Source organism: Moschus berezovskii, chromosome 20, assembly GCF_049115385.1.
Source record: "Moschus berezovskii isolate FMDL1 chromosome 20, NW_MosBer_1.0, whole genome shotgun sequence".
Lineage (NCBI taxonomy): Eukaryota > Metazoa > Chordata > Mammalia > Artiodactyla > Moschidae > Moschus > Moschus berezovskii.
The window spans coordinates 53,637,572-53,708,149 of NC_142479.1; the positions used below are offsets into that span (position 1 = coordinate 53,637,572).

General features: G+C 44.4%; 4 protein-coding genes across 4 annotated transcripts; all 4 read right to left on the reverse strand.

The window, feature by feature from the left end:
* Positions 1–8,289: 8,289 nt before the first annotated feature.
* LOC129537689 (keratin, type I microfibrillar 48 kDa, component 8C-1-like) lies at positions 8,290–14,769 on the reverse strand. The gene is made up of 7 exons (XM_055397364.2): positions 14,394–14,769; positions 12,587–12,669; positions 11,106–11,262; positions 10,060–10,221; positions 9,840–9,965; positions 9,449–9,669; positions 8,290–8,659 (listed from the first exon to the last, which is right to left on the reverse strand). Exons 1-7 carry the CDS (start codon positions 14,739–14,741, stop codon positions 8,539–8,541), a joined length of 1,218 nt encoding a protein of 405 aa, XP_055253339.1. The 5' UTR covers positions 14,742–14,769; the 3' UTR covers positions 8,290–8,538.
* Positions 14,770–26,516: 11,747 nt separating this feature from the next.
* On the reverse strand, positions 26,517–30,558 carry LOC129537705 (keratin, type I microfibrillar 48 kDa, component 8C-1-like). The gene is made up of 7 exons (XM_055397390.2): positions 30,211–30,558; positions 30,025–30,107; positions 29,352–29,508; positions 27,656–27,817; positions 27,436–27,561; positions 27,042–27,262; positions 26,517–26,595 (listed from the first exon to the last, which is right to left on the reverse strand). The coding sequence occupies exons 1-7, from the start codon at positions 30,556–30,558 to the stop codon at positions 26,517–26,519; spliced, it is 1,176 nt and encodes a 391-aa protein (XP_055253365.1).
* Positions 30,559–47,347: 16,789 nt separating this feature from the next.
* Positions 47,348–51,081, reverse strand: LOC129544390 (keratin, type I microfibrillar 48 kDa, component 8C-1). Its single transcript, XM_055407828.2, has 7 exons — positions 50,696–51,081; positions 50,409–50,491; positions 49,911–50,067; positions 48,972–49,133; positions 48,753–48,878; positions 48,361–48,581; positions 47,348–47,716 (listed from the first exon to the last, which is right to left on the reverse strand). Exons 1-7 carry the CDS (start codon positions 51,041–51,043, stop codon positions 47,563–47,565), a joined length of 1,251 nt encoding a protein of 416 aa, XP_055263803.1. The 5' UTR covers positions 51,044–51,081; the 3' UTR covers positions 47,348–47,562.
* An 8,350-nt stretch (positions 51,082–59,431) lies between these two features.
* On the reverse strand, positions 59,432–66,780 carry LOC129538461 (keratin, type I cuticular Ha7-like). Its single transcript, XM_088829436.1, has 7 exons — positions 66,352–66,780; positions 63,860–63,942; positions 62,706–62,862; positions 62,231–62,392; positions 62,021–62,146; positions 61,118–61,338; positions 59,432–59,552 (listed from the first exon to the last, which is right to left on the reverse strand). Exons 1-7 carry the CDS (start codon positions 66,778–66,780, stop codon positions 59,432–59,434), a joined length of 1,299 nt encoding a protein of 432 aa, XP_088685562.1.
* Between the last annotated feature and the right edge of the window lie 3,798 nt (positions 66,781–70,578).

Consider the following 70,578-nt stretch of genomic DNA (forward strand, 5'->3'; position numbering starts at 1 on the left):
AAATGGGGAAGGGCTACTAATGGGTGATGAAATGTTATAAAATATAAAAATTATTGAATTAGATACTTTATATAGGTGAACTTTATAGTATAATAATTATATATACAGTGGACCCTTGAAAAACAGTGCTTTGAACTTCATGAATCCACTTATATGCGAATTTTCAGTTCAGTTCAGTCGCTCAGTCATGTCCGACTCTTTGCGACCCCATGAATCACAGCACGCCAGGCCTCCCTGTCCATCACCAACTCCTGGAGTTCACTCAAACTCATGTCTATCGAGTCGGTGATGCCATCCAGCCATCTCATTCTCGGTCGTCCCCTTCTCCTCCTGCCCCCAATCCCTCCCAGCATCAGAGTCTTTTCCAGTGAGTCAACACTTCGCATGAGGTGGCCAAAGTATTGGAGTTTCAGCTTCAGCATCAATCCTTCCAATGAACACCCAGGACTGATCTCCTTTGGAATGGACTGGTTGGATCTCCTTGCAGTCCAAGGGACTCTCAAGAGTCTTCTCCAGCACCCCAGTTCAAAAGCATCAATTCTTTGGCGATCAGCTTTCTTCACAGTCCAACTCTCACATCCATACATGACCACGGGAAAAACCATAGCCTTGACTAGACGGACCTTGGTTAGCAAAGTAATGTCTCTGCTTTTTAATATGCTATCTAGGTTGGTCATAACTTTCCGTCTTTTAATTTCATGGCTGCAATCAGCATCTGCAGTGATTTTGGAGCCCAAAAATAAAGTCTGACACTGTTTCCACTGTTTCCCCATCTATTTCCCATGAAATGATGAGACCAGATGCCATGATCTTTGTTTTCTGAATGTTGAGCTTCAAGCCAACCTTTTCACTCTCCTCTTTCACTTTCATCAAGAGGCTTTTGAGTTCCTCTTCACTTTCTGCTATAAGGGTGGTGTCATCTGCATATCTGAGGTTATAGATATTTTTCCCAGCAATATTTAACAGTAAATGCTAGAGAGGGCTTCCCTGTTGGCTCAGTGGTAAAGAATCCACCTACAGTACAGGAGACACAGGTTTGATCCTTGGGTTGAGAAGATCCCCTGGAGGAGGAAATGGCAACCCACTCCAGTATTCTTGCCTGGGAAATCCCATGGACAGAGGAGCCTGGAAGGCTCCATGGGGTCACAAAGGGTCTGACACAACTGAAGAGACTGAGCACATAATGACAAAAGTGACAAGATAAGGGTTAAAGTCACAGAGCCAATCAAATGTGAATTCAAAATTAACCCTTCCTGGTTACACTTTCATGAGGTTTCACCCTTGTATCTGATCAGCTGCCTAAGGCTCCACCTCCTGATGCTGTCACATTGGAGATTAGGATCTCAACAAACAAGTTTGGGGCACAAAAACATTTGGTTCATAGCACTAGTTTTATTGTTCTTCATAGCACTTACCACTTGAAATAGTTATGCTTATTTGATTTTTTTAAATTAATGTTTTAATTGGAGGCTAATTACTTTACAATATTGCAGTGGTTTTTGCCATACACTGACATGAATCAGCCATGGGTGTACATGTGTTCCCCATCCTGAACCCCTCTCCCACCTCCCTCCCCATCCCATCCCTCAGGGTCATCGCAGTGCATCAACCCTGAGCACCCTGTCTCATGCATCGAACCTGGACTGGCGATCTGTTTCACATATGATAATATACATGTTTCAATGCTATTCTTTCAAATCATCCCACCCTCTCAAATCATCCCACCCTCTCAAATCATCCCACCCTCGCCTTCTCCCACAGAGTCCAAAAAACCGTTCTTTACATCTGTGTCTCTTTTGCTGTCTCTCATGTAAGGTCATCGTTACCATCTTTCTAAATTCCATATATATGTGTTAGTATACCATATTGGTGTCTTTCTTTCTGACTGACTTCACTCTGTATAATAGACTCCAGTTTTCATCCACCTCATTAGAACAGACTCAAATGAATTCTTTTTAATGGCTGAGTAATATTCCATTGTGTATATGTACCAGAACTTTCTTATCCATTCGTCTGCTGATGGACATCTCTGCTTCCATGTCCTGGCTATTGTAAACAATGCTGTGATGAACATTGGGGCACACGTGTATCTTTCAATTCTGGTTTCCTTGGTGTGTATGCCCAGCAGTGGGATTGCTGGGTTGTATGGCAGTTCTATTTCCAGTTTTTTAAGGAATCTCCACACTGGTCTCCATAGTGGGTATATTAGTTTGCATTCCCACCAACAGTGTAAGAGGGTTCCCTTTTCTCCACACCCTCTCCAGTATTTATTGTTTGTAGGCTTTTTGATAGCAGCCATTCTGACCATCATGAAATGGTACCTCACTGTGGTTTTGATTTTCATTTCTCTGATAATGATTGATGTTGAGCATCTTTTTATGTGTTTTTTAGCTATCAATGTGTCTTCTTTGGAGAAATGTCTGTTTAGTTATTTGGCCCATTTTTAAATTTTTGTTTTGTTTATTTTTCTGGAATTGAGCTGCAGGAGCTGCCTGTATATTTTTGAGGTAAATTCTTTGTCAGTTGCTTCGTTTGCTATTTTTTTCTCCCATTCTGAAGGCTGTCTTTTCACCTTGCTTAGTTTCCTTCATTGTGCAAAGCTTTTAAGTTTAATTGGGCCCCTTTTATTTATTTTTGCTTTTATTTCCATTACTCTAGGAGGTGGGTTACAGAGGCTCCTTCTGTGATTTATGTCAGAGTGTTTTGCCTATGTTTTCCTCTAGGAGTTTTGTAGTTTCTGGTCTTACATTTATATCTTTAATCCACTTTGAGTTTATTTTTGTGTATGGTGATAGAGAGTGTTCTAGTTTCATTCTTTTACAGGTGGTTGACCACTATTCCCAGCACCACTTGTTAAAGAGATTGTCTTTTCTCCATTGTATATTCTTGCCTCCTTTGTCAAAGATAAGGTGTCCATAGGTGCGTGGACTTATCTCTGGGCTTTCTATTTTGTTCCATTGATCTATATTTCTGTCTTTGTGCCAGTACCATACTGTCTTGATGATTGTAGCTTTGTAGTATAGTCTGAAGTCAGGCAGGTTGATTCCTCCAGTTCCATTCTTCTTTCTCAAGATTGCTTTGGCTATTCAAGGTTTTTTGTATTTCCACACAAATGGTGAAATTATTTGTTCTAATTCTCTGAAAAATACTGTTGGTAGCTTGATAGGGATTGCATTGAATCTATAGATTGCTTTGGGTAGTACACTGATTTTCACTATAATGATTCTTCCAATCTATGAACATGGTATATTTCTCCATCTATTTGTGTCATATTTGATTTCTTTCACCAAAGTTTTATAGTTTTCTATATATAGGTCTTTTGTTTCTTTGGGTAGATTTATTCCTAAGTATTTTATTCTTTTCATTGAAATGGTGAATGGAATTGTTTCCTTACTTTCTGTTCTCTTGTTGTTAGTGTATAGGAATGCAGAGGATTTCTGTGTGCTAATTTTATATCCTGCAACTTTACTATAGTCATTGATTAGCTCTAGTAATTTTCTGGTGGAGTCTTTAGGGTTTTCTTATGTAGAGGATCATGTCATCTGAAACAGTGAGATGACTGTTTGAAAAGATACTTCTTCTTTTCCAATCTGGATTCCTTTTATTTATTTTTCTTCTCTGATTGCTGTGACTAAAGCTTCCAAAACTATGTTGAATAGTGGTGGTGAGAATGGACACCCTTGTCTTGCTCCTGACTTTGGGGGAAGTATTTTCAATTTTTCACCATTGAGGATAATATTTGCTGTGGGTTTATCATATATGGCTTTTATTATGTTGAGGTATGTTCCTTCTATGCCTGCTTTCTGGAGGGTTTTTATCATAAATGGATGTTGAATTTTGTCAAAGGCTTTCTCTGCATCTATTGAGATAATCATATGGTTTTTATATTTCAATTTGTTAATGTGGTGCATCACATTGATTGATTTGTGGATATTAAAGAATCCTTACATCCCTGGGATAAAGCCCACTTGGTCATGATGTATGATCTTTTTAATATGTTGTTGGATTCTGTTTGCTAGAATTTTGTTAAGGATTTTTGCATCTATGTTCATCAGGGATATTGGCCTGTATTTTTCTTTTTTGTGTGGCATCTTTGTTTAGTTCTGGTATTAGGGTGATGGTGGCCTCATAGGATGCGTTTGGAAGTTTACCTTCCTCTGCAATTTTCTGGAAGAGTTTGAGCAGGATAGGTGTTAGCTCATCTCTAAATTTTTGGTAGAATTCAGCTGTGAAGCTGTCTGGTGCTGGGCTTTTGTTTGCTGGAAGATTTCTCGTTACAGTTTCTATTTCCATGCTTGAGATGTGTCTGTTAAGATTTTCTATTTCTTCCTGGTTCAGTTTTGGAAAGTTATACTTTTCAAAGAATTTGTCCATTTCTTCCAAGTTGTCCATTTTTTTGCATATAGTTACTGATAGTAGTCTTTTATGATCCTTTGTATTTCTGTGTTGTCTGTTGTGATTTCTCCATTTTCATTTCTAATTTTGTTGATTTGATTCTTCTCCCTTTTTTCCTTGATGAGGCTTATTTGATTCTTTACTGCCTATCTCCCCTCAGTTGAAAGGAACTCTCCCCACCTTGAGAGCTGGTCTTAGTTTCATTCACTTTCTGTCCTCACACCTCAGACAGTTCAAGGCACTGTTGTAAGTACATTTTAAGTGCTATTACTTCAAGTGGAATTGAATTGAACTTACAGAGAAAAAAACTCAAATGACTAATAAAAAATATTTTAAATGCTTATTTTCTCTATGAATAAGAAAACAGGATTTTAAAATAACAGGATACCATCATACCTGTATGTATTGCCAATATTTGCTGAATCTGTTAACATTCTTCAAATTTGAATGTAATAGAATCACCCAGAGGGCTGTTAAGGTATCGCTGGATATAAAACTAAATGCTGTTACTTTTGTGCATATATTGTGAAAAGAATACTACGATCAGGCTAAATAACTTATCTATCAATCTCTACACAGTTCTGTTTTATATGTGACTGTGTCTGTTTTAAGAATGTTGAAGATCTATCCTCTTAGAGAACTTCAAGTATCAGTTCAGTTCAGTTGCTCAGTTGGATCCGACTCTGCTACCCCCATGGACTGGAGCATGCCAGCCTTCCCTGTCCTTCACTAACTCCAGGAGTTTGTTCAAACTCATCTTCATTGAGTCGGTGATGCCATCCAACCATCTCATCCTCTGTTGTCCCCTTCTCCTCCTGCCTTCAATCTTTTCCAGCATCAGGGTCTTTTCCAGTGAGTTACTCCTTGCATCAGGTGGCCAAAGTATTGGAGCATCAGCTTAAGCATCAGTCCTTCCAATGAGTATTCAGGACTGATTTCCTTTAGGATTGAGTGGTTTGATCTTCTTACCATCCAAGGGACTCTCAAGAGTCTTCTCCAACACCACAGTTCAAAAACATCAATTCTTCAGTTCTCAGCCTTCTTTATGGTCCAACTCTCACATCCATACATTACTGCTGGAAAAACCATAACTTTGACTAGACAGACTTTTGTCACAAAGCAATGTTTCTGCTTTTTAATACACTGTCTAGGTTTCTCACAGCTTTTCTTCCAAGGAGCAAATGTCTTTTAATTTCATGGCTGCAGTCACCATCTGCAGTGATTTTGGAGCCCCCAAAAACAAAGTCTGTCACTGTTTCCATTGTTTCCCCTTCTATTTGACATGCAGTGATGGGACCAGATGCCATGATCTTTGTTTTTTGAATGTTGAGTTTTAAGACATCTTTTTCACTCTCCTCTTTCACTTTCATCAAGAAGATCTTTAGTTCCTTCCTCTCTGTCTGTCATAAGGGTGGTGTCATCTGCATATCTGAAGCTATTGATATTTCTCCCGGCAATCTTGATTCCAGCTTGTGTTTCATCCATCCCAGCATTTCACATGATATACTCTGCATATAAGTTAAATAAGCAGGGTGACAACATCCAGCCTTAAAGTACTCCTTTCCCAGTTTGGAACCAGTCTGTTGTTTCATGTCCTGTTCTAAATGTTGCTTCTTTACCTGCATAAAGGTTTCTCAGGAGGCAGGTCAGGTGGTCTGGTATTCCCATCTCTTGAAAAATTTTCCAATTTGTTGTGATCCACATAATCAAAGGCTTTAGCATAGTCAATACAGCAGAAGTAGATTTTTTTCTGGAATTTTCTTGCTTTTTCTATGATCCAATGGATGTTGGCAATTTGATTTCTGGTTCCTCTGCCTTTTCTAAAGCCAGCTTGAATGTCTAGAATCTCTCAGATTACATACTATTGAAGCCTGGCTTGGAGTATTTTGAGCATTACTTTGCTAGCATGTGAGATGAGTGCAATTGTGTGGTAGTTTGAGCATTCTTTGGCATTGCCTTTCTTTGGGATTGGTATGAAAATTGACATTGTCCAGTTCTGTGGCCATTGCTGAGTTTTCCAAATTTGCTGTCATATTGAGTGCAGCACCTTAACAGCATCATCTTTTAGGATTTGAAATAGCTCAACTGGAATTCCATCACCTCCACTAGTTTTGTTCATAGTGATGCTTCCTAAGGCCCACTTGACTTGGCATTCCAGAATGTCTGACTCTAGGTGAGTAATTTAGGTCATTACCATCTTTTTTGTATAGTTCTTCTGTGTATTCTTGCCAGTCATGAACCTCCGTCCATAGTTCTTCAAGCACTCTGTCTATCAGATCTATCCCTTGAATCTATTTGTCACTGCCACTATATAATCGTAAGGGATTTGATTTAGGTCATACCTGAATGGTCTAGTGGTTTTCCCTACTTTCTTCAATTTAAGTCTGAATTTAGCAATAAGGCGTTCATGATTTGAACCACAATCAGCTCCTGGTCTTTTATTTTTTCTGACTGTATAGAACTTCTCTATCTTTGGCTGCAAAGAATGTAATCAATCTGACTTTGTTATTGACCATCTGGTGATGTCCACGTGTGGAATCTTCTCTTGCGTTGTTGGAAGAGGGTGTTTGCTATGACCAGTGCATTCTCTTGGTGAAACTTTGTTAGCCTTTGCCCTGCTTCATTTTGTACTCCTAAGCCAAACTTGCCTCTTACTCCAGGTATCTCTTGAATTCCTACTTTTGCATTCCAGCCCCCTAGGATGAAAAGGACACCTTTTTTTTTTTTTTTTGGTGTTAGTTCTAAAAGGTCTTATAGGTCATCATAGAACAGTTCAACTTCAGCTTCTTTGACATTAGTGGTTGGGGCATAGACTTGGATTACTGTGATATTGAATGGCTTGCCTTGGAAACAAACAGAAGTCAATTTCAGGTATACAATACAGTATTATTAACTATCATCATAACATTGTACATTAGATCACCAGAACTTATTCCTCCTACATAACTGAAATTTTGTACCCTTTAACCAATATCTTCCCATTTCTCCCATCCTTCAGCCCCTGGAAACCACCATTCTACTCTGCTTTTATGAGTGTGACTCAGATTTCACATATAAGCAGGATCATGCAGTATTTGTCTTTGTGTGTCTGGCTTATTTCACTTGACATAATGCCCTCCAAGTTCACCCATATTGTCTCAATGTCAGGATTTTCTTCTTGGTTTTCCTTCCATTATGTATATTTATCTTTATCCATTCATCTATCCAGTGGATAAAAAAGTTCAAGTGAGAAGAGAAACAGAGATCACCCTTTTTACTGTTATGAGTTCTTCAGTGTTTGCTGAAGGAGAGCTTCTGAAGATGTGTTTGGGATATGAATAGCAACCTCCCTCCCCAGGTAAAAATCATAAAATCAGTTTTACTCTCTCATACTCACACCTCACATGTAACTGACATTCAGAGAATAAGCTCTGTGTTCGATCCTAATATTTCTATTTACTATAACCATAAGAGAAAAAAATTAGTCACGCAATTTCTAGTGCTTGGTTGGCATGTAATAAATGTTAGTGCCTGTCCTTCTTGTAGGCCTTTGGGAAAGGAAAGGTGGAATGTTTGAGAAATGTTAGCCGTTGGACTTTACTGAGTAAAATCCCGTAACTAACATGTTTATCATATTCAGATGAGACCTTTTGCCTTAGTGGTCCCACTGGTTCCCTGCTGGCCTGAATCTCTGCTAGGACACATTGTGTTTAGTGATGTTAACAAATGGTAATGAAGGCCTTTAAGAAGAGGATTAAATGACAAGTCCTCCTTCACTTTCAAGTGGCTTTTGTGTGAAGCATGAACACATAGAGAGAACACTTTAAAAGGAATGAATACAAATAAGAATCATCACTGCTTTGCAAGAGGAAAGTTTATTAGGAGATTAACAAAGGAATTTGGGGAACTGCAAGACAGATCAAAGCAGCAGAGAGAACCACAAAACTCATGTGACACCTTCCCAGCCCAAACCTGTCAGACCATCAGGTCACAAGAAACTGGCCTTGAATTAAGAGGATCAGGTGGGCCAGGACATTCCCTTTCCAGACTATGAATTATGGTGGTGACTGGGGTACTATCCAACGGCTGATGGTTGTCAGAGAGCAGGGCTGGTCCATCAATGGTCCTCTGTCTTCACACAGACCTCCTGCTGGCCCTGGCTGTCTAGCACCCAAAGGTGTTGCAGGGCCCAAAGCGGGAGCGTGGGCCACACGGGGTGCAGGGATTGGTGACGCAGGACCCAACCGATGATGCGTTGGTCGTGGCACAGGGGTTGCAGGGCAGCCTGGAACACAGAACCATTAGCTCATCAGCATGAGATAGATAATAACAAAAATAAAGGAGGGAGTTCAACCCAAGGAAACAGGACAAAGAGAAGCCATTCTCTGACTTCTTAGGAAGCCAAGTCTTATTTGGATCACTCCTTCTGCAAAGCTTAGAGATGGAGCAGAAAAGAGCAAAGAAGCCTTGAGATGGAACCCAGCTCTATAAGCCTGGAGTTGTGGGGAAGGCCCTTCATCTCTCCTCACCTGTGAGACAGATTGATAATATCTACCGCACAGATCGTGTTCATGAAAATACTCGGTTAGGTGAAAAGTGCTGGACCGTAGAAGTTTTTGAGTCACCTACCCTTTTTGATACTCAAATGCTCATCCATAAGGTGGTTGCCCTGATCCCCACTCTCCCTGTCTCAGAGGAATCCCAGCCAGGACCCATGAAACAATAGGTTTAAAAGTGGGGATTAAATCCAAAAGCACTATTGAAGTACATGTGATGGTGGTTATAGGTTTGTTTTCCCTTTTGCTGAAGGTACAAAGCTTTATTTACCCATCAGCTTCCAAAAGCTCACCAGTGGGGGAAACAGTCAAGGCTCAGGAGTATCTTTTGGAGCAGTAAATACCTTTAGGACTGGTAGTGACAGCAGCAAACACCCTTCACTTCCCACTGCTGCAGTATTAAACTCCAGTCTTTGCATACATATTGGCATCTGAAACTTGACCTGGGAAGCCCCTGTTTTGTCCTTTGTTAGGACTGTGCACGTACCATGCAGGGGTACCACCTGCTTGGTACTCACTTGCAGTCCTCGCTGTCCAGCAGCCCTCGGTACGTGTTGATCTCACACTCCAGCCGGGCCCGCACGTCCAGCAGCACCTGGTACTCCTGGTTCTGCCGCTCCAGGTCACTCCTGATCTCCGCCAGCTGTGACTCCACGTTGCCGATCAGGCCCTGCACCTGGGCCAGCTGGCAGCTGTAGCGGGCCTCTGTCTCCGTCAGGGTGTTCTCCAGGGAGTCTCTCTGTCAGAGGGAAAGAGAGGAAGGTCACAGAGCTGCTCCTTCAGGGATTTCTCCATCGCTTCGAACAAGTCATGAGCTCTAAGAGTTCAGGAGATGGTGGTCTGGAGGGCATTCCAGTGCCCCTGACTCCCCAACCTCACCTCCGCACCAGCAGTCTCATCAATACCCACCAGGTTGTGCTGGGCCTGCAGCTCCACCTCCAGGGCATTGACTGTGCGTCTCAGCTCGATGATCTCCGCCTGGCAGGACTGCAGCTGCTCTGAGCTGGACACCACCTGCTTGTTCAGCTCCTCAGTCTGAAACACCAAAGGACAGAAGGCAGGATCAGACCCCACCTGAAGGGCCCCAAGGAGCTGAGGTTCTTGAGCCACCACGTGCTGATGTACTCACCTGCCTGATGTACCATTCCTCCACATCCCTGCGGTTGGTCTCCACCAAGGCCTCATACTGAGCCCTGGTCTCATTGAGCACGCGGTTGAGGTCCACAGTGGGGGCGGCGTCCACCTCCACATTGAGGCGGTCTCCCAGCTGGCTCCGCAGGGTGTTGACTTCCTGATGGAGGAAGGGGAAAGAATGAACTCGTAGTAAGAAATCTATATATAAATTCTCTTTGAGGGAGCCAAATGTGGTGGAAAGATTGCATTAGAATTTAGAACACATATTGATATAAAACTTGATGAAGTTAATTCCTGTGAGTCAGGCCTCCTGTCTGAGAGTCTCCACATCTGTATCATGAGGTTGCTTGATTGCTAGTGTTTCTTCCCACTCCAAGATTCTACCATTTCTTTTTTACTTTTCCTTTGCTCAGTGATAAACCTGGCATGATAACTGTTTTATAATCGTTACCACTTAAATGCTACTTAAATAGAGAGAAACTAGGCTTAACTGGTCCCATTTACTTCATGTCTTCTTATCATCACACTCTGTCCATGAGGGGTTTTTTTCCTCTTCATCAAAATATCTAATTTTTGAGACATGTATCTGATATCCTAGTATTACATTCAACCATGAGGTCTGAATCAACCATTATTTCAGTGCCTTAATTTCTCCTATTTCCCTATCTATCCATTCATCCTTCCATCCATTTATTCTAGCTTGGGTTCTACTATCTAGGTAAATAAAACAAAGAAGTTTGCTATCTCCTTTCAGTCTAAGTCATTAATGGGAAGACAACCTGTTCAGAAGACAACCAATCTTATCAAGCAGTAGAAAGTATTTTAAAGCTCTAGCCCCAAATGGAAATAGATTAGCTGACCACACTCTTTAAGGTAAAAGAAGTAAGCTTCCCCAACAACCCACCAAGGGTGTTTTGAGCATCCAGCAAAATGTTTTCAGCTCTAGGATGTCTAGCAAAGACCTAAAAGACCTACATTATCCTACTCAGGGCAGTTACAGGACTCTCAGTATAGGAATGTTGGGGGCTGGGACTCTCTTACCTGCTCATGGTTCTGCTTGAGGCAGATCAGCTCCTCCTTCAGGGACTCCACCTGGGCTTCCAGGTCGGACTTGCACAGGGTCAGCTCATCCAGGATCCTACGCAGGCCATTGATGTCTGACTCCACCAGCTGCCTCAAGCCCAGCTCTGTCTGGTACCTTGCACACACAACCAGCAGTCAAAGGAGGTCAAAGGGGAAGACTTTTTCCTAGGTTTTACTTGGCTTACCCGGTCTAATTCATTACATTGTGAAATATTTGGAATTTTTGCAGTCTTTTTAAAGGGGAAAAGACCACTGCACAGAGTGAAAAGACCTATTTCCTCCCTGAGACCCACAGAGAAGGTATTGGTGGGGCACCCCTATACAGTTTTTGTTGTTGTTTAGTCGCTAAGTCTTGTCTGACTCTTCTGCAACCCCATGGACTGTAGCCTGCCAGGCTCCTCTGCCCCTGGGATCTCCCAGGCCAGAATTCTGGAGTGGGAGGTGCCATTTCCTTCTCCAGGGGATCTCCCTGAGCCAGGGATTATCAAACCCACGTCTCCTGCATTGCAGGCAGATTCTTTACTGTTGACCCACCAGGGAAGCCACTGTATAGTTTAAATCAACCTTTAACTTCATTTGTTCTGATTCCCCATCACAGGCTGCTACCAACTAAGCCCTGTCATCCTTCATTCTCAAGTGAGTTGGTGACTTCACTAGCCCTCTGTGGACCTCCTCACCACCCTTTCCAACCACCCTGAGAAGCAACTTGGTATCATGAGAGCAGCACTGGATTAGAAGGCAGTGAGATTCAGCCCTGCCGTGAGGACAGTGGTAAGCTCTTTAATCTCTCTGAGCCTCGATTTCCTCATTTGTAAAATGGGAACCAAACTGACATGTCAGGGACACACAGTTTTGAGGACATTAGCCCTCTATGGCCCCCTAGGCAAAGCAATAAGGCTATTTTTTCCTACTTCATCTTGCTCCAGCCACGCCCCCCCAAAAAAAAAAAAAAAAAAAAAAAAACGTGTCATCAGGTTGGCCCAAAGATGAAAAAATGATATAGGTAGAATCACATTGCAAACTATAAAGTCTCATAAAAATGCCATGGATTCTTACGATTGTAGTGGTCATACCTAGAAAAACTGATGGATTCTCTGAAATGAATTTTGCCTCCCATTTATGTCATTTAACTTTTTCCAATGGGCTGATCATAACTGTATTAAGAGACTGGTGTGGAATACACTTTTAAAGTTGATTCAGACGTTAAGTTGAAAAAGAGAGAGAATAGAAGGCTGCTTGAGCTTCTTCAAACTAAATTTAAAACACAAAATTCTTGCTTCCAGTGAGGAGACTGACGTTTAACCTAACTCACTGAATGCAAGAAACCTCCCACTATGATCACAGACAGCTTCTGCTTGCATGATTCCAGGACAGAGTTCATCACTTTGCAACTCAGCCTGTCCATTACTAAATTGGTCTGATCATTAGAGAAATCTTACTTGGTCCTGAAGTCATCTGCAGCCAGCTTGGCGTTGTCAATCTGCACCACCAGCCTAGCATTCTCTGCCTTGTTGGCCAGGATCTGGGCACAGGATTAATTGTGAAATCAGTTGTAGTAAGAATGAATGTCTCATAACTTAAAATTAAAAACTATTTTCTTCCAAACAGACATTCCTTCCAAAAGTCTTCTCACATTCTTAGTTTGAGGATAAGGGGAGGATTCATTAATAGAACTGATCATTTCAAAATTAAAACAGTCAAGAGAAAATGTGCCTTTTGTCCTAAATTCTTCTCTTCTTGGTCTGCCTCTTGCTTCCTGCAGGAACTGAACATACTGGGAACCAAATCTCGCTTAGTGTCCCTGCTTGCTTAGTGGGAGGTGGGGTGCTAAACCCAAAAAACCCCCAAGCAAACAAAGACAAGTTGGTTATCCTATGCTCACACACCACCATTCCAGCCCTGCTGACCACTCTCCACTCTCCCCTCACATTGCCCTGGACAAAGCTTTTGCACAAAGCTGCTTCTACCTGGAATGCCTGGATGCCTTTACCCACCTAGCAAGACCCCCTACATAAGCCGCATTCCCCTTCCTTCCCCAGTTCCTGCAGGAGTCACTTCTTCCAGGTGCTCCCACAGTAACTTGCACCTCGCCAATTACACATCTTATCACCTTCACTGTGGTTGTTTGTTTCCTATCTCCCCTATTACACTGTGAGCTCCTGAAGGAAACAGACTGTCTCACTCAGCACTTTATCCCTTGCTGCAGCAGTGTGCCTCATTCACTAAATGTGCAGAAATCAGTGAACAATCTTCAAATCCCACACTGTCTTTCTGACACTTACTTTGCCAGAACTACTGAATGGTGGACAGTCAATTCTGTCAGAGAATCAAGGACTTGTGTGATTAAATATAAACTCCTCTTCATCCTTCAAACCCTGCTCAGATAGTGCCTCTTCTGAGAAGCCCTCCCTGACCTATATGATGTATTAAGCCCCACTTCTATGCTAACTCTGTACTTATCCCACTTCTACTCCCATATTTTTGGCCCTGAATTCTCACGTGTATGCATGCCTGCTCTGTGTATACTAGGGAGGATTTTGGAGTTAGTGGTTCTTTTACTTTGTTACAGACACACTCTCTTGTTACTCTTTAACTATCTAAGGATTAACGCAGGAAATTCCTAGCTCCAAGAAATAATTCAGGTGCATATTATTATGTTTTAATGCTATGCATGCTGCATGCTTGCATGCTAAAGTCGTTTCAGTTGTGTCCAACTCTTTGCAACCCTATGGACTATAGCGTGCCAGGCTCTTCTGTCCATGGAATTTTTCAGTCAGGACTACTGGAATGGGTTGCCTTCTCCAAGGGATCTTCCCAACCCAGGGATCCAGCCCACGTCTCTTACATCTCCTGCATTGGCAGGCCAGTTCTCTACCACTAGCGTTACTTGGGAAGCCCTTTTTAATGCTATAGGCTCTGAAAACAAGACCAGAATACCATAATAGGACTAAAGCATCAGTCAGTCTGGTTTCAAACAAGAAGCAGTGTTAGATTGCTATGACTGACTTTGGTCTAATGCCTTACCCTCTCCCCTGTCTATACCTCTCCTTCATGGGGCATCCCCCATCGATTCTTTAGGATGATGTGATGTGTCTTATGTAACCCAGTGACTTCTGTGTCTCTGTCCTTATCATTTTCAACATTAGGTTTAACCAAACTTAAATCCATTGGGAAGTGGGTATGTCAAATTTAGATAAATAGTTCATCAATTGGCAGCTCATCAGTTGGCAGTGCCCACCCCCTCACCTTCTGCTGGAGCTCCTCAATGGTCCGGAAGTAGGACTGGTAGTTGGGGCACACGAGGGGCTCCTGCTGCTGGCTCCTCTCCAGGATGCGGCTCTCCAGCTCCGCATTCTCCCGCTCCAGCTGCCGCACCTTCTCCAGGTAGCTGGCTAGCCGGTCGTTCAGGAATTGCATGGTCTCCTTCTCGTTGCCATTGAAGGAGCCCTCACAGAACCAATTGCAGCTGCCCACATTGGCGGGGATGTTGCAGGCCCCGGGCAGGGTGGTACCACAGCAGCTGGAGGGCACACAGGGCCTGGAGGAGCAGCTGGAGCGGAAGCTCAGGTTGGGCAGGCAGAAGTTGTAAGACATGGTGCTGGAGAGAGCAGAGCTCTGAAGGTCCGTTTCTAAGCCTTGTTCCTGTCTGTGGTGTAAGCCCTGGTCTTCTCTAGGTCTTTATATTCTGTCAGGGGTGGGTGTGGTAGCCACGCTTAGCGTTACCCCTTTTTGCCCTCTCTACCAATTTTTCCATGTTATTCAGCCACCTCACGCGAGTCCTTTACCTCATAAAATGTTTTACTTGGGCTTCTTGCTAAGTCAGGACTCATCAACAATCATGCTGGTTGGTTAAGGAAGAGCTTCAAAGTGACCCACCCATATCTTGCCAACAGCAGCACTTACTCATGGGCTATAGAGTTAGTGATAGCTATGCCCTATCCTCCAGAGTTGAGGGCACTTCTTCTGCTATACAAGGAAAGGTCAGTGGCTCATCTACCTCATGCTCAGTGAAGACTGTGAGAAAAAGCAGACTATTCGGTAGGGAATCCTGAAAGCTGAGATTGAAAAAGATTATGAGGTCGTCCTGTCTAAGGTCCCTTTGCCAGGTGGAGGCAATTCTACCCTCTTCCTAGGGGGCTGCAGGAAGCCCCCAGGCTCCATTTCTGTTATTACTCAATGTTCACAGAACATTAAGAAAATTAACATCTTGGGATCACCTACTCTTCAGGAAGATTTTACTCTGTGCTTATACACAGTATGACATTTGTCGACTTAAAAAATACTCAGAACCTAAAAGTTGAGGGCTACGTTTTATTCAGCAGGAATTTTTAGGACTTCAAGCCTGGGATACACCATCTCAAGTAACTCTGAGAGAACTGCTATGAGGAGGCGAGGGGGGAAGCTATATTATACATAAAAATTGCAACAAAGAGCAGGTAGTCTGAATGTTAAATATTATTGTTAAAGGAAAACCAGATACCCCAAGTTAAGGAATTTAGTATTTTCCTATGTATGAGAAGATGCAAGAGTCTGGGCTTACTGAAATCATTCCTTTGATATGCATCTCAGCTCTCTGGGGCCAGTATCCTGCAATTTCACATCCTGAGTTTCCTCAGGGCTCATCGAGGGGAATGGCTGTGGTCTGATGGCTAGATGGCAGGTATTCTTTCTTTCCTGAGTTCCTTCAGGGTTCACCAGCTCACCAACGGTGGTGGCTGCAATCATTGAAGACTATGACACCCTTTGTTTACTGATATGGCAGGGAATATACATTTCTCATGTTTTTAGAATGGCTTCTGCTTACTGAGAACCCACTGTGCTAAGCACCTTATTTATACTGTCTCTTTAAGTCCACACATAATACTACAGGGTTTGCAAATGAGGACACCAAACCTTTGAGAGGTTGTTCAAGGTCACAGAGCTCTTGCATGGTGGAGCCAGCATTAAAATCCCCACGTCTCTTATTCCAATGGCCTTTCTCTCTCCTTCACACTATCTCCCTCTTACAGTCTTCTCACTGCTGAGATGCAATGATGCACAAAAGTATTGAGTGCAATGGAGCTCAACCACTACTAGGCAATATCACCTCCTAAATTACAATTGGCCAAGAATTTAAAGTCTGTTCTCTATCAAAGAACCAAAGGTCACTTCTATTCTAGTGGAAGGAAGTCTACTAAAAGAAAATGTAATACCCACTAAAAGCTTGGGGGAAAAGGTAGATTTACTGGGTTCGATGTCAAAACGCTTGATCCCAGTTTTTCAAATGATATGCATGCTATGTGTGCCAAGTCACTCAGTCATGTCCTACTCTTCGACCCTATGGACTATAGCCTACCAGGCTGCTCTGTCCATAGGATTCTTCAAGCAAGAATACTGGAGTGGGTTGTCATGCCCTCCTCCAGAGGATCTTCCTGACCTGGGATCAAACTCAAGTCTCTTACATCTGCATTAGTATGTGGGTTCTTTACCACTAGCGCCACCTGGGAAGCCCTTTCCAAAGGATGTGACTCTAAAAAGTCATCACATTAAGTTACATGCTTTCTTTTTTTTCAGTTGAGAATTATGTTTTATCCAGTGGACTTCCTGAGGGCTTAAGCCCAGAAGACAGCCTCTCAAAGAGCTCTGAGAGACTGCTTCAAAGGGGTAAGGGAGGATTCAGGATGTATTGGAGTTTTTCAATAAAAACCAGGTAGTCAGAATATCAAAGGATAATTGTTAATTAAAGAAAACCAAATATCTCAAGTGAATGAATTTAGCACTTTTCTATGTATGGGAAGATGTAAGAGTCTGGGCACAGTGAAATCCTTCCTTTCCTATTCACCTGAGCTATCTGAAGAATTGATGCTTTCAAACTGTGCTGCTAGAGACAACTCTTGAGAGCTCCTTGGACAGCAAGGAGATCAAACCAGTCAATCCTAAAGGAAATCAACCCTGAATACTCATTAGAAGGACTGATGCTGAAGCTGAAGTTCCAATAGTGTAGCCACCTGATTCAAAGAGACAATTCACTGGAAAAGACTCTGATGCTAGGAAAGACTGAGGGCAGGAGAAGGGGGAGACAGAGAATGAGATGGTTGGATGGCACCATGAACTCAATGGACATGAGTCTGTTCAAACTCTGGGAGATAGTGAAGGACAGGGAAGCCTGGCATGCTACAGTCCATGGGGTCGCAAAGAGTCAGACACGACTGAGAGTAACTGAATAACATTTTGGGATGGCAGCCTGTTTTTCACCATCCTGAATCCCCTCAGGGGGTGACTGCAGTGTCTGATCTTGTTGACGGCAACATAAGGTATGCGACATTCTTCATCCTCTGAACAAAAGTACCTGATCAATTAACACACAGAAGTCTTTTAAGATAAACTGCTCAAAGGAGGCACTAGAGAATGACTTAAATAGGACTAATACATGCATGCTCAGTCATGTTTGACTCTTTGTCACCCTTAGACTGCAGTCTGCCATGCTTCTCCCTCTATGGGATTTCCCAGGCAAGAATGCTGGAGTGCGTTGCCATTTTCTTCTCCAGGGTATCTTCCCAACCCAGGGGCTGAACCAGCACTCTTGCATTGCAGGTAGGTTCTTTACCACTGGTGCCACCTGGGAAGGCCCTAAATAGGACTAGTTTTTGTTAAGTAAACATTGTGCCCCACTTATATTTAAATTACATGCTTTATTGGCATTTCAAGACCATCTATTCATTTTGGCAAACATATGTTTTGCTATTCCAGATGGAGATGTGAACCATGAGGATTTTATGTTCAATCTATCAATGCTTAAGATATGAAAAATACTCCTTAAAGTAGCTACTGTTAGTAGCTAAAGTTCCTTTTAGTAGCTACATGCTAATTCCTCCCATATAGCCTTACTCAGATCACCCCTTCTTCTAACTTGCTCTCACTTAACTCTTTCTTTTGGTTATCCTCACTGAAAGCAAGTCTTCATCTCCAAGGCAGTGTGCTTATTTTGGGAACCAGTCAGTGAGTTGGATAAAAACCAAACTGAAAAGCATCTTCAGTGGGTCAGATACACACTGTGACTGTAACATCATAATGTATGCTTTCTTGGGTGATTCTGAAAGTCATTTCCAATATGAAACTTCAACTACATATTCATAAAAGGACAGCAGCATTGGAATAAACTTGTATTCTTCCAGAAGGTATGTTTTTGATAGGGACAAAGTAGGTAATTATATAGTTCATCCCACTAGAGAATTATAAGTAAAGAAAGAGTATAGAAAACCCTGTAAGTTAATGATTACTCAAGAAAGCAGGTTTGCTTAACCATAAAACAGCAGGCATGCTTAGCAACAAAAAAATCATGCAGCAGAAGCATGAGACATGACCCAAAACAACATAACAATGGTGTCATAAGACCCACATTCTTCCCAGTGAGCTCAGTAAGTTAATGACTCCTAGGATATGCTCTATACACAGATTAAAAAAAATTATGGAAAGGTGACATTTCAAGGTAAAGATCCTCATTATACCGAAACCTGAAATAATTTTTCCATTGTGCCATGACAGTTCTGGCTTGACCAGGTAGAGACAAGAGAACCCCTCAACCCAGCTTGGAGGAGGAGCTGTGATGGAAGCACAACGTCTACTCAAGAATGAGGAAGAAAGTGGTCTTTTCCCCCTCTTCACTTTTTCCTTTGACTATAAACTGTAGCCCTCTAAGTTCTCAGGGCAGCACCCTCTCGTCCACCCATTCATAAGCCTCACAAGTATCATATTCTAATAAATCACTTCTTATCTATCAGTTTGCTTCTTGCTGAATTCTTTCTGGGCTAAGACATAAAGGACCAGAGCTCTTTGGAGCCCCCTGAAATGCCACCTAGAGATTTCATTTTGAAGGTAATTATATCCTCACCCACATTCACAATCCACAATCTGCTCCTCCTGCCTGAATCTCTACTTTTAGGGAGATGTAGAACAGGTGTGTTAGTTCAAAATCACTACCAAATTGACTGAAGCATTCCTGGACAAGATCTGATAGTTCAGTTCAGTTCAGTCGCTCAGTCGTGTCCAACTCTTTGCAACTCCATGAATCACAGCACACCAGGCCTCCCTGTCCATCACCAACTCCCGGAGTTCACTCAAACTCATGTCCATCGAGTCGGTGATGCCATCCAGCCATCTCATTCTCTGTCGTCCCCTTCTCCTCCTGCCCCCAATCCCTCCTAGCATCAGAGTCTTTTCCAGTGAGTCAACTCGTCGCAAGAGGTGGCCAAAGTATTGGAGTTTCAGCTTTAGCATCAGTCCTTCCAATGAACACCCAGGATTGATCTCCTCTAGAATGGACTGGTTGGATCTCCTTGCAGTCCAAGGGACTCTCAAGAGTCTTCTCCAGCACCACAGTTCAAAAGCATCAATTCTTTGGCAATCAGCTTTCTTCACAGTCCAACTCTCACATCCATACATGACCACGGGAAAAACCATAGTCCTAAGATCTGATAACGTAAAGCCAATTTGTTGTTTTGTTGTTATTTAGTCACTCAGTCTTGTCCAATTCTTTTGCAACCCTATGGACTATATACCTCCAGGCTCCTCTGTCCATGGGATTTCCCAGGCAAGGATACTGGAATGGGCTGCATTTCCTTCTCCAAGGGATCTTCTTGACTCGGGGATCAAGTCCAAGTCTTCTGCATTGCAGGCAAATTCTTTATCTTTGAGCTATCAGGGAATAGCTGAGTTCATTAGCTTTTCTCTTTCTCCCCTTCTTCAATACCCCAAGCTTCAAAAGATAAAAATCTAGACAATGGCACTTTTTAAAGAATAGGAAAGAAATAGTGTGTTGTAGACTGGCAAATATGTCCATGGGGATCCCTATAACCATTGCTGTAGCTTTCGTCTCAGTTAGGATGGAATAGTCCAGAAGTAACTATCCTGTATCTTCAAAAGTGGAGGACAATGTTTAGAAAAGGCAGCCATCCCACATCTTGCATGGAAGTAACTATGATCACTACGTAGTTGTCATTAGATGATGGTTGAGAGGACCTGTATCTATTAAGAAAACAGCCAAGTTTTAATTCACTTCCCAGAAATTCAGAAAGGCAATTTTATTTATTCCACTTACTGTGTTCTGTGAATTCTTACCTTTTTGTTAGTAATGACCTTGTCTCTAGTCAATGATCCTTCAATAAACATGATGAACAAATCAACCGCTAACAAACAGAAAGGTTTTACACCTGCTCTTGTAATTGTGGCAGACGCCATGGTAAGGCTTCTGGTCTCCAGATGTGAGCAAATTGCAGTTGAGGTTGAAGGATACTATTTATTATGGAAGCCAAGGTTATTTCTGTGGGAGAGATCATACGCAAACTCTTAACCATGGAGCAGAGTCAGGGCAGATGCACTGAGGCATCCTCCCTTTGGCAGGACTTTAAAGGCATCAGAAGCCTCTCTCCTCCTTCCCAAAACCTTCTCCCCTGATGGCCAGGCACTGCACCTGAAGCTCTCATCACCAGAAATGTAAAATGTATTCTGTGGGAGATGCGAAGTAACATTGGACCAATTACTAACCAAGAGGGATAGGGTGGGGAGGGGGGTAGGAGGGGGGGTTCAGGAGGGAGGGGACACATGTATTCCTCTGGCCAATTCATGCTGATGTATGGCAAAAACCATCATAATATTTTAAAGTAAAGGGCTTTCCTAGTGACTCAGCCAGTAAAGAGTCTGCCTTCAATGTGGGAGACCCAGGTTAAATTCCTGGGCCAGAAAGATCCCCTAGAGACAGAAATGGCAGCCCACTCCCGTATTTTCTCCTGGAGAATCCCATGGACAGAGGAGCCTGGTGCGCTACAGACCATGGGGTTACAAAGAGTTGGACTCGACTGAGTGACTAACCCACAAACATTTTAAAGTAATTATTCTCCAATTAAAATAAATTACCTAATTTTAATGTTTACACATAGCAAGGAGAGGCCAGGAGTGGAATCACTGGGTGCACACAAATCAGGGGGATCGACTTCTGGCAAAGAGTGATGAAGTATCGCTCACTGAGTGATAAGAAAATCAGAAACACTGTCCAATAAAAACACCAGCCCACCCAAGCCAACCCAAATTAAAGGTGCTTATAAGAACAGGATATAAGGTTTCCACAGGCTGTTCCATAAAGGCAATTGTTGCCAATTTACTTATTATCCAGCCTCACTGCATTGAGAAGAGAAATTGTGATGGTGATACAGGAACTAAGCCAGGAGATTTGACTTTGAGAAGATATTCACACAGGATTTCTACTGAGGGACAAGTAGCAGAGGACCTGAAGGATGAGTCACCTCAGGAGCAAAATGAGCTGAGCAAAGAGAGATATAGACACTTGAAATAGGATTCAGGGACCACTCCACAAAGCCTCTCCCGAGCACGCGTCATTTCTCTTACACTCAGTCCTGGGTTCTCAATAGGAATGGTGTCCAGGCAGGTTCTAAGAGACAAGTCAAGTTAGAAAAATGCAAAATTATTCCCTATGTTTTTAACTCTATCCAGTCTAGAATAAAGGAGTTAAAAAATGTGAAGCAATTCAGGACAACATAACCTTAATGGTTTTAATCTTCTGGGTGGCTGGCTTCAGGGCCCACTCAGAAAAGAAATGAAAACCTGATTATGTGACTGCTCTGCACCTCAAAAAGAAGTCAAAGTTGCTTAGTCGTGTCTGACTGTGACCCCATGGACTATTCCATGTGACCCCATGGAATTCTCCAGGTCAGAATACTGAAGTGGATAGCCATTCCCTTCTCCAGGGGATCTTCCCAACCCAGGGATTGAACCCAGGTCTTCCACATTGCAGGCAGATTCCTTACCAGCTGAGCCACAGGAAAGCCCTCAAAGGGAAGAGCAGATGCTAAAACATTTATCAAAGAACACAGAGAAAAAAAGCAAGGTAAAATTTATGTTTACTATGAATGCGCTGGGTTGAATTCTTGCATTAAGTTCACTATGGAGTTGGTGATCTAAGACAGATGTGAAAGAGCCTTGAAATATGACTCCTTCACCCAGAGTCCAACCATCTCTCCATATAGCCACCAGTGACCTCCCTGTTACTGTACCCAGTGGATTTGTCTGAATACTCATATTCCTTACCCTGGATGCTATTGATCATGCCCTTGTTGAAACTGACTTCTTTAGACTTCTGTGCTTCTTCAGTTGCATCCAGACCTCCCTTTCCAACTGCTTATAACCAGATATCATCTATCTCCTCAGTGGTGGTTTAGTCACTAATTCATGTCTGACTCTTGCGACCCCATGGCCTGTAGCCTCCCTCTCCTCAGAGACTCAGCTAAACCAAGGCAAACCTCAGGTCAAGGACTTTGGAGAGCTCCAGACCTGTGCTGTCATCCTCTACAATGACCCCCAAGGTTCTTTCCTACTCCAAGATCTTCTCCTTGACAGTCTAAACAACTTCCACAGCTCTATTATCATCTTTATTTAGGTAATTCTCTGACATCTCTCCCAAATCTAGTCATCCTTTACCAACTCTCTCTCCTGGAGAGCCACTGTTACTTCACTTTCTAAGCCTCAAAAACTTTATTCATGTTGAATATATTCATCCATATATATTCATATTCATATATTCATCCATATATATATTCATCCATACCAGATAGTCAATCAGTACAGTTTCTTTCCTTTTCTCTCCATTGTTTCTCTACCCCCAATCGGCTTCCATGTGCCTCTGAAATCCACCCTACCACTTGCCCCATTACTCCCCACCACCACCAACCATCTCAGTTCTCCCAGCCTCCCAACTGATCTTTCTTCTTTTTCACAAACTTCTAGGACCCATTACAATCCATCCTATACATAACTGCCCTGTAGATCCTATGTCAACCTTCCTTAATAGCAAATCTTACAGGTAACCATTCAAAGTGCTGCTAGATACAGCCCTCCCTAACTAATTTGCAGTATCATCTTCTGCTAAACCACATTAATCCTCTGCTCCAGGACAGAAATTGGTATGTCAGGCTCTAAACACACCTCAGGCTCTCTCATCTCCCTACCAGGCAAAGTTCATGCTTAAAAAACTTTCCCTCCTCTTAGACTTGCACACACTCATCTGTATAACCATATCCCATCAAACTCTATTTCAGAATTATGCTAATATCATCCAGTAATAGTTGATTGAAGTTGCAGCTATGGGAAGTATATAAAGTTTTAGTAACCTTCTCATGAACCCTCATTAGTGTTACTGTTCCTTATTTATTCCACTTACAGTGCTCCATGGTTTACACTAGGCTTCAATTAGGTGAAGATACTCTCTCTTGAAGGGCCTACAGTCAACGGTGCAGGCAGGTGAAATTTATATGTACAATGTTTGGGTTTTCAAAGCTTTGATTGAGTGCTACTTTCTTCTTGGAGTTTCCTCTTAATACTCTCACACCTTGGAAATTCATCATTTTTATTTACACCTTTCTTGAGCCACATTTTTTAAGAAATTTTAACTTTGTTGTATAACAACAATAAAATTGTTGTAAAGCAACAATGTTGCTGTACGGCACAATGAATTAGCCACATGTATACATATATCCCTCTTCCTTGGATTCCCTTCTTATTTAGGTCTCCACTGAGCACTGAGTAGAGTTCCCTGTGCTATGCAGTAGGTTCTCATTAGTTATCTGTTTTATATATAGTAGTGTATATATGTCGATCCCAATTCATCCCACCCACCCCTTGCCCCTTTGGTATCCATGCATTTGTTCTCTATGTCTCTGTCTTTATTTCTACTTTGCAAACAAGTTAATCTATACCATTTTTCTATATTCCACATATAAGTGTGAATATATATTTGTTTTTCACTTCCTGACTTATTTCACTCTGAATGACATTCTGTTGGTCCACCCATGTCTCTGCAAATGACACAGTTTCTATCACTTTTGTGACTGAGTAATTGCTGGGAGAATTATCAATAACCTCACATATGCAGATGACATCACCCTTATGCAGAAAGTGAAGAGAAACTAAAAAGCCTCTTGATGAAAGTGAAAGAGCAGAGTGAAAAGGTTGGCTTGAAGCTCAACATTCAGAAAACAAAGATCATGGCCTCAGGTCCCATCACTTCATGGGAAATAGATGGGTAAACAGTGGAAACAATGTCGGACTTTATTTTTTTGGGCTCCAAAATCACTGCAGATGCTGATTGCAGCCATGAAATTAAAAGACGCTTACTCCTTGGAAGGAAAGTTATGACCAACCTAGACAGTATATTAAAAAGCAGAGACATTACTTTGCCAACAAAGGTCCATCTAGTCAAGGCTATGGTTTTTCCAGTGGTCATGTATGGCTGTGAGAGTTGGACTGCGAAGAAGGCTGATAGCTGAAGAATTGATGCTTTTGAACTGTGGTGCTGGAGAAGACTCTTGAGAGTCCCTTGGACTGCAAGGAGATCCAACCAGTCCATTCTAAAGGAGATCAATCCTGGGTGTTCATTGGAAGGACTGATGCTGAAGCTGAAACTCCAATATTTTGGCCACCTCATGCGATGAGTTGACTCACTGGAAAAGATTCTGATGCTGGGAAGGATTGGGGGCGGGAGGAGAAGGGGATGACAGAGAATGAGATGGCTGGATGGTATCACCGACTCGATGGACATGAGTTTGAGTGAACTCCGGGAGTTGGTGATGGACAGGGAGGCCTGGCATGCTGTGATTCATGGGGTCGCAAAGAGTCAGACACGACTGAGCGACTGAACTGAACTGAATATTCCATTGTACATATGTAACACATCTTATTTATCCATTCCTCTGTTGATGGACATTTAGTTTGCTATTGAAAAATAGTGCTGCAGTATACACTGGAGTGCAGGTATCTTTTTGAATTATGGAGCCACACTTCCATTTGTCTGTATGATGTTTGTCTCTTTGTCTTACCCACTGTAGACTATAAACACACTGTGGTCTAGGGTTGGGGTTCACTTGTGTGTCCTCAGTACCACACATAGTACTACACAACAGACGGTTGTTTGGGGCTGTGTCAGTCAGCATCAAAATGAATGAATCATTGAGATAGCAGCCAATAGAATTGAAAGTGTTGACTATCCAGAGATGAGGCAAGTGAGGGTGGGGTAGGATTCATGTTTGTTGTAGGGAAACTTGATGAACATTGGCCTTTCTTGAAATGATAGCGAGGTTATGGAAAAACATTCCAGATATGAGCAAAGAGCTAGTGGAAAGAATAACTTTGAAGAGAGGGAGGTAAAGCGATACACCCGTCTGCATTAAAGGGTCCTTAGATTACAAAGTATTGAGTATAACAAGTGGGTAACAAGATGGACCAGTTTGGCAAAGATAAGTTTTTGTCCAATTAAATGCGATGTGATGGCTTGATACCAAGTGAAACTGTCCTATGTGTGAAGACCTGGAACTCAAGCTGAGGTGCAAGATTTTGCAGTTGTCAGCATAGAGGTGCGAGTTCTCCATGAGCAGAGACGTAGAAGGAGAAACGCCGACTCACAAATCCAGGCATTTCCTCCACTTGAGACAGAAGGAGGAAGACAAGCTAATCAAGACAGAGAACAAACAGAGGTCTAACAAGAGGACCCAGAATGTGCGGGGTGATGGAAACCACTGAAGGTACATTCTAAGGAAAGGGCAGGCATCTACACTGGTGACACATGTGCAGCCAAGAGGCTGAGAGGAGAGGAGAGCTCCTCTTGAACAGTCTCTACAGGAGCTAGTCTTCACAGTTAGAGAGAAATGTAAACAGAGAATTCCAGAGTGATGGCGATGAGAGTGGGAAAGAGGCGTAAGGTTTGGGGAGGGTGCTCACAATTGCAGCCATGGCCAGAAAAGAAAAAAAAGCATGAGTTTTAAAAGCCAGTCTTTCTGCATGGTCTTCCTGGGTGGGAGCCTCCCAGAAGGACAGCCTTCTCTCTCCCTCTGTATTTAGCAGTGGAGCATATGACTGGGACAGTCCCTGAACTCATTTCATCCTCTTAATGAAGGGTTATTTTTATGAAACAGCCATAGCAAGTACTTTACAATGCATGCATATGTATGAGAAACACATTTACTATGCCAGAGAAATAAAGTTTATTGGGAAGTAAATGAAGTAGCCTCCTTGCATTCCAGAGAATATCAAAGAAGCTAGGAAAGCAGGAAACACAATACCTAGAGGAAACACCCTAAAGTAAAACCTGGAGCTCAGATTGCTGGACTGCCTTCAGAAACAGAGACTCGACCTTCAGCAGGAGGGAGTCTTCCAGACATCGGAAGCAGATGAGGTGTGTCTTGGCTCGTGGAGAGCATTTCCATGTGTAGAAATTTCAGAGTTGGCTTGACAAGGTAACTGAGCTCCAGCCAAGGCAGGACCTGGGGATCTTTCCTGTGCTTGTTCTAGGTTTCATTGTCGTCTTCAAAGAGGAGGCAGGTTTCTTAATTAACAGCGACGATTTTGAGAGCAGGACCCACAGGAGTTGCCACTAGCATTGGTGGTGGCACATGGATTGCAGGGGAGCCTGGGAGAACACAGAGGTTTAGAATGGGTTGGGGAGAGGAGTGGCAAGAGTGCTAAGGTACTTTACGAGATACATCTGAATTAGTGGTTGAAGTTAGTTGCAATCAACTTTGATTGTTACCAAATCTCTCTCCCTCGCTGCCATGTGCAGAGGTAGACAATTGTTATCCAATGCTCTTGAGATCTCACAGAACTCAACACAGTCTCCCTTACCCAACAGTTGCTATTGTAATAGTTTCTACCACCACCCCTCCACTGTTAGCTCCCTGAGGCAGGGAATGAATGCCTTTCACCTTTGACCTTTCACATTTGCCTAACCATCACAAAGGAGACACTCCATGAATGTGTGCTCTTTGGTGAATTGAAAACATGGCCAACATGGGCATGCCCACAGTGTCTTGTAGACCCACCACACATTTTCCCAGGATCCCTTCTCCCCCTACTCACTTGCAGTCCTCGCTGTCCAGCAGTCCCCGGTACGTGTTGATCTCACACTCCAGCCGGGCCCGCACGTCCAGCAGCACCTGGTACTCCTGGTTCTGCCGCTCCAGGTCACTCCTGATCTCTGCCAGCTGTGACTCCACGTTGCCGATCAGGCCCTGCACCTGGGACAGCTGGCAGCTGTAGCGGGCCTCTGTCTCCGTCAGGGTGTTCTCCAGGGAGTCTCTCTGTCAAGGGGGAGAGGGGAGGAAGGTCACAGAGCTGCTCCTTCAGGGGCTTCTCCATTGCTTCCAAACAAGTCATGAGCTCCAAGAGTTCAGGAGATGGTGGTCTGGAGGGCATTCCAGTGCCCCTGACTCCCCAACCTCACCTCCTCACCAGCAGTCTCATCAATACCCACCAGGTTGTGCTGGGCCTGCAGCTCCACCTCCAGGGCATTGACCGTGCGTCTCAGCTCGATGATCTCTGCCTGGCAGGACTGCAGCTGCTCTGAGCTGGACACCACCTGCTTGTTCAGCTCCTCAGTCTGAAACACCAAAGGACAGAAGGCAGGATCAGACCCCACCTGAAGGGCTCCAAGGGGACGAGGGTCCTGAGAGAACATGTGCTGAGATGCTCACCTGCCTGATGAACCATTCCTCCACATCCCTGCGGTTGGTCTCCACCAAGGCCTCATACTGAGCCCTGGTCTCGTTGAGCACGCGGTTGAGGTCCACAGTGGGGGCGGCGTCCACCTCCACATTGAGGCGATCTCCCAGCTGGCTCCGCAGTGAGTTGGCTTCCTGAGGGAGGAAGGAGAAGAAATGAACCCACAGAAATAAATCTGCAATCTTCCTGCTGCAGGGAAGTGAGCACAACCCTGCCCAAAATGCACTGAAAGGAATAGTCTGATCATTCCCCCAAACTGGCACAGATATGGTGTAGGAATAAACCCAAATAGGCATCACATCCATTCCCTTCCCCCAACACTGAAACGAGCTCACCTTTCCTGTAAGCCTAAGTCCAAACTCATTCACACGTGCAGGTCCTTCCTACCTCTTTCCCATTACATCCCTGTAGATACTGCTTTCCCAGCCATACTCCCCAGGTATGCCGTGCTCTGCCACATCTGTGTCTCTGCTCTCTCTTCCCTTAGACCAAAGTGCTGAAATCCTCCTCTTTCCTCTGATTTGTCTCTCAGACTTCCCAATCTCCCTTCAGGCAGATTGAATTATTCCCAGAGCCTGAGGCTCGTACAACATGTACATATAAAGATTGTCTCTATATAACAAAAGTGTCTGTAATAAAATACCCAATGGGCAACTTTGACAAGCAAAAGATAAATCAAAACTTCCCACTCTACATGCCTATCCCGGAAGACATGTAGCAAAAATGTGTTTTTACTATTTAAAAGCTGTGAGTCATCACTAAGTGCCTCAGCTTAAAATGGTACAATAAGATCAGAATCAGAATTTAGAACTTCCTTGAGGTCCAACTATCTCCTTGATCATCCAAGATGCCCACCCAGGATCACAGTCAACCTCACTGCAGGTGGGACATGCTCCCCGCCATGGGTATTTCCAATTCCTTCCCAGAATTTCACCTGACCAACATGTGTTCCCCTCACCCTTGACAATGACAGATATATAAGAACCATTCTCCGTGATGCTCAGGGAGCAGAGATAGGAGAGAATATCAATGCAAAAGCAAAATGTCCAAGTCATGTGACGAGCGCTTTGTAAGACATTGAACCCACAAGGAACAAAGGTGACATCCACTAAGGATGAAATGTGACAGAGCTTTCCATTGTAAACACAGAGGCACACCAGGAAAAGGAAATGTGTTATTTTCTCCATTTGGAGTACTTAGCTAGAAACACACAATTGTGGAATTAAGTGATTATGTTTTCTAGTAGGGTGAATAATAGCAAGGAAATAATGATGTCATGATAGCAGCTATTTTATATTTATACTTCATATAATACTTATTTCCCTCTACCTGAATGATGCACTGTGTTTTTACATGATCATCTCCACAGCCTTAAGACTAGAGAGTGTGTTATTCCTTTTTCTCTCCCCCTCTATCTCTACCACAAAATTCAGGACCAGCAGAGAGGAGATCTCAATGAATATAAGTCCTTTCCCAGCATCTCCAACACCATCCACTCCTCGCAGCTCATCTCACCCCTGCTCTCTATGGAGATAGCATCGCTGTTCCCTGAGCTGACCTTGAGTTCCTCAGAGAAGGGTCCCAGCCCAGGAGGTCTGACAGCAGTTGCCTCCTGACTCCCAATGCTAAAGGCTTATCCCTGAAGCTTATCGTTTCTTTTCCTCTCACCTCCTCATGGTTCTTCTTGAGGCAGAGCAGCTCCTCCCTCAGGGACTCCACCTGGGCCTCCAGGTCGGCCTTGCACAGGGTCAGCTCATCCAGGATCCTGCGCAGGCTGTTTATGTCTGACTCCACCAGCTGCCTCAAGGAACGCTCTGTCTCATACCTGTACGCACAGACCAGAGTGGGAGAATTAGCCAGGCAGAAGCCCTGCTCCCTGCCCCATGTCTTGTGTTCATGGGACTGGCCTAGCTCTCTTTGCACTGACAGTTTTCTGCCTCTTTGCATCCATGCTTTCTTCAAGATCTACATAAACAGGATGGAGAAGTCTTGGACTCACCCCAACACCAGAAAGCACTCAGGGGACTCATGAGGTGGACTCTCTCTCCTGTCAATTTTGTTGGTTGATATACCACCCAATCAATCAACTTCACCGAGAACAATTCATTACAGTCTCTGAATTTGGGGGTTGAAGGCCTTTCAGAAAGAGTGATACAAACTGAAGCTCAAATAGCACATGAGTCTGGATCTCTGTTTCCCAGTGGTTTTACCTAGCCAACTTAAAAAAAAAAAAAATGCCAGGAGAAATAAAAAGGGAGAAATGGCTTTCTCTTCTCTTCCAGGCAATGTTAGGCCCACACAGGGGCCTTGGAGGTCACCTGGCCCCAAAATCTCAACGTACTTGGTCCTGAAGTCATCAGAGGCTAGCTTGGCATTGTCGATCTGTATCACCAGCCTGGAGTTCTCAGACTTGGCACACAGGATCTGAAAACAAGATTCCATAGTGAGGACCATTTGAACTTGAGAACATTTTATTGCTCAAAGACAGAAAGCTCCTGCTGTGTCCCCTTGCAGCCCAGCCCCTCACCTTCTGCTGGAGCTCCTCAATGGTCCGGAAGTAGGACTGGTAGCTGGGGCACAAGAGGGGCTCCTGCTGCTGGCTCCGCTCCAGGATGCGGCTCTCTAGCTCTGCGTTCTCCCGCTCCAGCTGCCGCACCTTCTCCAGGTAGCTGGCCAGTCGGTCGTTCAGGAACTGCATGGTTTCCTTCTCATTGCCATTGAAGGAGCCCTCGCAGAACCAGTTGCAGCTGCCCACATTGGCGGGGATGTTGCAGGCCCCGGGCAAGGTGGTGCCACGGCAGCTGTGGGGCACACAGGGCCGGGAAGAGCAGCTGGAACGGTAGCTCAAGGTGGGCAGGCAGCAGCTGTAAGACATGGTGCTGGGAGAGGTGATGGAAGGACAGGTGAACTGATGGAGGTGGAAGTGGATGAGGTTTGAGTCTCTCCTTTCTCCATGGCCCTTTTATACCCTTAATGGTGGGTGGGGTCTTGGCACTCAGCATAGTTTCCTTTCCTAATGCTTTGGCTAATTTTTTTCTCCAAAATATGCTACTTAGATGCCTCCCAAGAGTCCCCCCTCAACTCATAAAATTATTCCATTCAGCTTGTGTCATAACAGGCTCCTCCAGGGTGCTCGTGGCTGGTGATATCAGAGTTTCATCAGATGGCTTCAAAGGAGGTAGAATCATAATGGCCCCAAGTGGCTCTCCCCATTACTCAGAGGGGAGGACAGCCAGGGACATGGGGTGGAGTTGCTTAGGAATCAGGAACTCCTCACCCATGAATTTCTGCGTTTGGACTCCTTGGAAAAAGAGTGTGGAGTGAATAGTCTTTTCAATGGCCAGCCTGCTTCTTTCAAGTCTACCCATGCTTCACTGTTCCGTTCAACCCATCCTTAGAGCAGAAGCTTGTCCTGTATTAACTATGAGGATTCTGAGCCTTACTCAGGGAGCGTATTTTCTGGGGCTTAGGGAATTTGTCAAAACCGGGAGAGACCGAAAATAATTGAGCATTCTATGTAACATAGATAACCAAGAAGGACCTCCTGTAAAGTACAGAGAACTCTACTCAGAATTCTATAATAACCTATATGGGAAAAGAAACCGAAACAATGTGCTGTGTGTTGTGCTAAGTCGCTCAATCGTGTCCAACTCTTTGCGACCCCATGGACTGCAGCCCGCCAGGCTCCTCTGTCCATGGAGTTCTCCAGGGAAGAACACTGGAGCTACTGAGAAAGAATACATACATGTATATGCGTAACTGAATCACTCGGCTATACACCCGAAACTAACACAACACTGCACATCAACTGTACCTCAATAAAATTTTTAAAAAAGAAAGAGACAGGGGACTTCCCTGGTGGTCCAGTTGTTACGAATCCTCCTGCCACTGCAGGGGGCATGAATTTCAATCCTGGTCAGGGAAGATCCCACGCGTCCTGGAGCAACTAAACCCTTGAACTGCAGCCGCTGAGTCCGCGCACCGCGCCAGCGTCCGTGGCCCGAGCGCCTAGAGCCTGTGCTCCGCCACAAAAAGTAGTCCCCACTCGCCCCGAGTAGAGGAAGCTCACACACGGCAACGAACACCCAGCGCAGCCAAAAATAAATAAATAAAATGATTTTAAATAAAGAAAATAATTGAGTGTTCATGGCTAGAAAATGAAACCTCTGGACAGATGGGAATGGCGCTGAAGCTGCAGACTACAGCCCACAGATCAGCCCGCAGCCTCTTTTGTAAATCAAGTTCTGTTGGGACACAGCCAGGCCTTTTCATTTAGGTGTTGTCTATGGCTGCCTTTGTACTACATGAAAGTTGAGTAGTTGCCACAAGTACCATTTAGACTGCAAAACCTAAAATATTTACTATCTGGCCCTTTACAAAAAAAGTCAACCAACCTGCACTGAAGCCTTAATCTCCCTAAAAGTGAGAATGAGAAGAAATATCCAGAAGAAAAATTATAATGGAAATATTCTACAGAGTGCGAGTTCAAGGGTCAGTGTCAAAGCATAAATACAAAGCAGACTACTTCAGACTCAACAGGAAAGTAAAACCAGAATCAGGCACTCAGAGGTATCTTTGTATCCACAGCAACCTTATCTCAAAGCCTCTAGAAATTTCTCTTCCTTGCTATTAGACTTACTCCTTTGAGAGCATTGAATACCCCTAGAGATATGACTTCTAGCCTGAGATGCTCTCAGACAGTCAGAGCCCATGAGAATGCAGTTGACTCTCATCCCTAAGAAGAGGGCACCACGCCTGATGAGTACACAGCTCTCCATCAGCTCTGGGTTCAGATACCCTTTGACCCTTCCCAGCCCTAGGGAATCTCCCTTATTGCCAAGTAACAAATACTAACAAATTAGCCTTCCCCAGATCACCTTCTATTCCCTGTCACTCTCTAGTTGTCCTTTATTCCATAAAGGAACAAAATCACGGTTCAGAAAGAAGTCCCAAAAGATTATTCATGGAACACAATATAAGACACTTTGAAAGGATATATCCGGATTTTAAAAGCCGTGTTGAAGAGCAGAAAGGACCACATTTGAAGCTAAATGACCTGGGTGCACATCCTTCCTGACAGTATGAGCTCAGAGAAGTGGATCCCTTTTTTGACTCTTGTTTTCTTCATCTCTTAATTTGAAGTAATAATAATGCTGCCCACCTCATGGGTTCATTGTGAAAGGTAAGTAAGACGTTGTGTGTGAATATGAGTGGGGGTGATAATAGTTATTTCTGTAACCTTCCTCCTTCCTACTGTTGGCTCAAATGGATCAGGTGAAGAATTTTGTGAACATTCAGTTTTGTTGAGCAGACACCCAGGCAGGTTGTCCAAGCCAGCCCCATGGTGATCAAACCTTACTCATTTCACAAATACTAGAGGCACAGAACTATATTCATGAGTTAATCAAAAAAAAGGAAATATCAACATTAATTTAATGGCTAGATTAGGAAGTTGACAGATGGCCTATTGTCCCTACTTTCTCTGCTAACTTCCTCATCTTCTAGGTTTGTTTATCTCACTTGGGGTGATTCTTGAAGAAGAAGAGTTCTCCACATGGGGCTATATTGCCAACAAGCTTCCTTTCTGGTGCTTACATTGAAATAGGCTCTTCTCATCCTCTGGGAATCCTCCAGCCTTACAGCTGTCTGTGAGCATTCATAGAATAATGATAGTGTTACTGCTGCTCCTGATGATGATGATGGTGACGATGATGCTACCATTCCATGAATACTTAGAGCTTCCCAGGTGCAGTGTAAAGAATCCACTTGCCAATGCAGGAAATGCAGGTTCAATCCCCAGGTCAGAAGATCCCCTGGAGGAGGAAGTGGCAACCCACTCCAATATTCTTGCCTGGAAAATTCCATAGACAGAGGAGCCTGGCGGGCTACGGTCCATGGTGTTGCAAAGAGTTGGACACAACTGAGCACACACACACACACACACGAATTTACTTATGTGCCAAACTGGTGCTAAGGGCTATGGCACATTTCTCATTTCATCATCCCAACAACCCAGTAAGACTGACCTATAAAATCATTCCTGTTTTACAGATAAGCTAACAGAATGAGAAAGGCTCAGAATTTTCCGAAGACAAAGTCTGTAAGTAGCAGAGCAGGGATTTGAACTATTCAGATGTCTGACTCCTGAGCCTGAATACCTAAACACAGTGTGAACATTTGGCACAGAAGCTTCTCTGGTTTTGTGAGAGGAAAGAAACCTTACATTCATTTCCATTTATTGTCCCTCTCTTCATAGTTTTTGTTTCTGGTCCCCTCTGGGGACTTCTTCCCCACTCCCCTTACCTAGTCAGTCCTCCAAAGGCCTCTCTACTCAAGCAGTCCTTATACCCCACTAAGCTCTATACTACCTTCCTGAACTTGGTAAATAACCAAGTTACACTCATTTACTTTTTCCTAAGAGAAATTGCTATCCTTTTGCACAATTGACTGGTCTGTCCAGATTGAAAATCAGATTGCCTTTTCTTAACATCTAAGCAAATGGAAATGCACAATGGCATGACTTAGGCAATTTAGAATCTGGGAGAAAGTCTACCTGCCTTACCCTGTAAACGTTCACCTCAGAAGTAAGTTCTGTTTTCTAGAATCAAAGAATCTGAAGCCAGAAAGGCTTGAATTTATGAAGGAGAAAACTGAGGACCAGATAGTGATGTAGGCTGGAAATGAATAGCAATAGATATCTTTCTAGTCCAGTGGTCTTCTAGGACACTTCACACATCGTATTCCATCCTCACCGAAAACACTGGGTGTTTGGATTCTATTACTGTCATTGATTAACAGAGACGAAGAATCTAAGATATTGGGGAGAGATTTAACTTGTGCAAACAACACACGTATGTAGACTCGTTTGGCCAGCCCAATCTACCTCGTTGTAAATGAGAGACGAGACACTGTTTAGAGGTCAAGATGTGTCAAAGCACAAGAACTAGGAGATAACACAGAAATAAGATCATGAATTCTGAGGCCAGTTCTGAGTACAGACAGGAAGACATACCGAGACTTATTGCATACTGCTTTGCTCCTCAGTAAACTGGGGGTCAAAAAGTGACAGTCCTACAAGCTTGTGATGAGGCATGAATCCTGGGAGTAATGTGATGGGCTTGTGTAAAGGAAAATGCTGAGCACTCCGACACAGCCCTGATCTTCCTGACAGCAGCCTTAGACCCCAAAGAGAACTCAAACCATGGCTTTAACATCAGATATGAAGATGGGGGAAAGTGCCTTACCTCTATCCCAAAGCAAATATAAAATAAGAGGGAACAGAAATAAAAAGAATCAGCAAAAATATCCAGCATGTAAGCCTGGGGAAAAATCAAGGTGTGAGAATGGTATGTCCATTTGGCTAGGAGTTCAGACCAGGACAACCAGGAGCCAGTAAAACAGGTCATCAAGAGCATTGATGTACAACTGAGAAGGAACTGGGCCCCAGCAGAAGGTGGATCTGGAGTCAAAGAGTAGGAGGTAATGCTTAGTAGAGCATATACTCCTGCTGCAGAGCTGGGTGAGGGGACTTGAAGAACGAAACAGTGGCATAAAAGAACTGGATGATATATAAGTTCTAACGTTGGGCATGAAACAAAGAAAAAGAAGACCATTGTTTTTTATCCTTAAGAATCTTAGCTATGTGTTAAGTCGGCAATAATCAAAATGATTAATAATCATAATAAAATTATCTGGTTTGCAAAACCTTTCCATAAGCATGATCTTCCATGATCATCTTGGTAGATGTACAAAGTCGATAGACAGGAGGGTGTTACCTCTACTCTACCTTTGGAAAAATTGAGGCTCGGAGAGACTACATGTTTGTCCAAGGTCACAGAGCTGATGACAAGATAAATTAGAACTAGAACCCAGATTCTGGTAACCTGGCAAACTGGCTCATTAGTACTATATACATAGCTTCAAAAATTCCCAGTGGCTAGGCTACATCCCAGACCGATTAAATCAGATTCTCTGAGGGCCGACTCAAGCCTTGGCATATTTTTAAGTGCTCTGGGTTATTCCAAAACATAATCAAGTTGAGAACCACATCCTGGTGTGTGTGTTTGGTGATGAGCACCTATAAGCAATTTAAAAGCCACGTGGGAGTATTTAAGGGACTATACGACATTTATTTATAAAATTAAGGAGTAGCTACAAAGACAGAGATTTTAAAAAAAAAAAAAAAAATGGCAGAGTTTACAGATCCAAAAAGCTTTGTCCCTGGCCAGAATTTATCCTTTTTTCTGTTGATACTCTCTGCTCAGAGCATATTTAGACCTTTCTGTTTTGACAATGTCTATATCCTTCTAAGGGGCTTCCCTGGTGGCTCAGACAATCTGCCTGCAATGCAGGAGACACAGGTTTGATTTCTGGGTCAGGAAGATCACCTGGAGAAAGGAATGGCTACCCACTCCAGTATCCTTGCCTGGAGAACTCCATGGACAGAGGAGCCTGGCGAGCTACACCCCATGTGGTCACAAAGAGACAACCGAGCGACTAACATTTTCACTTTCATGTATCCTTCTAATACCCAGTTTTTTTATGCAAACCTTTGTAATTTATTAATGGGTTTGATTTTTTTGAAATTCATTCGAAAGGAAATCTTGTGAATCAGGTAGACAATGAAATTAGATAATAATTTTTTTTTCTATATGATAGTGGCTCACAATTGACTGGAAAGCCATTTCCTAAATAGATTTGCCAAAAATTAGTTGGAATTTGTATGTAGAAGACAACTTTGAAACATGTCAGTGACTTGGATGGTGCAGTGGTAAAGAACCCGCCTGCCAATACAGGGGATGCAAGAGATGCTGGTTCGATCCCTGGGTCAGGAAGATCCCCTGGAGTACGAAGTAGCAACCCACTCCAGTGTTCTTGCCTGGAAAATTCTGTGGACAGAGGAGACTGACAGGCTACAGTTCATGGGGTCACAAACAGTCACATATGACTGAGCACACACCGACCTGGATGTGTCAGTCTGCTCCAATTTTTAAATTATTCTCCACAGTTTATAGTAGTATCTTATGGATATCTATAGACAGAACTTGGTTCAAATCCCATAATTACTAATGACTAACTATGATTTGAAGCATATTTCTAAGGCTCTGTTTCCTCATCTGTACAATTAATTTAATTTGCAGCACTTACAAAGATTAAGTTCCTAGTATTTTACCTAACTTGCAGTTGATATTCAATAGATACAAGTTATATTTGTTTCCTATACCTGCTGTCAAAAATGCCCTCAAATCTAGTGACTTAAAACAATACAATGTATTATTGTAAAGTTCTATAAATCAGAATTCTGACATGGGTCTAAAATCAAGGTATGGAGTTGCATTTCTAAACACTAGCAATAAGCAATTTGAAAAAGAAATTAGGAAGAAAATTATATTTCCAATAGCATCAAAAGGAATAAAATACTTAGGAATAAGGATAACCAAAGGGGCAAAAGATTTATACACTGAAAACTGCAAAACATTGCCAAAAGAAATTAGAGACTTTACAAGAAGCAACAGTTAGAACCAGACATGGAACAATGAACTGGTTCAAAATTGGGAAAGGAGTACGTCAAAGCCATATATTGTCACCCTGCTTATTTAATTTATATGCAGAGTATATCATGGAAAATGCCAGGCTGGATTAATCACAAACTGGAATCAAGATTACTGGCAGAAATGTCAATAACCTCAGATATTCAGATGATACCACTCTAATAGCAGAAAGCAAAGAGGAACTAAAGAGCCTCTTGATGAGGATGAAAGAGGAAAGTGAAAAAGCTGGCTTAAAACTCAACATTCAAAAAATTAAGATCATGGCATCAAGTCTCATCACTTCTGGGGGAAAAGTGGAAACAGTGGCAGATTTTATTTTCTTGGGCTCTAAAACCACTATGGACAGTGACTGCAGCCACGAAGTTAAAAGATGCTTGGTCCTTGGAAGAAAAGCTATGACAAACCTAAACAGTGTATTAAAAAGCAGAAACATCCTTTTGCACAATGAAGGAAACTATAAGCAAGATGAAAAGTCAGCCTTCAGAATGAGAGAAAATAATAGCAAACGAAGCAACTGACAAAGAATTAACCTCCAAAATACACAAGCAACTCACGCAGCTCAATGCCAGAAAAATAAATGACCCAATCAAAAAATGGGCCAAAGAACTAAACAGACATTTCTCCAAAGAAGACATACAGATGGCTAACAAATGCATGAAATATGCTCAACATCACTCATTATCAGAGAAAAAGAAATCAAAACCACAATGAGGTACCATATCACGCCAGTCAGAATGGCTGCCATCAAAAAGTCTACAAGTAATAAATGCTGGAGAGGGTGTGAAGAAAAGGGAACCCTCTTACACTGTTGGTGGGAAGGCAAACTAGTACAGCCACTATGGAGAACAGTGTGGAGATTCCTTTAAAAACTGGAAATAGAACTGCCATATGACCCAGCAATCCCACTGCTGGGCATACACACCGAGGAAACCAGAATTGAAAGAGACACATGTATCCCAATGTTCATTGCAGCACAGTTTACAATACCTAGGACATGGAAGCAACCTAGATATCCATCAGCAGTCAAATGGATAAGGAAGTTGTGGTACATATACACAATGGAGTATTACTCAGCTGTAAAAAAGAACACATTTGAGTCTGTTCTAATGAGGTGGATGAAACTGGAGCCTATTACACAGAGTGAAGTAAGCCAGAAAGAGAAATACCAGTACAGTATATTAACACATATATATGGAATTTAGAAAGAAGGTAACGATGACCCTATATGCAAGACAGCAAAAGAGACACAGATGTAAAGAACAGACTTTTAGACTCTGTGGGAGAAGACAAGGGTGGGATGATATAAGAGAATAGCATTGAAACATGTATACTACCATATGTGAAATAGATGACCAGTGCAAATTTGATGCATGAAGCAGGGCACCCAAAGCTGGTGCTCTGGGACAACCCAGAGGGATGGGGTGGGGAGGGAGGTGAGGTGGGGTTCAGGATGGTGGGACACATGTACACCCATGACTGATTCATTTCAATGTATGGCAAAAACCACCACAATATTGTAAAGTTACTAGCCTCCAATTAAAATAAATTACTTTTTTATGAAGAAAAAGAAGCTGAGACATCACTTTGCCGACAAAGGTCCCTGTAGTCAAAGTTATAGTTTTCCCAGTAGTCTTGAAAATTTTATAGTCATTTGGATATGAGAGTTGGATCGTAAAGGAGACTGAGTGACGAACATTTGATGCTTTCTAATCGTGGTGCTGGAGAAGACTCTTGAGAGTACTCTGGATGGCAAGGATATCAAACCAGTCAAACCTAAAGGGATTCAATCCTGTTTATTCGTTGTAAGGACTGATGCTGAAACTGAAGCTCCATTATTTGGCCACCTGATGAGAAGAGCCGATTCTTTGGAAAAGACCCTAATGCTGGGAAAGATTGAGAGTGGGAGGAGAAGGGGACAACAGAGGATGAGATGGTTGGATGGCATCACCAACTCAACGGACATGAGTCTGAGCAAACTCTAGGAGATAATGAAGGACAGGGAGACCTGGGGTGCTCAGTCCATTGGGTCACAAAGAGTCAGACATGACTTCGCAACTGAACAGCAACAACAATGTAAATGGAAAGACATTCCATATTTATGGATTGAAAGATTTAATGTTGTTACAAAGATATTATCGCCCAAAGCAACCTACAGATTCAGTGCACTCTGTATCAAAATTCCAGTGATGTCTTTTGCAAAATGGATCATAGACCTAAACATAAGAACTAAATCAATAAAACTCTTAGAAGAAAACATAAGAGAAAATCTTCATGACATTGGATTTGGCAATGATTTCTCGGCAATGACACCAAAAGCACATAGCAAAAGAAAAAGTAGGTAAAATGAACTTTACAAAAATTAAAAATAAAGACAGACTTCCTTGTTGGCCCAGTGGTTAAGAATCTGCCTGCCAGTGCAGGGGACATGGGTTCGATCCTAATACATCACTGACTCAATGGACATGAGTTTGAGCAAACTCCAGGAAATAGTGAAAGATAGGGAAGCCTAGTGTGCTGCAGTTCATGGGATCGCAAAGAGTTGGACATGACTTAGTGACTGAACTACAACAACGGAAGATTCCACGTGCCTCGGAGCAACTAAGCCCATGTGCCACAACCACTGAGCCCATGCTCTAGAGCCTGTGCTCAGCAACTACTGAAGCCACTGCAATGAGAAGCCCCTGCTCCAAAACGAGAGAATAGCCCCCACTGGCCAAAACTAGAGAAAGCTCATGTGCAGCAGCAAAGACCCAGAGCAATTAGCCATAAAAAGGAATGAATTAGAGTCAGTTCTAGTAAAGTGGATGAACCTAGAACCTGTCTTACAGAGTGAATTAAGTCAGGAAGAGAAAAACAATTATCATATATTAATGCATATATAGGAAATCTAGAAAAATGGTGTTAATGAACCTATTTGCAGGAAAGAATGGAGGAATGAATGAATCCAGATGTAGAAAATAGACTTGTGGACACAGTAGGGGAAAGAGTGGGAAGAATGGAGAAAGTAGCATTGACATACATACATTATTTTATACAAAATGGATAGCTGGTGAGAAATTGCTGTATAACACGGGGAGCCCAGCTTGGCACTCTGTGATGACCTAGAGGGATGGGGTGGGAGGAGGGAAGGGACACTCAAGAGAAAGGTGGTATATGTATAATTGGGCTTCCCTGGTGGCTCAGAGGGTAAAGCGTGCATATTTATGGCTGATATGCGTTGTTGTATGGCAGAAACCAACACAACATTGTAAAGCAATTTTCCCCCAATTAAAAAATAAATTTAAAAAAAAATACTGCAGCCATTAAGTAAATAAATCTTTAAAAAGAGAAAATGAAAAGAATGAAAAGGAAACCCACAGAATGGGAGAATGATATTTTCACCAATCATATATCTAATAAGCGATTAACGTCAAGAATTTATAAAGAAGTTCTACAACTTTAAAAAAAAAACAGAAAATGAGTATTGGGGAGAAATTGGAATCCTTCCACATTATTTCTGGGAATATTAAATGGTGCAGCTACCATGGAAAAGAGTCTTGGGTTTTCTCAATTAAATATAGAATTACTGTATGACCCAGTCATTCCACATCTAGGTACACACACACACACACACAAAAATGGAAAGCAGGGACTTGAACAGAAGACATATGTTCACCAGTGTTCGTAGCAGCATTCAGTTCAGTTCAATTCAGTTCAATCGCTCAGTCGTGTCCGACTCTTTGCGACCCCGTGAATCACAGCACGCCAGGCCTCCCTGTCCATCACCAACTCCCGGAGTTCACTCAAACTCATGTCCATCGAGTCGGTGTTGCCATCCAGCCATCTCATTCTCTGTCATCCCCTTCTCCTCCTGCCCCCAATCCCTCCCAGCATCAGAGTCTTTTCCAGTGAGTCAACTCATCGCATGAGGTGGCCAAAGTATTGGAGTTTCAGCTTTAGCATCAGTCCTTCCAATGAACACCCAGGATTGATCTCCTTGCAGTCCAAGGGACTCTTAAGAGTCTTTATTAGTCACAGCCAAAAGTGGGAACAACACAAAATATCCATCGTTGGATGAACAAACAAAATGTTTTATATATATATAATGAAATGCTTATTCGCTCTTTAAAAGAACTTGGAGGTGATGGTGGCAACTATAGCAGTGGTCTTGGTTATAGTAGTGGAGAAGGCTATGGTGGTGTGTAACCAAGGTGGTGGATATGGTGGCGGTGGTGGAGGATATGATGGTTACAATGAAGGAGGAAATTTTGGAGGTAACTATGTGGTGGTGGAAACTATAATGATTTTGAAAATTATAATGGACAACAGCAATCAAATTATGGACCCATGAAAGGGGGCAGTTTTGGTGGAAGAAGCTCCTCCAGTCCCCATGGTGGTGGTTATGGATCTGGTGGTGGAAGTGGTGGATACAGTAGCTGCTGCTGCTGCTAAGTCACTTCAGTTGTATCCAACTCTGTGCGACCTCATAGATGGCAGCCCACCAGGCTCCACCGTCCCTGGGATTCTCCAGGCAAGAACACTGGAGTGGGTTGCCATTTCCTTCTCCAATGCATGAAAGCGAAAAGTGAAAGTGAAGTCGTTCAGTCGTGTCCAACCCTCAGCGACCCCATGGACTGCAGCCTTCCAGGCTCTTCCGTCCATGGGATTTTCCAGGCAAGAGTACTGGAGTGGGGTGCCATCGCCTTCTCCAGATATGGTAGCAGAAGGTTCTAAATACTCAGAAGAAAAGGGCTACTGTTCTTAGCAGGAGAGAGAGCGAGGAGTTGACAGGAAAGCTGCAGGTTAGTTTGAGACAGTCATCCCAAATGTGTTAGAGGAACTGTATAAATCTGCCACAGAAGGAACGATGATCCACAGTCAGAAAAGTTACTGCCGCTTAAACAGGAAACCCTTCTTGTTCAGGGCTATCATGGCAACAGTTTGCAAAAAGTGCAGCTATTGATTAATGCAATGCAGTGTCAGTTAGACGTACATTCCTGAGGTCTTTTATTTGTTGTAGCTTTGTCTTTTTCTTTTTCTTTTCATTACATCAGGTATATTGCCCCGTAAACTGTGGTAGTGGTACCAGGAATAAAAATATTAAGGAATTTTTAACTTTAAAAAAACAAAAGAGAAAACTTTCAGTACATGTTACAACACAAATGACCCTGAAAACAGTATACAATGAAACAAGCCAGATATGAAAGAACAAATAACATACAATTCCATTTCTTTATACAAGGCCCCCAAAAGAGTCAAATTCTTATGGGCAGAAAATAGAATAGACATGACCAGGAGCTTGGGGCAGGGGAGTTTGGGGAGATATTGTTTAGTAAGTCCAGAGGTTCAGTTTGGGATAATGAAAATTTTCTAGGGATGGACAGAGGTGATGGTTGCACCACAATGTAAATATGCCTTATGCCACTGAGTTGTACACTAAAACTGGTTAAAATGGAAAATTTTATGTCATCTATATTTTACCAAAAATTTGTTAACAGAGTGTTGGCAGGACTGTATTCCTTTCTGGAGGCTCTCCATTAGAGTTAAATCAAGATACCCATTCTTGTTGAATACTGATGTCATGGTCAGCACTCTGAGATTTGCCTGCAGTGCCAGCCTGAGTATTCACAGTACCAGGGACTAGTTTATAATAGCAGTAATTGGGGATTAGATTTAGATAAAAGATTAGATAAAAGATCACTTTTAAGACTTTATAAACAACCTGCAAATAGATGGGGAAACAGTGGAAACAATGACAGACTCTATTTTGGGGGGGTCCAAAATCACCGCAGATGGTGACTGCAACCATGAAATTAAAAGACACGTGCTCCTTGGAAGAAAAGCTATGACCAACCTAGACAGCATATTAAAAAGCAGAGACATTACTTTGCCAACCAAGGTCCGTCTAGTCAAGCCTATGGTTTTTCCAGTGGTCATGTATGGATGTGAGAGTTGGACTGTGAAGAAAGCTGAGCGCTGAAGAATTGATGCTTTTGAATTGTGGTGTTGGAGAAGACTCTTGAGAGTCCCTTGGACTGCAAGGAGATCCAACCATCCCATTCTAAAGGAGATCAGTCCTGGGTGTTCATTGGAAGGACTGATGTTGAAGCTGAAACTCCAGTACTTTGGCCACCTCATGTGAAGAGCTGACTCATTTGAAAAGACCCTGATGCTGGGAAAGATTGAAGGTGGGAGGAGAAGAGGACAACAGAGGATGAGGTGGTTGGATGGCATCACTGACTCAATGGACATGAGTTTGAGTAGACTCCGGGAGTTGGTGATGGACAGGGAGGACTGGCTTGCTGCAGTCCGTGGGGTGGCAAAGAGTCAGACACGACTGAGTGATTGAACTGAACTGAACTGAAAAGAACCTGCAGCTAGGACTGTATCTTTCATGATGTGGCTCTCCCTTCCCCACCATCCAGGGTCTACATAGAGTAGGTATCCAACTGGTTGGATTGGACAGAGAAAGGTAGGAGTATAAACAGAAAAGCTGGTGGGGTCTCTGAGCCCCAGAGCCACAGAGGAGGGGAAGCGAGCTGCTGGAGCCCAGGCTGATTATGATCCCCGGGAAGGAGATCATGAGGAAGGAGGAAGTCCAGGGGCACAGCAGGCAAGCCAGGGGGTCCCTTCACTGTGTGATCCTGAGGCTGCCTGGACCACCAGCAACACAGATAATATAGTGCTAGATCTAAAACTTCCTGCTGAGTACAGAGTGAAGTAAGTCAGAAAGAGAATAACAAATATCGTCTATTAATGCATATACGTGGAATATAGAAAATTATGCCAATGGACCTATTTACAGGGCAGGAATAGAGACGTAGATGTAGAAAACACACTTGTGGACATGGCCAGGGGGAGAAGGTGGGATTAACTGAGAGTAACATTATCTTATATACGCTACCATGTGTAAAAAGAAATACAGCTAGTGGGAAGCTGCTGCATAGCACAGGAAGCTCAGCCCAGTGCTCTGTGATGACACCGAGGGGTGGCATAAGCGGGTGTGGTGGGAGGAAGGGTCAAGAGGGAAGGGCTGTATGTGTACGTGCAGCTGATTCACCTTGCCATTCAGCAGAAACTAACTACCGCACAACTGCACTCATCTCACACGCCAGTAAAGTCAGGCTCAAAATTCTAAGCCAGGCTTCAGCAATACGTGAACCGTGAACTTCCAGATGTTCAGGCTGGTTTTAGAAAAGGCAGAGGAGCCAGAGATCAAATTTCCAGCATCCGCTGGATCATGGAGAAAGCAAGAGAGTTCCAGAAAAACATCTATTTCTGCTTCATTGACTATGCCAAAGCCTTTGACTGTGTGGATCACAATAAACTGTGGAAAATTCTGAAAGAGATGGGAACACCAGACCACCTGACCTGCCTCTTGAGAAACCTGTATGCAGGTCAGGAAACTACAGTTAGATCTGGACATGGAACAACAGACTGGTTCCAAATAGGAAAAGGAGTACGTCAAGGCTGTATATTGTCACCCTGCTTATTTAACTTATACGCAGAGTACATCATGAGAAACACTGGGCTGGAAGAAGCACAAGCTGGAATCAAGTTGCTGGGAGAAATATCAATAACCTCAGATATGCAGATGCCACCACCCTTATGGCAGAAAGTGAAGAGGAACTAAAAAGCCTCTTGATGAAAGTGAAAGAGGAGAGTGAAAAGGTTGGCTTGAAGCTCAACATTCAGAAAACAAAGATCATGGCATCTGGTCCCATCACTTCATGGGAAATAAATGGGGAAACAGTGGAAACAGTGTCAGACTTTATTTTTGGGGGCTCCAAAATCATGGCAGATGGTGATTGCAGCCATGAAATTAAAAGAAGTTCACTCCTTGGAAGGGAAGTTATGACCAACATCAGTTCAGTTCAGTCGCTCAGTCGTGTCCAACTCTTTGCAACCCCTTGAATCACAGCACACCAGGCCTCCCTGTCCATCACCAACTCCCAGAGTTCACTCAAACTCATGTCCATCGAGTCAGTGATGCCATCCAGCCATCTCATCCTCTGTCGTCCCCTTCTCCTCCTGCCCCCAGTCCCTCCCAGCATCAGCGTCTTTTCCAATGAATCAATTCTTCACATGAGGTGGCCAAAGTATTGGAGTTTCAGCTTTAGCATCAGTCCTTCCAATGAATACCCAGTACTGATCTCCTTTAGGATGGATTGGCTGTATCTCCTTGCAGTCCAAGGGACTCTCAAGAGTCTTCTCCAACACCACAGTTCAAAAGCATCAATTCTTTGGCACTCAGCTTTCTTCACAGTCCAACTCTCACATCCATACATGACCACGGGAAAAACCATAGCCTTGACTAGATGGACCTTTGTTGGCAAAGTAATGTCTCTGCTTTTTAATATGCTATCTAGGTTGGTCATAACTTTCCTTCCAAGGAGTAAGCATCTTTTAATTTGTTGGCTGCGATCACCATCTGCAGTGATTTTGGAGCCAAGAAAAATAAAGTCAGCCACTGTGTCCATTGTTTCCCCATCTATTTGCCATGAAGTGATGGGACCGGATACCATGATCTTAGTTTTCTGAATGTTGAGCTTTAAGCCAACTTATTCACTCTCCTCTTTCACTTTCATCAAGAGGCTCTTGAGTTCCTCTTCACTTTCTGCCATAAGGGTGGTGTCATCTGCATATCTGAGGTTATTGATATTTCTCCCAGCAACCTTGATTCCAGCTTGTGCTTCTTCCAGCCCAGTGTTTCTCATGATGTACTCTGCATATAAGTTAAATAAGCAGGGTGACAATATACAGCCTTGATGTACTCCTTTTCCTATTTGGAAACAGTCTGTTGTTCCATGTCCGGATCTAACTGTAGTTTCCTGACCTGCATATAGGTTTCTCAAGAGGCAGGTCAAGTGGTCTGGTATTCCCATCTCTTTCAGAATTTTCTACAGTTTATTGTGATCCACACAGTCAAAGACTTTGGCAAAGTCAATGAAGCAGAAATAGATGTTTTTCTGGAACTCTCTTGCTTTTTCCATGATCCAGCAGATGTTGGAAATTTGATCTCTGGCTCCTCTGCCTTTTCTAAAACCAGCTTGAACATCTGGAAGTTCACGGTTCACGTATTGCTGAAGCCTGGCTTGGAGAATTTTGAACATGACTTCACTAGCATGTGAGATGAGTGCAATTGTGTGGTAGTTTGAGCATTCTTTGGCATTGCCTTTCTTTGGTATTAGAATGAAAATTGACCTTAGATAGCATATTAAAAAACAAAGACATTACTTTGCCAACAAAGGTCCGTCTAGTCAAGGCTATGGTTTTTCCCGTGGTCATGAGAGTTGGACTGTGAAGAAAGCTGAGCGCTGAAGAATTGATGCTTTTGAACTGTGGTGTTGGAGAAGACTCTTGAGAGTCCCTTGGACTGCAAGGAGATCCAACCAGTCCATTCTAAAGGAGATCAGTCCTGGGTGTTCATTGGAAGGACTGATGCTAAAGCTGAAACTCCAATACTTTGGCCAACTCATGCAAAAAGTTGACTCATTGGAAAAGACCCTGATGCTGGGAGGGATTGGGGGCAGGAGGAGAAGGGGACGACAGAGGATGAGATGGCTGGATGGCATCAGCGACTCAATGGACATGAATGAGTTTGAGTAAACTCTGGGAGTTGGTGATGGACACGGAGGCCTGGCGTGCTGCGATTCATGGGGTCGCAAAGAGTCAGACATGACTGAGAGACTGAACTGAACTGAATAAATAAAACTTCCAGCTGAGAAAAGATGACCTTTGCATAGCCTCTTTCCAGCCCCCAGCTCATGCCTCTTCTTTTTAGTTTCAGATACAATGTACTCTAGGATATATCCTGATCAAGAGGGGTGAGGGAGTAAGTCCAAGAATGGCTGAGGGGAGATGGAGCCACACTGCATTTGTCCTGCCCTCTTTCCTGCCCACCCCCACTCACCCACGGGACCAGCCGTCTGCCCACCAGACCTGGAGCAGCTTTCCTATCCAAGACTCAAGCCATTATATGTAAGGTTCTGCTTTCAAGTGGCCTTTTATAGAATGCTCAAGCAACAGGCGTGATGAGACAAATGAATACCAATGAGAAAGGCATGTACTTTGCCAAGGAAATTGAGTTTATTAGAAGGTTACAAGGGAGGGTTGCTGACACGTGGGCAGGCACTCTGGGCAAGCCAAGAAGAAACAGTCCCCAGTGAAGGAAAGTGTGGGCAGGGATCATCTTGAGGAGGTCGGGTGAGCTTCTGGATTCCCCCCCTGGGGCAGCTCCAGCCATGCACATTGTGTTTTCTAACCCATTTGTTGGAAAGAACCAGGACCAGGTCACAGCTCCAGAACCCTGGGCCCTGTCTCCTTGCTCCTCGGGCAACCACTGGACTCTAGCGCGCGTAGGAGTTGCAAGGCCCACAGCGGGAGCGGGGGACACAGGGCGTGCAGGGGGCAGCAGGAGCACAGGGGGCGCAGGGACTAGAGATGCAGGGCGTGATGGTCTTGCCGCATGCATTGGTCGTGGCACAGGGATTGCAGGGCAGCCTGGAGAAAGGGAAAGATATAAATTGAGGGAGGCTTGTGATGTACCCAGAGAGACCCCAAGAGTGGACTGCCCATTGGGACTTGACCTGACCTATAACAGAGAAGGTCACAGGCTCACCTGATACAAAGTTCACTATCAATACTAATGGTCTCCCTGTCACAGGCTATCAAAAGTGCTGGACAGAGACTCAGAAATTCTGGTCTCAGCTCCCAACACTGTCCATTCCTAGCTGGTGGCCTCGGATAAGTTACCAAACTTCTTCAAGCCCCAATCCCTTCACCCATAGAATGATGAGACTACTGATCCTGTCGACCTCGTGGTAACTTTAGCGGCAGATGAGTTAGCATGTGGAAATGTACTTCTACACAGTATGGTGTTACAAAATGTAGGAAATGTCATTGATCACATATCAATTTCATCACAGTAGACTGCAGAGTTGGCTGTACAATTTCAGTTTGTCCCTCAAGCTATTTGTGCCATTTTATTTTTTTAATGTTAACCACATTGCTTTATGAGCTCTGTTTCAGCATGTCTGGTGTGAAGGCATAATTTCCTCTCCAAGCTGTGCAGTCTTTGCCTGGAGTCCAACTAAGAAGTACGTCTATGTGTGCAAGGCTTCACCAAACACCTGCTCAGTACTCACTTGCAGTCCTCGCTGTCCAGCAGCCCCCGGTACGTGTTGATCTCACACTCCAGCCGGGCCCGCACGTCCAGCAGCACCTGGTACTCCTGGTTCTGCCGCTCCAGGTCACTCCTGATCTCCGCCAGCTGCAGCTCCACGTTGCTGATCAGACCCTGCACCTGGGCCAACTGGCAGCTGTAGCGGGCCTCTGTCTCCGTCAGGGTATTCTCCAGGGAGTCTCTCTGTCAGAGGCAAGGGGAGGAAGGTCACAGAGCTGCTCCTTCAGGGGCTTCTCCATTGCTTCCAAACAAGTCACAAGCTCCATGAGTTCAGGAAAGGGTGGTCTGGAGGGCATCCCAGTGCCCCTGACTCCCCAACCTCACCTCCTCACCAGGAGTCTCATCAATACCCACCAGGTTGTGCTGGGCCTGCAGTTCCACCTCCAGGGCATTGACTGTGCGTCTCAGCTCGATGATCTCTGTCTGGCAGGACTGCAGCTGCTCTGAGCTGGACACCACCTGCTTATTCAGCTCCTCAGTCTGAAACACCAAAGGGCAAAGGCAGGATCAGACCCCACCTGAAGGGCTCCAAGTGGCCAAGGGTCCTGAGAGACCACGTGCCGATATGCTCACCTGCCTGATGTACCATTCCTCCACATCCCTGCGGTTGGTCTCCACCAAAGCCTCGTACTGAGCCCTGGTCTCGTTGAGCACACGATTGAGGTCCACAGTGGGGGCGGCATCCACCTCCACGTTGAGGCGGTCTCCCAGCTGGCTCCTCAGGGTGTTGACTTCCTACGGATGCAGCAAATGCAAGAGTAACTATCCTCAATGAAGAGTGGAACCTAAGAAATGGCACTGCTTGTTGACATCCTATCCATCTATTTCCTTGGAAAAGGAACTTCTAGTGAAACAGCTATGACAGCAGAAGGTAAAGTGGTCTGTGTTCCTTGTGTTCAGCTCCTTCCCACCATGACTGTGTCATGATCCTTGGATTCAAAAAAAATTCCAGGGGTTTGCTTGGGATATCCTATTCAAGGATGTATAAATGCCCAAATTTCCCATGTTGTAGACTGGCTGCAGATAACCCCATAAATAAAAAGAATTGGCTGTGTAATTTCAGATTGTATATCAAACCATTCTTGCCATCAAGTAAGATATTGTCATGACCCCTCCCAGGAGAGAGAAGGAACCCTGGTCATTTTTCATCAAGATTTTGAAAGAATAGAGACTTTGATTCTTCAGGACTGATATTTTGGCTTTGGGGAAGAGAGATGGCTTCGAACAGCATGATCAGAGCAGTGCTGGGACTTCTACAAATCAGCAGCCAATCACAAGCCCAGGGAGGTGCCCTGGGAAACTAAAGTGATGCCCCAATTTTGAGTGAAAGATACAGCTTATCTGGGAACATGGATAGGTTTCATCTCCCAATGTTTTCTTTCATTATGAAGTTTTGGTGCTTTCAAAGAAATCTGAAAGATTCTTATCCCTGATTCCACCACCCCAAGTCACTAAAGCCGCCCTAGGCCTGAGGCTGAGTCAGATTTCTTCATTTCTCATCTCTGGTCTCACCTCCTCATGGTTGCTCTTGAGGCAGATCAGCTCCTCCTTCAGAGACTCCACCTGGGCCTCCAGGTCAGACTTGCACAGGGTCAGCTCATCCAGGATCCTACGCAGGCCGTTGATGTCTGACTCCACCAGCTGCCGCAAGCCCAGCTCTGTCTCATATCTACACAAGGAGAAGGCCAGAGCGGTAACTGGCAGACCCTGAAGACTCACAGGAATGATCTTGGATAACCCCAATCCCCTTGCCTTCCCCTTTCGGCAGTCAGTAGACCCAGGAGACAAAGGTAGGGTGCTGGAGGCTCAGTCAAGACCCAATATTGATCCCAAAATTGACTTGAGTCCTCATCTACTTTTGTGACTCCTTTGTTTGGTCCCCCCGGTCCTCTGCAGAATCCTTCATGATTAATGGATTGACTGCTATTCAGTCAGCCATGGAAACCCCTCTTCTTTCACTAGAGACTGAACAAAAGGAGTGGACACCCATGCGAAATCTGAACCACTCACTTGGTCCTGAAGTCATCTGCGGCCAGTTTGGCATTATCGATCTGCACCACCAGTCTGGCATTCTCTGACTTGGCGCACAGGATCTGGGGAATGAAAGGTTTCTGGGTGAGGACTGAAAATAACTATGAAATCATCAACTTCTTTACAAATGCTTAAAAAGCCATTTTGAAGGTAAAAAGAGAAAGCAAAAATCCAGATGGCCTAGATGCAAGAAACACGGTTCTCTCCCCCAGATTGAGAATCCTGGGACACTCCCCCTGCTTAGAGATGACAGCAAGGCCCCTCACCTTCTGCTGGAGCTCCTCGATGGTCCGGAAGTAGGACTGGTAGCTGGGGCACAAGAGGGGCTCCTGCTGCTGGCTCCTCTCCAGGATGCGGCTCTCCAGCTCCGCATTCTCCCGCTCCAGCTGCCGCACCTTCTCCAGGTAGCTGGCCAGCCGGTCATTTAGGAACTGCATGGTCTCCTTCTCATTGCCATTGAAGGAGCCCTCGCAGAACCAGTTGCAGCTGCCCACGTTGGCAGGAATGTTGCAGGCCCCGGGCAGGGTGGTGCCACAGCAGCTGGGGGGCACGCAGGGCCTGGAGGAGCAGCTGGAGCGGAAGCTCAGGTTAGGCAAGCAGAAACTGTAAGACATGGTGCTGGAGGGAGTGAGGTGCCCAGCTGAACACAGAGTCCAAGTTCTCCAAGGAGTTTGTGAGTCTTCTGCCTCTGTGGAGCATTTATACCCCATCCCCAGAGGGTGTGGACACAGTACGTAATGTCTTTTTTCTTTTTATTTTTTCACTGCTTTTCAAATGCCCTTCCCTTCTATCTGTTATTGGCCTTCCTCAGAAGAGTCCCTTGTCCCATAAATTTTTTTACTTGGCTTCTTGTTAAGTCAGGATTGCTCTTCAGGCTGTGCACCCATGAAATCATTGTCCTGCGGTAGACCTTCAAAGAAGCCATACGGTCTAGCCCGAGGATCTGCCCTTGTTAATTGGGAGTTAGTCCATCCAATGACATTCTTTTGTGTTACGTGATCCGGTAAAACCATGATCAAATTGACCTCCTGGCCCACCTGGCATTTCCAGGGAGGGACTAGGGTTGAATCAAGGAACAAGTTGCATTAAGTCAGAAGTGTGTTCCTTTTCCATCTGCTTTGAGACAGAATCCTTCAATGATGTAGAATCCAAGCCTTGGAAGACGCGAGGTGGATCAGAATTGACTCGGGCCACAGCCAAGAAGGATGGACAGCTATTTGTGTAATGCCACCTGCCTATCATTCAAAAGGACTGTAAAAGGAAAAGAATCTAAAAAAGAGTGGATATATGTATGTGTGCAGGCATGCTCAATCACTTCAGTAGTGTTCACCTCTTTGCAACTCTAAGGACTGTAGCCTACCAGGCTCCTCTGTCCATGGATTCACCTCGCAAGAATACTGGAATGGGTAGCCTTGCCCTCCTCCAGGGGATCTTCCAAACCCAGGGATCAAACCCAGGTCTCCCACATTGCAGGTAGATTCTTTATGGCTGAGCCACTGGGAAAATCCAGATATATGTATAAGCATAACTGTTTCACTTTGCTGTACAGCAGAAACTAATGTAACATCATAAAGCAATTTTCCTCCAATAAAAAAATAAATTTTAAAAAAGTAATAAATTTTAATTAATTAAAAAAATAAAATTTAAAAAGGTCCATAGAGAAGGGACTCCCCTGGTGGTCCAGTGGTTAAGATGTCACACTTCCATCACAGGGGCCATGGGTTCGATCTGTGGTCAGGGAACTAAAATCCTATATGCTTTGAGGTGTGGCAAAAGAAAAAAGGACTGTAGAGGAATTCTAAAGATAGAGGCTTTGATAATTAGTTTGAGAATGAGAACAAGGAAGATTCTGGAAGAAGAGATAATTTAGAAAGAAGGCTGAGAAAATGCAAGCTGAGAAATTCATATAAATTCATTAAAATTAAGGCAGTCTCTGGAGGCAGGTGTGAGAAAGGAATACAGCTAGGCTTGCAAAACTTTTCCAGTGAGGTATCTAGCCGTGGTGTTAGAATAGAGTGAGTAGTAAGTCTAGGAGACAGTCCAAAGGAACCCCCTCAAGCATGAAAATTGCATGTTGGCCTTAACAGAAAATGTTTTAAAATTTCCAGTTAGAATTTCTAACGTTTTGCCCAATTCTCCAAGTATAATTGACACACCAGGAAGATGCATCATACCCTGTCCCAGGCTCCCACGATCAGCCTTACTGGGTTATCTGCTACCTGGTTTAAGAACCAAAGGTTGAAAGGTGCCAAGGGAGGGGGCTCCATGGTCATGTCATTGAATCCAAGGACCTGGGTACCCAGGAGAGAAAATGAGGAGACACGGCTAAAGGGGATTTTGCAAGGCAATCTTGGAGTCACTGAAGGCACTAGAAGGTCTGAGGAAGGGGTGACCAAAGTTCTGAACATATAAATGTTGCACCACCAGGTACCACCTGCCCCTTGGGGAGCAGCACCCCAGCCTCTGCTGTGGCTTTGGCTGCCCTCCAGAGGCAGTTTTATTGACAGCTTATTGGAGTCCTTCCCCCCAGCAAGCTTTCATGATAGTATTCACGCAGCACTCCGCTTTGTCTCAGATGAAAGATCCTTCATCTACCCTCTCCAAGGTCATTATCACCACTTACTATAACGCCATTGACCAAAAGCTCCAGACTTGTAATAAAATCAGAATCTCTTTGTTCTCCTCCAAGGCAATTAAAAGGGGAGAAACAGGTGGGTCCTAAGGCAAGCATCACTGGGACTTCCCGGAGGAAGGACTCAAGACCAGGAGCTCCTGTCTCACTCATCCAGGCTTGGGACAAATGGAAAGCCCTGTGAATCAGACTGATGGGCATTTGCTCCTAGGGAACAGCACAAGCGTACTTCCCAACTCTTGTCAGCCTGCTCCAAAGCACTGGCTTTCCAGCAAGGCACCACAATCCTGCCTTCTTCCCCACCCAGGGAGCTCAGACTCAATGCCAGCAGCATCCCTCAAGCTCTTTGGTCTTCTCTACTGATTGGCCAGCATAGCATCATGGAGGCTTTAAGCAAAGGAGAATGTTTAGGTTCTAAGTATGAGAAGGTTCAAGGATTGGGACAAAAAAGCGGACATACCTTGCATACAATGCAGAAAGAGCCAAGAAATGGGAAAAGAGGGAAGCAGGGAGAGATGTGTTTAATAAGAAAGATAAGAATACAAAGAAGAAGCAAGGAGGGAACCTGGAAGGAATCCTCTGAACCACAATGGGTCATGTTGCTCAGACGAAGCTAGCCCATCTTCAAGTGAGGGAACCTGGAGGATGGAAAGATGAGAAGTAACCAAGAGAACCTAAATGAAGGTACAGAAGAGTGGTCCACCCTGATGAGTGTCCTGAGAGATGTAAATGGAGACTCAGAAGAGATCTACAGACATGGACCATAATTTCTGAGGCCTCAGACAGAAGTGACATTGTTCCAAGATGTCCAGACCAGAGCATCAACTCCATGATCTAGTCTGAGATTTGTTCATGGCTGAGAAATGCACTGTTGTCTACATCCAGACTGCAAAATGTCAAAAGGGGCCCTGCTACCTGTTCCTGAATGGTAGGAGTATATAGAAGAGAAAGGAAGAAAGGAACTGGGGTAGTCACATCTGTACATCTTCAGGGCACAGTCAATCAGCAACCACAAAGAAGATGCAGAAAAGAACAGGTTACACCTGTTACCTGCTGGCTTCTGGAGATTCCTTTTTTCCCTGCAGAAGGTGAAATGGCACAAGAATTCAGGAGAGAGACAGCGGACAGAAGAGCTGGTAAGTAAACAATAATGCTACTACCCCTTTTAAATCTAGCTTCTTTCTTGCAATGCTTTCAAAATATCAATAGGCTTATGTGAATTTACTTCTTGAATTAGTGGGAAAGATGGGACTCCGGGGGCTTCCCTGGTGGTTCAGACAGTAAAGAATCTGCCTGCAGTGCAGGAGACCTGGTTTGATCCCTGGACTAGGAAGATCCCCTGGAGAAGGGAATTGCTACCCACTTCAGTATTTTTTCCTGGAGAATTCCGTGGACAGAGGAGCCTGGTGGGCTACAGCCCATGGGGTTGCCAAGAGTTGGATATGACTGAGCAACTAATAATTTCACGGGACTCCAAGATTATAAGGTCTCCATGGCCTCACACAGATTAGGAGTAGACTTCATGTACTCTCTTGATCTCCTAATTGAAGTACTTGCAGAGATTATTCACTCAGAGAGAAACTGAGCAGTCCAGGACTATCAAACCCACAATTTTACTTAGTTAAGTTTTTTCAAAGCACATTTAAAGAGCAGCTTCTCCATGCTGGGCATGGGATGAAATTGAAACAGAATAATCACAGTTCCTGTAGCAGATTATCTTTTTATGAACAACTCAGACTAACATGGGTCCCCCAAATATATGAGATATGACAAGAAGATGAGGAGAGGAGATATTTTAAAAGTATACGGACATTTGAAATTTATTTGTATTTAATGGATTTAGAAAACTGTATATATGACATTAAGGGCAGTAATCACGTTTTTGAACTTCTACCAAGTGCCTGGCATAGTCCCAGGACTATGGGATGGAGGTTGAGGGCCGGGGTGAGTGGGGAGGAGGATACTTGCGGGGGACAGGCAGGTGATGTGCTCTCAGTCCCGCTGAGCAGGCAGTCAAGTCTATAACTAACTCTAATGTACGGTAATATAATTGAGCCCTTCACCTCCCCTCCAAAAAAAACCAATTCCTTCCTTCCCCCTCCCTCTTTTCCCACACTTGTTCCTGCCCCAAACTCCAGTCAGGCCATTTCAACCCAGTTAATGATTCTTAGCCAGGAGGTGAAGGATGTGACCATTTCAGATTATCTCCTTGTCCCCTAAAGGAGATTTATTGGTGACTCTACTCTCTAGGTGACTCAGAGGTTGGCAAACAACTAATCTCACTAGAACCCTAATCCCTTTAAGAATCTTTTCTTCAACCAGGCCTGGTAATGAGTTATTTTATTGTAGTATCGGTTCTCATTGCTTGGTGGTTCTGCAGCATCCCTGTAGGATCTGTGGTCATTGAGACGAGTTTCAAAGCAGGTGAAAGAGGCTTCAAGGGATGGGGCGTGGGACAGAAGATAGAAAAGAGGCAATGCTGAGTCAAGCAAGTGTAAGAACTTCCTCTTTCTAGAAAAGGGAACGATATTAGCGGGGAGAAATGAAGGTGATGGGTGACCCTGCTGGTATGTGGACACGGTGGCCACCCTCAGAATCAGAGAGTGATACTGGTGGTGGAGGCCTCTTGGTAGAGGGCCTTGAAGCTAATGTGAATGAAACCACATGTTTAGGATGTCTGACAAGCTGGGGGAGGAAAGGGGAAGGAAGGCAAGAGAAGTGGAGATACAAAAACTAGCCTAAAGGGGAGCCTCAGCTGAAAGAGGCCAGGAGACTCAGCCTGCAATGTGGTGTTCAGGGAGGACGTTGCGGGTGAGAGGATGCACCGGGAAGATTATCCTTCAGAGGATTCCCAGGCCCTGCAAGATCCATCTCAGCCATCTCCCCCCAGACTTATGGCTGTTGTTCAGTCACTCAGTCGTATCCGACTCTTTGTGACCCCCTTGGACTGCAGCACACCAGGCTTCCCTGTCCATCATCATCTCCTGGAGCTTGCTCAAACTCAAGTCCATTGAGCCAGTGATGCCATCCAACCATCTAACCATCCCCCCAGCCTTGGAGAGTGTCTGAATCTAAAGTCTTATCCAGAGGTACCTCCAGTAAAATGCTTGGCGGTTTGGTTCAGGGTAATGCGCCAGGAATGAGAAGACTTGGACTTGAGTGAGTCCCTAACTTTGAACTTCTTCCACTGCAAAATGCAGATCGTGGAACCTGTTCTGCCTCTCTCAGGGTTTGGGGATGGGTGCTCAAGTTGGATAACAGATATGAAAGCACTCTGTAAATGGCAAAATGATGAACATACATACAGGGTTCTACTTCTCTTCTCTCTACCTCAATGGACAAAGTGGTCCTAGTAACGGCGGAGAGTGACTGGCCTTCTTTGATGATTTCCCACCATCAAAATCACCAGGCTCCTCATGCAATTTTCATTTTATGGCACAAATTCTCAGATATGAAAGAATTCTCAAGCATTAACACTGTCTTATTCCCTTCAAGGAAGAAAAATCAAAACATTGGTGGGATTAAGGTTCTGTTGTCCTGCTGAGACAAACTGAGACTTGGCCTCTGTTCAGCACAATGGTTGAAAGAACAGTTGCTGGAGGCAGAGTACCTGGGTCTGAACCCTGGCTTCCCCATTGAATAGCTGTGTGTCCTTGGGCATGTTATTTAGCCTTTCTGAGCTTTGGTTCCTCATCTGCAAAATGGGGATAGCAATGATATTGGCTTCATAGGATTGCTATAGGGTTAAATGAGTATATGTATGTAAACTTATCCCTAACTTAAATTAGTGCCTGGCTAATTAGTAAGAGCTCAGTGAGTGTAAGCATCAATGATGATGATAATGATGAAGATATGTAATGACGATGATGATGGTAGCGATGGTGATGATGGTGAAAAAGATGATTGTGGTGGGGGTGATGGTAGTGATGACAGTAATAATGGATTGTTTGGTTTCCAGGGAAGCTCTTCACACCTTCCCAAGCATAATTATCTCCTTTACCCAGCATTTCTTTCTAAACCACTTCACACATACACACACAGACACAAACACACACACACACAAAATGTCTCATCAAAGCTAATATTTTAATTATAGATGACAAGGCTTTGTAAATGAACTTAACACAGGTCAGTCACCTTGAGGCCCCACTGACTCATTTCATGTCACCAGAAGAATCCTTCCACCACTGAATGACTCACCTCCTCTCCATCTCCTTACATGGGGAGAACAATGCTTCCCTCCTCTCTCATGGTGTGAGAGTAAGTGGCTTTATTTTGTTAAATGGCTTTGAACTTGTTGGATGAAAGGAGCTATTTAAGTACAAAGGAAGAAGCAAAGGTGTTTGGGCTGGGCAGCTAAATTAATACTGATTGAGAATTCTCTTTCTTATTGGGACCTACTCTTGGATATGTGTCTCAGGGATGCATCGCCTGTGCCCACACAGCTCTACACTTGGGAAAAGAGCAGAGGCACAGTGGAGGGGAGGGGAGGAAGGGTGAACAGCCTCTGACCTTCCAGATCTTCCTACGATGCAAGTCCTGATGGCTCCCAAGCAAATCAGTCCTGTCTACAGAGACAGTGGCCAACAGGTAGGTTTCCAGGCTTGAGAGAAGTTGGAGGCACAGCAGCCAGGTTCTGGCTTAAAACCTCTCCATCCCTGAGACTTGGGACTGTGGTCACTCCTGCAGAGGATGGGCTAGACTTTATAAATTTCTCAACAAGCTACTCTGATTCAGAGAGTTCAAGGAGTAGAGAGGGAAGACAAGAACCGGCTGCTGGATTCAGTGTATTGGCTCTGCTTGTAGTTTCACTGATTAATAAGACCTAGAAAGCAGAAAGTCATCAATTTGAGGGGCTAGAAGACCCTCTACAACCATCTTATCCCGCTCCATCAGATACCTGAGTGTCTTCCTCAGTGTCTTCACCACATGGTTATAAAAGCCCTCTTTGAATGCTTCCAGTTATGGGGAACTCACTACTTACTACTTGGCCAGTTCTGATGCTGCTTTCTGGAGACATGCTCTTCTTAGCCATGGCTGCCGAAATATGGAGCTTCTGGTTCATGTGTCTATTGACTGGAGTTCTAAGCTTGGCAGTCAGAAAGACTTGCCAGTGGAGCCTGTAGGGGAGCTTGGGTGGGTGAGTTTGGCCTTTTGTAGAGTGATATAGTAACCAGCTCAGCAATTACCATTGCTTAACATGTTTACCACTAACTCAATGGGATCAAGAGTTCCTCATCCATGAGATCAGGAGAGTAAGGCCCATCCCTTCTGCCGTGATCTCACTTCCCAAATAAACCCCCTAACAGTGGTTTTTAAACTTGATTATGCATAGAATCATCTGGAAGGCTCAATGAAACAGACTGCTTATTCAGAAAGCCTGGGGCTGAGGCCCAAGAAGATACATTTCCACCAAGTTCTCATATGATGCTGGTATTACTGGTTGGAGGACCACAGTTTTAGAACTACTGTTCTAAATTTTCTCATCTTTAATTTTTGCCTCTTCAAAGCTTCCAAAGTATGGACTTTGGATATAGTTCAAAGAAACTGGGCTTCAAGCCTTGATTCAGCCCCCCAGCTAAAAATGGTAACAGCCAGTCCCTCTTTGCAGGGTTTTTGTGGGACCCTGTACCCCAGTGTTTATAAAGCCCCAGGACGATGCCTTGCTCATAATGAGCATGTGATCACAAAAACCTACTAAGGAGAGTATTCTGGAGGGGCCAGCAGAACCTCTGACCTGAGTTTTTCCTTTGCTCAAGGACCAGCTGGCTTCATCCAGATAAAAAGGTAGGGGCATGGGGGGTGTTATTTAGTCTATATTTTTAAAGCTCTGCAATCTGGCTCTGCAATCAGGCTTGACCAGGTCAAGAGCTAGGTATCTCTCACCTGTGCCATTTTGCAGCACTTTCATATTTTAGCCACAGTCCTCACTGGCTTTGCCATCTCCCAGAACCACCCTGGTGAGGAAACCACAATCTCTGCCTCTACACGAATGACTGGCTCAGGGAGCTCCACAGCATCACTCTCAGCATCACTCAGCATGGGATGAAGGAACAGACCCGCAGGCACTGGGCTCCTTATGCTACAGAAATGAAGTTTATTGCCAAATTAAAAGCAAGGTCTGAAAGACCAGGACGCAGCAGAAGAGAAAAAGTAGAGCAGTCAGGACATGCTGAAAGGAGGAAGGACAAATCCAAGAGCCAGGGCTGAGCGGCTGGACCAGAAAGCCCATCAGTAGAGAAGCTCTGCCTGCCTTCAGTCTCCCCCTAGGCTGACTGGGGCAGAAAGGCCTGGGGTGGCAGGCCTGGGGAATGGAGCCAAGCAACTACAGGCATTTGCCATTTTCTGGCTTCTCCAGGTGAGGAGTAATTCAGCATCGAGGTGATGAGCAGGACCCAGAAGGCCCAGAAAGGCAGGGAGAGCAGGAGGTACAGGCTGAAGGGCCCACACAGGTGCTGAAGACTGGGGTTGCACACGGGTTGCAGGGGAGCCTGTAGAGAGAGAGAAAAAAAAGTGTTTAAACATTGGCATGAACTGTGGTGCTGGGGAAGACTCCTGAGAGTCCCTTGGACAGCAAGGAGATCAAACCAATCAATCTTAAGGGAAATCAACCCTGAATACTCATTGGAAGGACTGATGCTGAATCTGAAACTCCAGTATTTTGGTCACCTGATGCAAACAGCTGCCCAGTGGGGAAGTCCCTGATGCTGAGAAAGATTGAGGACAGAAGGAGAAGAGGGCATCAGAGGATGAGATGGCTGGATGGCAACACACATGCAATGGACATGAACTTGGGCAAACTTTAGGAGACGGTGAGGGGCAGAGAGGCCCGGTGTGCTACAGTCCATGGGGTCACAAAGAGGTGGACATGACTGAGAGACTGAAGGACAGCAATGAATGAGAAATGCATGAAAGTCCCACATAAATAGGCACTTTAGAACTGGAAGAGCAGGGGACTTCTCTTGTGGTTCAGTAGCTGAGACTCCATGCTCCCAGTGCAGGGGGCCTGGGTTCGATCCCTGGTCAGGGAACTGGATCCCACATGCCTCAACTAAGAGTCCTCATTCCACAATGACAGATCCCACATGCGACAGCTTAAAGATCCTGCATGCCACAACAAAGATTGAAGATCCTACGTGCTGCTACTAAGACCTGGAACAGCCAAATAAATTTAAAAAGAATTGGAAGAGCAAAGTGGAGCTTAGGCCATACAGGTCCCTCTAAGCCTAGAAAGGGGGAGGGACTGTCCTGAGTTCTCAGTGAGGCTGCAGCCAGAGCTCAGAGCGCCTTATGCAAAGTCAGTGTTCTCTCCCACGAGGAAAGGAACACAGCGGAGAGAAAAGCAGAAAGCAGGAGGAGCAGGAACAGGCCAAGGCCAGCCACTTTCTCAATTTAAACACAGCCCCTAGGGGCTTCCCAGGTGGCTCAGTGGTAAAGAATCCACCTGCGGACACAGGCGACCCAGAAGATTCGGGTTCAATTCCTGGGTCGGGAAGATCCCCTGAGAAGGAAATGGCTACCCACTCCAGTAGTCTAGCCTAGAGAACCCCAGAACCCAGAACACCAGGAGCGTGGTGGGCTACAGTCCACAGGGTCACAGAAAGTCGGACACAACTGAATGATGAAACAACAACAAAGTATTTATAAACACAGCCCCTGATCCTGTTTCTGACACCATCTGTCCACCTATGTCACAGTCCTATTGAGAAACTAAAAATGAGAGAATAGGTACCAATGCTCCATGCAATATTTTTAAATGCTGAAAGTGACGCTCCTGGGATAGTCCAGAAGGAATTTAGCAAAACCTAAATGTACTGAACCCTCAGTATGTTAGCCCCGGTGGGAGTGATTAGCACCTGGAAGCATAACATGGATGGCATGAGTTTCAGATTCTTACACACCCTCCTCTATGTCCAAGCAGCACCAGGCTTACTGGGGAGCAAGTTTGTCCTCAGAGGTAGAATCTGCAATGCCACTCCCTCTTTTTAGTTCATTCCCAATAAGAGGTCTCTGCTTTTACACATGATATAAACATAAACAACATCAGGCTACATACTTGCAGTCTTCCCTCTCCAGAAGGTTCCGGTATGTGGCAATCTCACCCTCCAGCCGGGCCTTGACGTCCAGCAGCACCTGGTACTCCTGGTTCTGCCGCTCCAGGTCAGCCCGGATCTCAGACAGCTGCTCCTCTACGTTGCTGATGAGGCTCTGCATCTGGGCCAGCTCGGTGCCGAAGCGGGCGTCAGATTCACACAGCGAGTTCTGCAGACAGTCCTTCTGCAACACCAAAGAGGGGAAGAGGTTAAAAGTCACGGACCCTGTCCTCAACCCCTTCAGACCATGATACCCCAAGCCATTGTCAGTCCCAGAGAGCAAGTCCTCAGCAGCAACAACTAACAACACACTGTGGCTCTTCATCATAGACCTTAGGAGACATTTGCAGAACCTCCCTCACCGCATGAATGTTCATTTCCTCAGCATCCACACACACTAGACAGTTCTTGCAAAAGCAAAGAAAGTGAAAATGAAAGTCACTCAATCATGCCCAATTCTTTGTGACCCCCATGGACTATATAGTTCATGGAATTCTCCAGGCCAGAATACTGAAGTGGTTAGCCTTTCCCTTCTCCAGGGGATCTTCCCAACTCAGGGATTGAACCCAGGTCTCCCGCATTGCGGGCAGATTCTTTACCAGCTGAGCCACAAGGGAAGCCCAAGGATACTGGAGTGGGTAGCCAATTCTCTTCTCCAGTGGATCTTCCCGACCCAGGAACCAAACCAGGGTCTCCTGCATTGCAGGTGGATTATTTACCAACTGAGCCATCAGGGAAGCCCAAAGGCAAAGAAGTCAAGGTTAAAGTTGGGTCTTTGGTCAAGATCTAAGTGAGGCATGTACAGAACCTGGGTACATGAGAAGTGGGAGCCCACCTGAGCCTTCCACGCTCCCAGAGGAACTCACCAGCGTGTGCTGAGCCTGAAGCTCCACCTCCAGGGCGTTCACTGTGCGTCGAAGCTCCAGGATCTCCGACTGGCAGCACTGCAGCTCCTCTGAGCAGGACATGGCCTGCAGGCTGATGCCTTCAGACTGGAGCATGAACACACAGAGAAGTGATCATCTCCCTGGCCAGATGCAGCCGGATCCCTCCCTGCTCCGCAGCACTGCCCTAACCTGAGTTTGGAACCACTGCTCCACGTCACGGAGGTTGGTCTCCACCATGGCCTCGTACTGGCCCCGCATCTCCTCCAGCACCCTGCCCAGGTTCACAGTGGGCTCCACATCCAGCTCAATCTTGAGCTTATCTCCCAGCTGACACTTCAGAGTGTGGACTTCCTATGGACATAGGAGGACATCCTGTTGGTGGGGCTCCGGGTGCCCTCCACTCAGAGACTCAAATCCCACTTCCCATTCACTCCAGTGATTTCCCTGCACTCCTCTGAGGACGAGACACTGTCTGCATCAGTGTGGGAGTTTCCAAAACCATTCAGTGGGCAGGCTCCCTGTGAAAGCCAGAACTTCCCTTTGAGGCTTAAGCACAAGGCACAAGCATCTACCCCGAGCAGGAGGAAGAGCCTCATTGCTTCCTCCAAAGAAGCCTGAATTCATCCCAGGACATCTCCACATGCCACCCAAAGGGCTCCTGCACCTGCTCGTGGTTCTTCTTGAGGCAGAGCAGCTCCTCCTTCCGGGACTCCAGCTGGGCCTCCAGGTCGGCCTTGGCAAGTGTGAGGTCATCCAGTGCCCTGCGCATCCCGCAGACATCAGCTTCCACCAGCTGGCGGAGGGAGTGCTCCGTCTGGAACCTTCACCAGGGCAGACACAGGGATTGAGGTTAAATAGAAGAGGGCCCATGGGACACAACCCACAGGGTGACTCGCTGGTCTTCTCTCTGCTGTCCAGTTGTGAGTTGGCATTGCCTGGGTCGTGCACTCACAGAAACTGCAGGGTGATTCTCACTCATTCAACACTAAGCACCTAGGACAACCAGGCAGAGTGGCCTGTCCTGAGGATACCAGCATGGCCCGCGGACAGTGCCGCCCTCAAGGGCAGATGGCCAAAGGGGAAGCAGCAGAGTAGCCAGACAAGTGGGCTCACTGCAGACCCTCATCTTCCATGCCCTCCAACTGAGATGGACCCTGGATTCTGTCCCAGATTAGGAACCAAACCGCCAGGATGGGAAGAAGCTTCCTTCACCCTTAGGGTATGAGGCATCCACAGTGCCCAGAAGAAAGACAATAGAATGTAATGTCCTTCCTGCTGCCCTGCTGGACCTTCTCAGGGAATGTAACCCCTCTGACCTCCACATGGCTCCGGGCTCCCAATTTCTATCATGAATCACTAGTGCTCACAAATTGGTGGAGCTGCACTGTGGAAATACATCTTTTACCAAGGCAGCAGAATTTCCTACGAAATGATCTCAGATAGGAAATGAGGGGGCGAGTTCTGGTTCTACTGCTCAACAGCCATGTGACTTCCAGTTGGCAAGTCCCCTCAGGGCTCTGGGCCCCATGTCCTCAGAAAGCAGATGCCAGCACTGCTCTGCCCACCTCACCGGGTTCTTCTTACATAAAATCAAGTGGAGGAAGCATTTCAAATCACACTATAAACTATAAAGGCTAAACAATTGCAGGAGGCCAGGGGCATTTTCTCAAGACCTTGAACTTAATGCCCTCTGTTTACGTCGGCTGTAACTGTTGGTTTGGGACCTTGGTCAGTTGCATCTCTGATACCAGGTGCATCACCAGAGAGACATCAAGGCAGGCATCTGGCTCCCCCGCCAAGTGTGCTACCCCAACTCACTTGGTCCTGAAGTCATCTGCAGCCAGTTTGGCATTGTCTATCTGCACAACCAGCTTGTTGTTCTCAGATTTGACGCACAGGATCTGGGGAAAGAAAGTACACTCAGGGATTCATTTATTCCCAGAGTCACCTATGGCCTCAGTCAAAAGAAGAGCTATTGGCTGGGTTCAATCTACAACATCACCTTGACAACACAAACTCCCAAACGTGTGAGCAATGCTGGTGTGGCCGAGAGGGGCACACGCAAGAGAATGCATGGCAAACGGGAAAGGTGTAGAGCCAAAGGAAGCAAGAGGTGGGAGATAGTAGCAAACTGAACACATAGCTAAGACATTATTTTGCCAGACCTGAGGCTTAACCTGATATAAACAAGAAGAGCTAGAATCTAGGCCACAGAACAATGGGCTGGTCGTGAAAGTTTCAGGTAAGATGGGATCCATTCTTTTTTAACTTTTTTTTCCTTGAAATATAGTTGATTTACAATGTTGTGCCAGTCTCTGCTATACAGCAAAGTAACCCAGTTATACATATATATACATTCTTTTTTATATTCTTTTCCATTATGGTTTATCACGTGATATTGAATATAGTTCCCTGTGCTATATATTAGAACCTTGTTGTTTATCCATTCTCAATGTAATGGTTTGTCACTACCGGCCCCAAACTTTTAGTCTGTCCCTCTCCCTTCCCGCCATACCCTTGACAACTAGTCTGCTCTCTATGTCTTGAGCCTGTTTCTGTTTTGTAGATAGGTTCATTTTGCCATGTTTTAGATTCCACATATAAGTGATACAATATGGAATTTGTCTTTCTCTGACTTACTTCACTTAGTGTGATAGTCTCTAGTTGCAACCATGTTGCTGGGAATGGGATTATTTCATTCCTTTTATGCCTAAGTAATATTCCATTTCGTATATGTACCACATCTTCTTTATCCATTCATCTGTTGATAGCCATTTAGATTGTTTCCATGTTTTGGATAATATAAATAGTGCCGCTATGAACATTCAGGTGCATGTATCTTTCTGATCCTGAATTATATTTTTGTCTGGGTATATTCCCAGGAATGGAATTACTGAGTCATATGATAATTCTATTATCATAATTCTATTCTGTTAGAATTAGTTTTCTGGGAATCTCCATACTGTTTTCCATAGTGGCTATACCAACTTACACTTAAGGTAGGATCCATTTATTTAATAAATTGTCTCTGCCACTGGTTGGTCAACCTCCTCAAAGTTCTTCTCTGAATCGAGCCATAGCTCCATGGCCCTTATTCTGACATTCTTTGTCTTTCTGTCTCCAAAACTAAGTAAGCGCTCCAGAGTGAGTGAGTGAACTCGCTCAGTCGTGTCCGACTCTTTGCGACCCCATGGACACCAGGTTCCTCTGTCCATGGGATTTTCTAGGCAAGGGTACTAGAGTGGGTTGCCATTTCCTTCTCCAGGGAATCTTCCCAACCCAGGGATCGAACCCAGGTCTCCCGCATTGTAGACAGACGCTTTACCGTCTGAGACACCAGGGAGGTCTACACAGAAGCATTCCATTTATAACGGAAGGGGATAGCAGATATACATGAGAGACCAATGCTACTGAATACACTGGCTCTTAAAGGATGATAGAACATATATCCCTGGCCCCTTTAACTGCACCAGAACTTAATTTGCACTGTTTTTTCAACTACAGTTGAGGAATTGTTAGTACTCAAACTAAGCATAAACTCAGAATTCCAGAGAATCAAATGTTGCATCTTATCCTTTACACATTCACATTCATCTTCACTCAAGAGAATCTCTTCCCCCCAAGTCCGGGGTTAACAGGTGCAAACTATTATACAAAGACTGGATAAACAAACTGTACACCACAGGGAACTAGACTCGATATCCTGGGATAAACTATAGTTGAAAAGAATATTTAAAAGAATATAGGGACTACCCTGGTGTCCTGTGGTTAAGATTTCTGCAGGGGGTGCAGATTTGATCCCTGGTGGGGGAGCTAAGATCCCACATGCCTTGCAGTCAAAAAACCAAAACACTAACAGCAGAAACAATACTGTAACATTTCAATACTTTTAAAAACTGATCCACATCAAAAAAAATTTTTAAGAATATTAAAAAGTATATATACATATTTATAACTTAATCACTTTACTGTACAGCAGAAATTAACAGAGCATTGTAAGTCAACTACACTTCAATTAAAAAAATAAAAAATCAGCTACAGCTGATTCCACCATCAATCCAGGCCCTGGTCAGTCATATTTTTCTGTAAAAGAGTCAGACAGTTAATTTTTCAGGCTTTGCAGACCATGAATCTCTATCACGACTACTGGACTCTGCCATTGGAGCATAAAAACAGCCAGAGACAGTACCTCAATGAATGAGCATGACTGTGTACCAATAAAACTTTATTTACAAAGTCAGGCAAGAGGTTGACTTTGGCCTAGGAACTGTTGTTTGCCCACCCCTGATGGCAAGCATCACAAACCTCACCTTCTGCTGCAGCTCCTCAATGATGCGGAAGTGACTCTGATAGTCCGGACACACGGTGGACTCAGGACATTTGCTCAACTCTCGGATCTGGCTCTCCAGCTTCGCGTTGTCCCGCTCCAGCCGGCGCACCTTCTCCAGGTAGCTGGCCAGCCGGTCATTCAAGAACTGCATGGTCTCCTTCTCGTGGCTGTTGAAGAAGCCTTCTCCGAAGGTCCCGCAGATTCCGATGTTGCCTGGAACGTCGCAGGTGCCCGGCAGGGGGCAGGCAGCGTTGCTGCTGTGGGGCAGACAGAGGCTGGGTCGGCCGAGAGGGGTTGTGCCCACTCGGACTCGGTTGGCGTGTGCCAGGATGGCCGAGAGGCCCAGGGGGGCGGCCCCGGCCTGTGAGATCGGCCCACTGAGGAGAGAACTGCAGCTGATGGAAGTCATGGCCAAGACTCTTGCTTTGTCCACGGTTGGATTTGCTCGAGTTTGAAACCTCCCTTCTTCCCTAGACCTTATATAGGCCTGTCATGGGCGTTGGTACAAGAAAACTGGCGTTTTCCTCATGAATATGTATATGGATTCTTAAACAATCGCGCTGTTAGTCAGTTGAGTTTGTCCCCTGTAAAGAGTTAATGAGCTCATGAAAGAGGCCATGACCCACACAGCCTCCCCTGACCGCAGGGTCCTAGAAAACAGGGAAAATGAGGTCCTCTCTGAGCTGCCACATCCTCTCACCCCTCTGTCCACTGATCCCTGTGAAGGCATGGAGAACCAGAGCCTCCAGCAATGTCCTTAGAACTGCTCTGACTTCCATACTCTTTTCCTGCCGCTGAATGTTCCCATCATGGCAAGTTTAAAATGTTAATCCAGCGGGCACACTGAGGAAAGGAAAAAGTCAGGAGTCCATTTCAGCAGATTGGTGTGGACTATGCATTGTGGGACACTGCTGGAGGGAGGGAGTTCTATTTTAATAAGAAGGATAAGGAATTTAGTGATCTTGATATTAAAAAGGCATAATAGAGAATGCTAGCAAATAATTTTTTAATTAAAAAAATTCTTAAAGAACTATGATTATTTTAAGTAGAAGAAAACACACTGAGAGACCAGAAAGACTTCATGGAAAAGGGAATATTTAAATTATTTTTCTATTTATTTATTTTTGGCTGTGCTGGGTCTTCATTGCTGCTTATGGGCTTTCTTTGGTGAGCAGGGGCTACTCTTTGCTGTGATGTGTGGGCTCTAAGAGCATAGGTTTAATACTTGGGACGCACAGACATAGTTGCCCCGTAGCATGTGGGGTCTTCCTGGACTGGGGATCGATCCCATGAACCCTGCATTGGTAGGTAGATTCTTAAACAATGGGCCACCAGGGAAGTCCAATAGGAACATTTAAAATGTGTTTTGGGGACTTCCATGCTGGTCCAGTGGTTAATACTTTGCCTCCAAATGCAGGAGGTGTGAGGTTCAATCCCTGATCGTGGAGCTGAGATCCCACATGCCTCATGGCCAAAAATTCAAAACATAAAACAGAAGAACTATTGTCACAAATTCAATAAACACTTTTAAAATGGTCCACATCAAAAAATAAAAATAAATGTGCTTTGAATGATGGCTTCCAAAAAGGGTTGGAGGGAAGAGCATTTCTCGTAGAGAACAAAATGAACAGAATGAAACATGTTTGAGAAATGGAAAATAGTCTACCTGTGTTGGTACTTACTATGAAGACTATATGCTAACACTGGAAAGTTTGGAAGCCTTGAATGCCAGGACCATTTCATATTTAGTCTTCAGTTAAGGGGAGTCAAAGACAGGGAACTTGCCCTGGAATCTGATTCTCCTCGGATCTGAGGAAAAATAAATATCCAGGTCCCTTTAAAACGAAATTAACAGGAAAGAGATGGAAGTTTCCTATGTAAATATGAGGGGAAAACACTAGGCCAGAACAGTGAAAGAGAAACCTAAATTCCAAGCTGATTTTGGTGGTTGAAAACTGAATAACACACTTTAAAAAAAAAAACTTTTTATTTTGTGTTGGGGTATAGCTGATTAAACAATGTTGTGATAGTTTCAGGTGAACAACGAAGGGACTCAGTCATACATGTACATGTAGCCATTTTCCCCCAAACTCCCCTCCCACCCAGGCTGCCACATAATATTGAGCAGAGTTCCCTGTGCTCTACAGTGGGTGAAGAGATAGTTAGGGAGTTTGGGATGGACATGTACACCCTGCTATATTTTAAATGAATAACAAACAAGGACCTGAATACCACATTTTTTAAGAATCCATGAGCCAAAGTCAAATGAGAAATTAAAGTATTTAAACTAGATTAAAATGAAAATATAACTAATTTTGGCAATTTAGACTTTCCCTATACAAATGGAAAAGCATAATTTTTGGAATTGGGAAAAAAACTAATGAATGAAACTAGGTAATTCAAGATTCTCAAACTTAAATTATGCTCCTCTGTATTGGCGTCCATAGGCTAATTAAGGTGGGCATGGTTAGTACTTTTTGATGTCTGTTCTCAGATGTCTCCCCCTGCTTTCTGGCATCTTCCCTTGTTAGACGCTGGTCAACTGACTTCTTCCTCATCTTATTTAAGAAGATATACACTCAAGAACTTTGATCTTTCATCTTTTGAAACTTCCTGTGTTTTCTTTTAAAGTCACTTACCTTGGTTGTCTGTGACTCTAGGAGACTCTAGAACAAAATTTGAATGTCCTTAATCTTCAGACACACTCAGAGGATCAGAAGCTTTATGGCCTTCTCTATTCCTCAAACAAACAAAGTGGCCGGTTGTTCAATAACCCCTGGAAAAGGGCAGCTAGCCAGCTTCCAGGCTATGCTAATGAAGATGCTACCTGGACCCCACTCCTAAGATGAATGAATTCACCACGAGGGCACCTGAGGCAGCAGTACATATTTTGTTGTTGTTTAGTCACTCAGTCTTGTCTGACTCTTGTGCAACCCTGTGGACTGTAGCCCGTCAGGCTCTATCTGTCTGCGGGACTTCCCAGGCAAGAATACTGGAATAAGTTCCCATTTCCTTTTCCAAGGGATCTTCCCAACCCAGAGACCCAACCTGCCTCTCCCGCATTGGCAGGCACGTTCTTTACCACTGAACCACCAGGAAAGTACATGTTTAGCTGACTTTAAAACATGGACTCTCTAAGCCCAAAGAGATCTCAAAGTCCTCTAGTCTAGGAGCCTTTATCATTGTGTGTGTGTGTGTTAGTTGCTTAGTCGTGTCCAACTCTTTGCAACCCCATAGACCACAGCCCACCAGGTCCCTCTGTCCATGGGATTCTCCAGGCAAGAACACTGGACTGGGTTGCATTCCTTTCTCCAAAAGAAACTATAGAAAGAAAGAAAGTTGCTGAAGTCGCTTAGTCATGTCCAACTCTTTTCGACCCCATGGACTGTAGCCTACCAGGCTCCTCCATCCATGGAAGTTTCCAGACAAGAGTAATGGAGTGGGTTGCCATTTCCTTCTCCACCTTTAGCATTATAACTTTCCAATTCATTGTCTCACCTACCACTTTCAAAGATGGCCCATCCCGTCACTGGCCAACTTGGCTCCTATAGCTCATGGTTTCCTAGGGTTTGTGCAAGGCACTGGAATCAAGAAATAAATATCTTTCCATCTGTTTGTGTCATCTTCAATTTCTTTCATCAGAGTCTTATAATTTTCAGAATACAAGTCTTTTGTTTCCTTCAGTTCAGTTCAGTCGCTCAGTCGTGTCCGATTCTTTGCAACCCCTTGAATCACAGCACGCCAGGCCTCCCTGTCCATCACCAACTCCCGGAGTTCACTCAAACTCATGTCCATCCAGTCGGTGATGCCATCCAGCCATCTCATTCTCTGTTGTCCCCTTCTCTTCCTGCCCCCAATCCCTCCCAGCATCAGAGTCTTTTCCAGTGAGTCAACTCGTCACATGAGGTGGCCAAAGTACTGGAGCTTCAGCTTTAGCATCAGTCCTTCCAGTGAACACCCAGGATTGATAGGTTTATTCCTAGATATTTTACTTTTTTTGATTACCAAAAAGAATTTTCTGATCTTTCACTGTTAGTATATACACTATAGGAAGGCAAGAGTTTCTGTGTGTTAATTTTGTAACCTGAAACTTTACCAAATTTATTGATGAGTTCTACTAGTATTCTGGTAGCATCTTTAGGATTTTCTGTGTATAGTATCATGTCATCTACAAACAGTGATGGTTTTATTTCTTCTTTTCCAACTT

Bases quoted from the DNA above. Each gene is read 5' to 3' on its own strand.
- LOC129537689 (XM_055397364.2), bottom strand. From the start codon at position 14,741: ATGTCTTACAACTTCTGCCTGCCCAACCTGAGCTTCCGCTCCAGCTGC. The intron at 10,222-11,105 runs GTAAGAGAGTCC...TTCCTCCATCAG, and splicing joins TCAAGCAGAACCATGAGCAG to GAAGTCAACACCCTGCGGAG. The intron at 9,670-9,839 runs GTGGGTATTGAT...TCCCTCTGACAG, and splicing joins TGCAGGCCCAGCACAACCTG to AGAGACTCCCTGGAGAACAC.
- LOC129544390 (XM_055407828.2), bottom strand. From the start codon at position 51,043: ATGTCTTACAGTTTCTGCTTGCCTAACCTGAGCTTCCGCTCCAGCTGC. The intron at 50,068-50,408 runs GTGAGTGGTTCA...CTCCTTGTGTAG, and splicing joins GCAGATGACTTCAGGACCAA to ATATGAGACAGAGCTGGGCT. The intron at 49,134-49,910 runs GTGAGACCAGAG...CTGCATCCGTAG, and splicing joins TCAAGAGCAACCATGAGGAG to GAAGTCAACACCCTGAGGAG.
- LOC129538461 (XM_088829436.1), bottom strand. From the start codon at position 66,780: ATGACTTCCATCAGCTGCAGTTCTCTCCTCAGTGGGCCGATCTCACAG. The intron at 62,393-62,705 runs GTGCAGGAGCCC...CTATGTCCATAG, and splicing joins TCAAGAAGAACCACGAGCAG to GAAGTCCACACTCTGAAGTG. The intron at 62,147-62,230 runs GTTAGGGCAGTG...TTCATGCTCCAG, and splicing joins AGCAGTGGTTCCAAACTCAG to TCTGAAGGCATCAGCCTGCA.
- LOC129537705 (XM_055397390.2), bottom strand. From the start codon at position 30,558: ATGTCTTACAGCTGCTGCCTGCCCACCTTGAGCTACCGTTCCAGCTGC. The intron at 27,562-27,655 runs GTGAGCATCTCA...TTGGTGTTTCAG, and splicing joins AGGAATGGTTCATCAGGCAG to ACTGAGGAGCTGAACAAGCA. The intron at 27,263-27,435 runs GTGGGTATTGAT...CCCCCTTGACAG, and splicing joins TGCAGGCCCAGCACAACCTG to AGAGACTCCCTGGAGAACAC.